This window comes from Ochotona princeps, chromosome 13, assembly GCF_030435755.1.
Source record: "Ochotona princeps isolate mOchPri1 chromosome 13, mOchPri1.hap1, whole genome shotgun sequence".
NCBI classification, from domain to species: Eukaryota; Metazoa; Chordata; class Mammalia; order Lagomorpha; family Ochotonidae; genus Ochotona; species Ochotona princeps.
Window position 1 is genome coordinate 1,394,955 of NC_080844.1, and position 59,949 is coordinate 1,454,903.

A 59,949-nucleotide genomic window follows, 5' to 3' on the forward strand; every position below is an offset into this window, starting at 1 on the left:
GAAGGTTAATGATAAAACAGTTCCCATTTTTGCATAAAATTTCTCCATTCCAATGCCTGTTTCTAAAGCCAACAATAGGAGTTGCACACGGTTGGGTGGCTGGAACCAGGATGTCCCAGAGGAGATCACAAGCACAGATCTAAGCCTGGACCAGACATTGACCTATGTACTCAGCTACGCGAACATTACTACCTTCAAATAGTTTTCAAGAAGAAAGACATTCTTATGATTCCATACGCGTGAATGCAATTAACTATTATTTAGAGTTGCAATCTCTTCAAAAATGATAGTGAAAACTGAAAAAATATCTAGACATGCTTAGGAACTGGTCTTTTTCATCAAGCTTTTTGAAGAATTCTTCTCAGGCTTTATCAGAATAATGTAGCACTTGGGGGCAAAAATGCAGCACAGAAGACCCACACCAGAGGCCAAGATGGAGAAGACCTCCACAGCCACCATGACCTTCCCCTTGGTGCTGTGGTACACAGGCAGGAAGGTCACCCACACACTGCAGAACACCAGCATGCTGAACGTCAGGAATTTGGCTTCACTGAACGTGTCAGGCAGGTTCCTGGCAAGGAAAGCCACAGTGAAGGTGCCCCAGGGCCAATGAGCACAGGACGCCCAGCACACAGTAGAAGGCAGTGATGGAGCCCTCGTTGCACAAGAGGATGATGTGTTCATGCTCAGAGTGTGCATCTGTGTCCACAAAGGGAGGCGATGTTGCCAGCCAGATGCCACAGAGAGTCAGTTGGATGAGGAAGCAGATGGGAATGACAGCGTTTGGGCCTTCTGACACCAGCAATTGCCTCATGGTCCTTCTAGGTTTCCTGGCCTTGAAATCCAGAACCACAGTGATGGTTTTGACCAGTACAGCAGAAACAGCCAGTGTGAACACAAGGACAAATGTGATTTGTCTTAGGAGGCAGGTGACTGTGTTATGATGTCCAATGAAGAGGAAGGAGCAGAGGAAGCAGGGGAGGAGTGAGATGATCAGGATGTAGCTGAGGTTGTGGATATTCGCCTTGACAATGGGAGTCGATTGGTGCTTCACAAAGGTCCCCAAGATGGCAGCTGTGAACACAGACAGGGACAGAGTCATGCATGCCAGAGCAGTACCCAGAGAATCCTCTAAGGCCAGGAAGGTCACCAGCTTCGGGAGGCACTGATTTCTCTTCCTGTTTGAGTATTCCTGCTCTGGGCACTAAATGCACTGCTCTGCCATGAAAATTTTCACTCTACTATAACCTTTTTTGTACAGATTGCTTGGGTGTTCTATTATGCCACACACGAGCAAGCTTCTGCATTTCTGACCATTGGAGAATTCTCATCTGAAGGTGAAAAAAATCCATTCAGGCATACTGTTCCTTGGTCATGGATTTAAACTTTTCAGTTAGATGGAGAATTAAATGATCTCTGATTTCTATGATATCCACACTCTAAACAGGACTCTAAATCTAACCTTGGACTCATTCTGGCGGTTCTTTCATTCAGAGGCTGGGATTAAATGGTTGAAATAAAGTGTAGCTCTATTGTTAACATGAGATTATTTGGTTAGTGATATTTTCATCACCATTATTGCATTTTATAATTATTAAATCTTTCCTTCTGTGTTCACGTGGAAGCATGGTTTATTCAGCTTTTTGGTTCACATCATGTATCAGGAATCTCAGAGTGTGGGACAACATAATTATGTCTTGAAACAGATCACTAAGGCTTCTATAACATGAATGACACTATCAAGGACAGATTAGTAGGTGGGTGTGTCCCTGCTTCAATGAAATATCAATGAATTGTTGAGAGAGTTGTTACTTGGGTAACATTACTTTGTAGTCTTGCTTCTGTTTTAAATATTTTCACTGCTGGGATGATTGGCATTGGGACATTGAATGAAATCTCATAATTTGTCTATTGATGCATTCATCTATGATATTTTAGGCCATAAAGGTCTTTATCAATGAGTCATAGTTCACTTTCATGTTTTTCAATGCATTTGATAGTGATAGCTTATTCCTGAAGTCTTGAGCTTGTGCAAAAATATTAGGATGACCAATACACGTTTTGCCATGTTGCACATTCATTTTTCACTGTGTTTTATTTTTCTCTTGTTCTGTTTCTTGCCTCCAAAGAACAATCTTAGGTGTAGGCTCTGAGTACTTCGCATGTGCACAATGTCAAGGATGTAACCAAGAAGCAATGCAATAGTTCCCTAACTATTGCTATAGTATATGTGCAGTAGCTCCGTGTTTGTCAGTAGTGTATGAAAAAATGTTGATTTCATTCCTTCTATGAATCCACACAGTTCTGATAAACACCTGCTGCTACTTGTTTAGACCTCAGTGTGATCTACTCGAAGGACTTGGTTGAGACTGTGTCATGCAGCAGCAGATGGTAATGGAGGCTTCTTAACCGATCAATGTGTCAGGTGAGCACTGTCAGGTAGTAGGTCATATGCAATGAGGTGGCAATAGTAACTAAAGCACCTATATTGAGAGAGTGAGTGAATGTGTGTCTGGAGAACAACAGTACACTATGATGCCAATGCATATATTCTTATGACAATGGAGTTCTCATAGGTAAGTTATATGTTTTATACCTGTCTGATTGGAAATTTTGCCCTCTGCACAGGAAACACAAGTGTAGCAGCAGACAGCCCTTCCTTCCTCTGGCATTTTCCTGAATCCTGGCTCACAGCTCTGGCTACACACAGATGTTGGAGTCTGAGGCAGCATAAAGAAGCACTGGTCAGGGTTTGGCACATCACTACACACTTTGAGAAGATGCCACTGTTTCCCTCATCACCATCACAAGACTGGCCTGCATCACTATGCTTCTGCTGTCTTGGTCCTGTTAACAGAATGTAGAGCTAGAATTTAGTGTTTCTTGATGTTCATTCAAGATTTACAACTCATAACCAGATAGTGTTAGGATATTTGATCACATTCATTTCATTCATCTCCAGACAAATGTCTTTGGCAATTTTGTCTTTCTGTTGAACTGTTTCAATTGAAATGATACAGGTCTGGTTGTAGCCATGAAGTGCTTGAAGTAGTGTGTGCTGAGAAATGGTCACTGGGCTCTGAATCTTGGGAGGAATACCTTAGGTCTTTGGGAGTGCTTGGAGACAAGCCCCTGAAGGCAGGCACTCGTGGCCCTTGAAACATTGCCTATGTTACAGGCTCTGCCAGAGTGCAAACTTGGCATACTCCCCCTATTCTTGCTTTTGTCCTTGGAAAGGAACTGTAGCTTTTCACCTAGATAAGGAATGAAAGTTCATGAGACTTAGGTTGCAATTTAGAAGTAGTGACTTGTTGTTTATAACTATGCATAGTGTAAACTATGTCTCCGTGTAAACTTCCTAGAAGACAGATGTCCCTGGAGCCCTTTAATCCCAGGATTGCCTATTTTCGCTGGTTGTTAAGAGGCCCAGGGAGAATGGATGTAAGGAATGATGGCAGTATGCATTTCCTTGGACTCATGTAATTTAGTTCCCTGTGACTATTTAACATATCATTGCTGCACATCTGAAGTTGTGAGATCCTAGGTGATCCATGTCCATCCTTTTGAGCATGTCTGGAATTTTCCCCAGAACCATACCTCCTTGAAAGCAACAGGCCATTCTATCATGTCTTCCCTGATGAATAGGCCTTGGTCTTGGTCGCGTCCACTTCCAGAGGAAAACTTTATCGATTGGAGACCTTCAGGAAAGTTTACAATGTTCTGAATATTAGAGTGTGCCTGATGAGGTGATGCTTTGTGGAGGGACACATCATCCCCAGCATTGTTGGTGAACTGTGCTGTCTTCAGAAGTGGATGTAGCTGGATGGGCAGCATATTTAGAAACAAGAAAGCAATCAAATTAGAAGTGGGACGTACATATATGCTAGGAAGTTCTTCCTTTGCCTTCACTTTATGCCCTGAGAGGGTAATTGCTGTAGGTTTGGTGGTCTGAGCCATCATTCTGCCATGGGTTCAGGTCAGGGGAATTTGCTGTCATGATGTCTCCACTGATGTGAACTAAACTTCATAAATGTTCCATTAGCTTATCTATGGTCACCTTCATAATCAATTAACTTACTCCTTTCCATGTGTAGGTAGCATGTCCCAAATTGTATGTGAGCTCTTATTGCAAGTAGGCTTAGAAATATTACACAGTAAAGCAAATTACACAGATACATACATGAAAATAGGTGAGCATGCCTTTGTGAGACATTCCATTTGTGTGAATGCCTCAACTAATTAGATTAGTACAATTTACTGTATATGCATGAAGATCATATTAATTCAATTCTCTCACATGGTAATAGGTTGTAATAAGGCAGGATTAAAATCCAGAGGAATCCATGTATAAATCCTCAGAGATGCATTGCAGTTACAAAAGCTCAAAGATCTCATATTTAGCGAATGGTCTCTTAAAAGCCAAACTGGATTAAAATGTAAGCTGTGAAAATTGCATTTCCACATTCAGATGTTGGAATTTAGGCTTCTGTTTCAGACCACATCTGAATTTCATATCAAGATTTATGGAAAAACTAAACATTACACCTTAGGCCATCCAGTTAAAAGAGAAAATCTTATGAAATGCATGAGGATTGACCTCAAACAAGATCTCTTTGGTACTACCTCAGACACAGAAGCAATAAATAAAACCATACACATGAGCTTCCTCAAGCTAAGTAAATTGTGTGACAGTACTCACCAGAGTGTAGCAACAATTCCATGAATTGAAAGGTAGACATCTTTATATGTGTTCAACCAGAAATGATATCACAAAAATACCACAACCTACAAAAACTCAATCATAACAAAAAGATGATTCCATTAATATGTGGGTTAAGGATATGAATAGACATTTTTATGGATGAAACAGAAATGACCAGAAATACATCAGCACAGTGAGATTTTGCCTCACCGTATTTACAAGTCTAGCAGGAAAAAAAAAATGATAAACCCTAGTAATGGAAACACGCCTTGAGCAGTCCACATCAATGTTGAAATATGGACACATTCTATATGTCCATCCATATATGAGTGGATAAACAAAAGGTGGTGTATTATCATGGTGGAATGTTACTCAGCCACCAACAGAATAAAATCTTCATGTTTGAAACAATGCAATGAACTGGAGATTAGTAAACTTTGTGAAATGAACCAGACTCACAAAGGAAAACAGTCATAATTTATCATGTTTGTAACTGAAGATAAAACCTCTGTGGCAGTCAGATGATTTACAAAGCAGTTATAAATATTGCTTCCCTGAATATTGCCAGAAAATACAGCACACTGAGAAAGAATACAATTTCTTTCATGACTTATCATGCTGATATCAAAGTGAAACAATTTTAATGACATATTACTGTTGCCTGTTGCTGAGAGTATGTCCTGTTGTAGAGGAGGCTTACCTGCCAGGCAAGAATCATACGGTGAGCTGTGTCTTCCGGGAAAACCATTTTTACTTTCTCCAGAAACACCCGATGCAGTGCATGGGCCACTGCATACACAGCATTGTACACTAAAATAGCTGGAATCAGACATGGTCAGCATGTCAATGTGTCGTGGGAAAAATTCAAAGAAAACATTGGGAGGGCAGACATTTATTTGCCTACAACCTGACCCAGCAGGTAGGCAGTGAAAAAAATCAAATCACAATTCACCAAAGTGGAAGTCTTCTGGGTAGTGGGAAAGGATTCACTGTCTTGAGAAAAGTTTTGAGTCCTGGGATTTTTCCCCTTGTGGGGTGAGAAGGGAAAGCCCCCATGGAAAGATTGCACCATGTGATGTGTCTCATTCACAACAATGCCCCACTTGGTTGTCATGAGCCACACCTTCCTAAGGGTTAGATAGTATGCACCTAGGTGTTCCATGGTAAACAGGCCCCTGATGTTATCGCACAGGATATGCACATTTGCAGAGGAAATGCTGACCCTATGTGGGAAAGAGATATCAGAGTTTTCATACATTGTCCTTGTCTCAGGGAGCTTGAAGGCAAAGGCCAAGCAGACTCCTCTCTTTATCATCTCAGCTCAGATGTCCTGATTGAACTGTTCTCCTTTCATGTCATCAGACACCAAGAGTCTCACCCATATCCAGCCAAAATGCAGCAGCAGGGAGATCATGGCAAGGGTCAGAGAGCTGTTGCTGGTGGCCATCTGACAGAGTGAGGGGAACTGCTTCTCATCATTTAGCATGGAATCAAAAGGACCATAAGTGAGCTGAAAGAAAACCAGCATTACCTGTCATGACAAATATGTGAAAAAACATGTCTCACAAACAGAACATAATATTCTTATTGGGTGAGGAAAACCTCAAGTTGAGATGGCTACGATGTAACCTGTGGGCACAGAAGAGGGCAAGTTTCACATGAGAAACCTCATTTGTGTTATTGGAGGAAATGTGTGAATTCATCATGTCCAGGGTAAAAACAGATGGTGCATGAATTTTGGATACAAGAACCTGAGTTTATGCCTTATGAGGGCAGAAGCCAGGAGCCTGTTCAGGCAACCAGGTATTTGAGACACCCTCTGTTTGCAATATTTATTTTTGTTTCTCAGCTTTCAAAGATATACACAAACACACAGGCATACGCACACACAGGCACAAACATACAAACATACTGTTCATTTTGAATCAAACCTGTAATGTTAACTACGAATCTGATTTGAAATCTGCTTGGGTGGACATGAAGAGGGCAGAGTTAGGCAGAAGGCATGAGGGACATCTGATCTACCTGGAGCTGTGGGGTCCTTTGAAACTGTCACGGTCCTAGGAGAGTTCCAAATGGAAGCTGGATACTTGCACTTTATCACTTCCTGAAACATGTCAGAGTGACTTGGGAGGAGATGAAAATTTTACTCAAGAAAATTCACATTCCACTCACCTGTTGAATTTTTGTAGACCTCCAAAATGGTCCCCAATTCAGCAGAAAACACTGAGGTTGTTCCAGCAAGGACGACAACTGACTTACTCCGTGTCTGGCAGCTGTAGCTTGGAGTCAATCTATGGTCCCCTGTGAACCGGTACAGGGCATTCAACAGTGTGAAGCTGTTACTGGCCAAGGTACTTTACAAGTGGAAAGCCAAGGACTTGTTTGGGAGCAGGTGGTGGTCCCTATTGATCTCCTGGATGGCAAAGTAAAAGGCCAGCACATATTGCTAGTTCTTCCACAGTCACCTAAGCAGAGGGGCAGAAACACAGAGGAGGATCAGACCATGAAATTCAGTGCATCTGCACAGCAATGCTATTGAGCAACAATACACAGAATCAGGAGCCATTCTGGAGTACCTCAGCTCTGGTCCATGGAGCTGCAGAGAGGAGCTAAGCAGAGTTATACAGGATTTCAGAATGGCTCATGGACACCTCTGCTCATGCACCTCCATGAACCATTTAGGAAAACCTCAATGTGCCCCAACCAGGACAAACAGAAAGTTGAAAGTGTTTCTGTTATCCCTGATTTCTGGAATAGTTTCAATACATTCTGGCTTGTTGGTTCCTCCATTATATGAGAGTATTGTCCTCAGTAATAGATCCAACAAAAAAATCATGCTGAGCCCTTTCTGAAAGTTCACCATCTGTCACATTCAACTCCAGTGAAAGCAACTGTTTAATTAATATTTGCTGACAAATTAACATTTAGCTCATGATGTGAGAACATTCATAGCATTTGCTTCACTTTCTTTTACTCTTTTTCTCCTGCACTGAAATCTAATTTTTCAGTTTTATATTAGATTCCAAAATATTTCTCTTTTTTATTGTTTTTGTCTTGAGTGGAAGGATCATGTTTAACAATAATTCGGGATTGTTACAAGTTGGAGTGGGAGTTTTGTTATCTCACAATAGGCACCTTTTCTTTTGCTTGTATGAAAGTCTTCGTGTATTTTAATGCAGTACTCTTTTGTGAAAATATTGTCCATTTTAGAAAAACCGTGGCAAAACTCATGTGTGTCATTCTCAAAAAATTAAAATCAGAATGATGACATGAGGCATTGATTCTAGAATCCAATGCCTCAATGGAACAACATAAATTGCTCCACTGATTATTTTCTTGCAAACATTGAAGTTGTAGATGATGACATGCTTAACTTTGTACTCAGAATGCTGAAAAACACACTTTTCATAACACTGTCATGTGTAATAAATGTCCAAAATTATTTTAATGCCAAATATAGATCTAGATACAAAATTACTGTGAGAAACCAATGCTACAAGGCACAGTCTGGAAAACACACAGACATATCATGCAGTGATTGGTGCCAGTTGCAAAAGATCCTAAATACTATGAATCAGTTCATATGAAATGTTTCTCAGAGGAGGATCCAAGACACACAAGGCAGATTGGTGGTATCCTGGGCACGATGGAAAGACTGAGGAATGGGGATGCACTGAAAACAGGCATGGGCATTGTGACAGTGATGGGCAAACTTCAGGCTGACAGCAAGTCTTTGTCATCAGATTAAAAGATGTTGAAAAGAGCCCATCTCAGCATCCAACAATGTGCCCCATAATTCCAACCAGTAAATCATACAAATAAAAGTTAGCATTAGTTTAATCCACAGAGTTGTGCAAACTAAGTGACACTTGAATTGTCCAACATTGCCTGAAGATGTGGGAATAAGACAAACAGAATTGGACTGGGTGTTTATGGACACAGTAACATGAAGTGCATCAGATATCGGAACATACAGCTCTAACGTAGTACCTCATATGGCAGTGTAGTTAAAGATGGAGTAAGGATTTTGTGGCACAGAGAAATTTCCCAGGTCTAGGCATAGAAAGTTCAAGGATGTGATGACAAATGCTGACACTGGCATACATTATCAACAAGTAATGTGCAGTTCACATTTGAGTTTATGTAGCCGTAACTTTCAGATAATTGGAGTAACCGATAAAGTTATTCATTTTATCCATGTTTCATGTTTCTTTGAAAATAATGCATATTCTCTGCTACTTGGACACAGTACGTGAGCACAGCCTAATTATGTTTTCAAATATAGTTTGTGTATTTGATTTATTTTTCTTTATTCAGTCGTGGAGGCTGTGACATTTTCCAGTGTGGTTATACATTAACGTTCTTTCTGCAATTCTGTTCTTTTAATTTACATACTTTATGTGCTATAACCACATACAGGATTAGATATCTTCAGGTAATTTGTTCTTCATGAAGGGACCATGTTTTTACATAGAAAAAGATTATATTAATAAGACATAGTGAAAAATTTATACAGCACTTCCCATAAAACAAGCACTCTTCTAATTCCTTATGAGGATTATTGACTATACATCACTGTACTATTGTTATTAATAATTACCTTATTTTATTATCATCTATAATATATAATAATATGTACATTCATTATCCCCATGTTATGAATGAGAAAGAGACTGTGGTGTACTCTTCACTGACTTATAACTGATACAATCCAGATTTGAAACCATAACAGGAATGTTCAATACATTTCTGTATGTCAAGTAAAGCCTATCATGACCTGAGTGGGTGGTACAGTGTACCATGTGAATTTATGTACTAAAACCAGGCTTAGCATGCAGAGGGCCAAAACCAGCAACTGTGACTAGAGTAGAGCTGAGGAGGGATAGGCCATGTTGTTTTCAGAGATATGATGGCTCCTAATCTTGCTGGATCTTCTGGATCACTGTAGGGATGTAATTTTCGATCAGTGGGCTGACCAGAGTCCCAGGAGGCAATGGTTGATACCCTCTGAGTAGAACAATTCACGTAGAGATTTCATAAAGTGGTGATAGAGTTGTGGATAGGATACAGGCAAGTCCCAACTATAGTGAAGTACTAGGTAACTTATTGATATCTGAACTCTGAAGAAATCAGTTGAGGGAACAATTGCCCAAACCTGTAAATGAGAGGGTGACATTCCGGGAGTTTATTTTGAGGTCATGTGGCAACCAGTACTAGATTCTTCAAGATATAGTGAAGGCAGACTGAACACTTCATCCTGATGGAGTCAATGCCTGGGCTTCCCAATAGGCAGAACCCAAACCGAAATCCATGGACAAAGAGGTAACCTTCCTAGATAAGCAGGGTAGAAAATGTGAACCATTAGTAAATGAACTGAATCTAACCAGTAGCAGGTACGCTTTTTAAGTCTAAAAATCTTTTCTTATCAATCACCTGGGTGAAAAGTTCCATATACCTTCTGAGGAATTCTTGTCAGCTCATTGGCTGTCCTAGGATCCTCTCCAGTGTGTTGATGCTTCCATTTGAAGCCTAAAAGGTTTGCTACTAGTACCAGTGTTCTTCACGCAGGATGGTAAATAAGACTCTAGGAGGAAAAGTGTAGCAATTAAGCCCAAATCTTTGGATCCAGAAGAGGAATGCTTTGACCAGGCAATCTAGTGGAAGTGTTCTGTTGAACTTTAAGCTGTCATGGTTGCCATACTAACATATGTGAATATGCTATACCAGCATTAGTTAATCTTACCTGAATGATTTGGGGCTGTTTTTTTTTTTATTAATTATTTTGCATTATGTTACAGTTTCATGGGGGCAGGAAGAAAAACGTTTGATATTCAAATCTTCTTTCCCTAATTAGTTCTCTTGATGTTCTTCATACTTTAATTTTTTATGGTAAAGGGAGCAGCTGGATCCTAAGAAAGGCATGGTGAAGATGTGTCCAGACCTGTAGGCGTGAGGATCTGGATTGGTCCTTCAATTATGTGCTGGGAATAGTCCTGGTTGGGAATATAAGGGGATTCACCGGCTTGGTTGTAGTTGCCACTGGTAAGCATGCTGGGCAGAATGGGGCAACGATCTGGGCTGAACATGGCCACAGTGTCCTTTGGCATAGGTGTGAGCTGGGTGTGAGAAGCTTCAAAATGTGCTAGAATCCTCTGGTGCTCATGAGACCCATGCTGGTTTAGTGTAGGATGGGCTGGGCTAGGTCTTGGCTCCCACTGAACCACAGGACAACTGAGTCAGGGGTGTGGACCAGGTGTTCCTGGGATGAAACACCTTAGAGTAAGAACCAGAATGGTTGTGGGCTGGTTGGGTGGGGCCATTGTTCTTGCCAGGACAAGAAGTAGACTAAACCTGGGCCGAGGACCCACTATTGTGCTTAAGATCTGTCATTGGGGGGAGAGCTGATAGAAGAGCTGGGGCAACTCCTTTGTCAGAACACAGTCCCTGCAGGTGAGCAGAAGAATGAAGGCAAATAGTCCAGACCAGGCCTGATTACAGTATATGCCAGCATACATGTGGGCATGCCAGGCTGGGTCTGTTCATAACACCTACTGGCAGATCAGAGAAGAAGCAAGGGGTGCAGGACAGGATGTTTTGGGCAGCAGCACCCAGCAGCAGAATCTGGAATTGGGGACAGACCAGGCTGGGCTACAGCACCCATCAGTACACGTGAGCCTCTTGGGGGAGCATGGTTGAGCCTTGTAGGGGAGCTCTGGGGACTTCCCTGATTTGAGCCACTGCTCCTGCTGGTGAGTGTAAGATCTGCCCCTAGGGCAGACCTGGGTAGGCAAGGCTGCTACTCCTCTTGGCCTGCATGTGACCTGGGTTAGTGGGAGAGCCAGACTGGGGTAATTGACTGTACCCACTGATGGAGACTTAACATGAACCAGAGTAAGTCCATAGGACCCTGTGGAGCACATTTGGTACCATAGCAGAGGAAAAAGGGCAGAACAAATTGGTTCACTACCCCAGCAAAGCTTGACAGCAAATTTCTGGGTGAGTGGAGACTCTGAGGTGGACTATGTCAGCCAAAGGAACTTAGAAGGATCTACGAGATTAACAGCATGTCAGAACTACCAAAACCACTTGAACAGAACCCTCAGAACATGCTCCACATCAGGAACCTTGAGAAAATGTCAGGTGACCATTCTCCATACCTGGGTACAGAGGTGGTTGGGAGGCTGGGTTGGCTTCTCCCCTTATCTCTCCTATTCCCCTAAGATACGGGAAGACAAAAAGGATGGTGTGGAAATAATGATCTTACCCACTTTCCCCTAATCCTCAACCCCTCTTAACCTAATCAGCTATTTAAACATTATCAAAAATAAGAGTAAAAAGTAAATACATAAAAGCAAAAATAAAAAAGAACCTAAAACTCCTCAAAGTATGCATTTTAAAGAACCAGCAATCTTTTAAAGAAAAAGACATTTCTTTTAAAGATTCAACAGACTAATGATAACTTTGAAAGGAACCTAAAGCAATGAGAAGTATTGGAACTTATAAGGCAGATGCCATGGCTACCTCAATTTTGAAAAATTTTGAAAAATAACCTACAAAAATGAAGACAAACATTTTTTTCAGTAGGACTTTCAAAAACCAAACTCGACACACTGAGCATTATGACAACACGGGGGAAACCACTAGAGTTTGTCATGCTGAATGAAAATGATGTTCTGTGGAGTTCAGGCAATAAAAAACATAAAACAAATAAATACAAACGAATATTTACTGTTTAACATAACCTTGTATGGAATTAAAACATTTTTTTCTAGTTGAGGGTGGGTACATCTAGGCCTTTTCTAAGTAAAATGCTCTTTTTTTAAGCCTATTTTTTTTGGCAATCTTGATATAATTAGGATAAAAAGATTCAAACACTACAGGAAGATTGGCAAGGCAATTAGTTCTGTATTGCTTCCTTAATATATCTGATGTAAAAAAGGAATTTTAAGGGAGAAGCCCGACCAAGTCTCACACCCAGCCCAGGTCCCAGATGCGGGCCATGCTCCGAGGGTCTAGCTCAAGAGGTTTTGATAGTTCAACAGTTCTGAATTGCTGCCACTCTCACCACTCCAAGCATGATTAGGTTGTGGCAGAATCAATTGACTGACATAGTCCATCATACAGTCTCTGCTTCCCCAGTATTTTCTTTTTTATTATTATTAATTATTTTGCATTATGTGACAGTTTCATAGGCTCTGGGAACTCCCCCACCCCAGCCCACACCCCTCCCCCCCCCTGGTGGATTCCTCCACCTTGATGCAGTGTTACAGTTCAAATTCAATCAAGATTCTTTCCTTGCAAACATATACCAAGCATAGAGTCCAACTGCTTATTGTCCAGATGGGTTGAACAGTTTCTTGGGGAGACCATTTCTGGTCCGAAGTTAGAGCTGGTAGAATATCATCCCCCTCAATTAAGAGTCTCAATATAACATCAACAGCAATGTGCAACATTATGGAATTGACATGGTTTTGAGTAACCAGTATGTTAAAAAAAAATTAAAAAAAAAAAAGCAAGTCCTAACCACAACCTATGATTAGCTCATTGACATTTCAATTTTAGTTTGTATACAGGCCCAGGTGCTATATACCCTAAAATGGCTATAAGGTACCATTCAGCTGTCTCATGTCTATTTCATTTTAGTATTTAGTCATTTGTTGTGTTGAAGTATAATTTTGCTGATCTTGGCAGATTTTAGGATAATCTAGACTGGCTTGTAACTCTAACAAGACATTTGTCAACATTTAAGGTGCAGAACATTTTTTTGGGCGGGGGTGTGTGCAGGGAAATCCTCAACACCACGGTGAGGAGTAACTAATCTTTGTGTCCCACCCAGCGAGGCATTAACCAATTCATGCCAGCTCTTTGCTGTCAGATTTCAAGCTCAACTTTCTGTTGTTTGTGTATTTATTTTAGGTTTTTTTAGTTTGTATGATTGTTTGCTGTGAGGGGTTTTCAAAAGATCCCGATGGTCATTGCGAGGAAGGGTGGGGGTCCAGAGTTGGATCCAGGCTCGGACCAGAGAAAGCTCTCCTCCCTTGTCCCAAATGACATTTATTGTTCTTCTGTGTCTGCGGACCACTCAGAGATTCAGGTTTTCTTTCCCATGACATTGGTTTCTGCATGGTAGTGTTTGGACTTCTTCCATCCCCTGGGGAAGCTCCGGTTGGGGGTGGGTGACCTCAGAGTACTCGGCCTCCAAGGGCATCCAATTCCCTGTGGCCTCCTTGGCAGTTGGGATATAGTCCTTGTTGCTCATATTAATAGTTTGTGGTGAAGGTCTGGGAGTCTTCATGGTTGGGATCCAGGCTTCCTCCTTGCCCCCTGCTCCACTCTGGAGTGACCCCCTGCTCCACGCACATAACCTACTGTTAAGAGGTTGTCAGGATCACACCCGATTCCCCCCTCATGCATTGGTATAGTAGTTTTATTGTTGTTTAGTGCCGCTTTGAGTCTGTTGTCTATGAATTACCAGATTTGATCTTGATAGACTATATTGTACTTTTTTCTCACTCCTTTTATGGTCCTGAAAGGCCTTCCTGCACTCCCTCCCCATTACAGGTTAACATAGCGTATTGAGGGTATAGTAGGTTTTACAGTTTTTAGATGTAGATCATAAATATTCTGACATTAATTGTTGGTTTATAGATTATATCGCATTATCTTATTGCATTGGATACAGGTTGTTAGAGATTGCACTAATATTACAATATACAGGTACTATCTTTCAAGTTGTCATGTTTTCATCTCAGATTAAGGCAAACATGTGGTATTAACCTTTTGGGATTGGTTCATTTCTCTTAGCACGATGGATTCCAGTCGGGCCCATTTGTCCACAAAGAACTGCATTTCTTTTCTTTTAATAGCTGAGTAGTATTCCATAGAGTAGATGAACCAAAGCTTTCTTATCCAGTCTTCTATTGATGGGCATTTTGGCTGCTTCCAGGTTTTTGCGATTGTAGATTGTGCTGCTATGAACATAGGCGTGCGTGTTGGTTTCTTGTGTAGGAGATGTTTTGGATATATCCCTAGGAGTGCTATTGCTGGATCATATGGTATGTTGATTTTCAGTTGTTTGAGTATTCGCCAAACGGATTCCCATAGAGGCTGTACAAGTCTGCATTCCCACCAGCAGTGGAGAAGGGTTCCCTTTTCCCCACATCCTCACCAGCAAGCGTTGGTGGTATTATGTATGTGTGCCATCCTTACTGGAGTTAGGTGATACCTCATTGTAGTCTTCATTTGGATTTCCCTTATTGCCAGGGAACTTGAGCATTTTTTCATATGATTGTTTGCCATTTGGGTTTGTTCTTTTGTGAAATGTCTGTCCATTTCCTGTGCCCATTTCTTGAGCAGTTTTTGTTCTGGTATTTTGGTTTCTCTGTAGCTCTTTGTATATTCTGGAGATCAGCCCTCTATCGCCTATGTACTGTGCAAAGATCTTCTCCCATTCTGTAGGTTGTTTTTTTACTTTGTTGATTGTTTCTCTAGCTGTACAGAAGCTTCTTAGTTTGATGAGGTCCCAATTGTTTATTTTGTTCTCGATTTCTACTGCTTTTGGAGTCTTTTTTAGGAAGGCAGGGCCTACCCCTAAGTGTTGCAGTGTGTTTCCAACATTTTCTTCCAAAAGCTTGAAGGTTTCTGGATGTAGGTTTAGGTCTTTTATCCTTTTAGATTTGATCTTGGTGTATGGTGAGAGATGTGGGTCTATCTTTTTGTTTCTGCAGGCTATCAACCAGTTGTCCCATCAGCATTTATTGAACAGACCTTTCCATTTGCTTGGGTTGTTGTTTGTCTTTTTGTCAAAGATTATTTGACTGTATCTGTGTGGGTTTCCTTCTGTTGTTTCTATTCTGTTCCACTGATCTTACTCTCTATCTTTGTGCCAGTACCAGGCTGTTTTGATAACCACTGCCCTATAGTATGTCCATAGATCCGGTACTGTGATTCCCCCTGTTAACTTCCTGTTCTTCAGAGTGGCTCTGGCTATTTGTGTTTTTTTGTGTTTCCAAATGAATCTGTGTATCATTTTTTCCAGTTCAATGAAGAATGCTGTGGGTAATTTGATTGGGATTGCATTGAATGTATATATTGCTTTTGGTAGTATAGACATTTTGATGATATTAATTTTGCCTATCCAGGAGCATGGAATGTTGTTCCATCTTTTGAAGTCTTGTTCTATTTGATTTTTGAGTGTTTTGTAATTTTCTTCATAAAGGTCTACGCTTTTGGTTAAATTTATTCCCAGATATTTCATGCTTTTCTCTGTTATTTTGAATGGTAGCTTGTTGGTTAGATCTTCTTCCATCTTGCGGCCGTTTGCATACACTATGGCTGTTGATTTTTGTTCATTTATCTTGTATCCTGCTACTCTGCCAAATTCTCGTATGAGTTCTAGGAGTCTTTGTGTTGAGTTTTTTGGTTCTTCTGTGTAAAGAATCACGTCGTCTGCGAATAGTGAAAGCTTGACTTCTTCATTTCCAATTTGGTTTCCTTTGATTTCTTTGTCTTGTTTTATGGCCTCTGCGAGTACCTCTAGGACTATATTGAATAGCAGTGGTGATAGTGGGTAGCCTTGTCTTGTTCCAGATCTCAGTGGGAAGGGATCCAGTTTTTCTCCATTTAGTATGATGCTTTCATTGGGTTTTTCATATATTGCTTTGATTATATTGTGGATTGTTCCTTCTATCCCCACCACGGTTAGGGTTTTTAACATGAAGTGGTGTTGAATTTTGTCGAAGGCTTTTTCTGCATCTATTGATACTATTATATGGTTTTTGTTTTTCAGTGTTTGGATGTGATGTATCACATTTATGGATTTCCTTATGTTGAACCATCCCTGCATTCCCTGGATGAAACCTATTTGGATTATCTGTCTGATGTTTTTTTGTATTCTATTGGCTAGGATTTTGTTGAGAATCTTCGCGTCAACATTCATCAGGGAGATTGGTCTGTAGTTTTCCTTCTCTGTTAATTCTCTATTCGGTTTGGGGATTAAGGTGATATTGGCTTCATAGAATGAGTTTGGAAGAGTTGCTTCCTTTTCTATTGTTTTGAAGAGCTTGTAAAGCATCGGGGTTAGCTCTGGTTGGAATGTTTTGTAGAATTCTGCAGTAAAACCATCTGGGCCTGGGCTTTTCTTTGTTGGGAGCTCTTTAATCAGTGATTCTATTTCTGATTCGGTAATGGCTTTATTCAGGTCTTCTGTTGCTTCTGGGGTGAGTTTTGGTAAATGGTGGGAGTCTAGGAATCTTTCCATTTCCAAGTGGTTATCGGATTTGTTGGCGTATAGTTCTTTGTAATAATTTCTAATTATTTCCTTAATGGTAGTAGTGTCTGTTGTTATATTGCCTTTTTCATCTTTGATGCTGCTAATTCTTGCTTTGTCTTGTTTTTTCTTTGTCAATCGGGCCAGTGGGGTATCTACTTTGTTTATCCTCTCAAAGAACCAGCTTCTTGATTCATTTTTTTTTCTGAATGGTTTTTTAAATTTCTTTCTGATTTAGTTCTTGTCTTGTTTTGATAATTTCTTGTTTCCTCTTGTTTGTGGGGTCCTTCTGCTGTTGCTTTTCCAGTTCCTGGAGGTGTGTGCTTAATTCCTGCATTTGTTGCCTTTCTTGGGCTTTGACGTGTACGCTAATTGCAATAAACTTACCACGTAACACTGCTTTGGCAGTGTCCCATAAGTTTTGGACGTTTGTATCTGGGTTTTCGTTGGTTTCCATAAATTTTTTGATCTTGTCTTTAATTTCTTCTCTAACCCATTGTTCATTTAACAGCATATTGTTCAGCCTCTAGGAGTTTACATGTTTCCTGGACATTTTGAGTTGTTGATTTCCAGTTTCACTCCATGATGGTCTGAGAAGGTACATGGTATGATTCTGATATTTTTGTAGTTAGTTAAACTTGCTTTGTGTCCTATTATGTGGTCTATCCTGGAGAAGGTGCCATGCACTGCTGAGAAGAAGGTGTATTCTGTGGCCTTAGGATGAAATATTCTGTAGATGTCTACTAGGTCCAGTTGTTCTATTGTTTGTGTGAGTTCTGTGGCTTCTCTGTTGAGCTTTTGCTGCGTTGATCTATCTATTGGTGTTAGTGGGGTGTTCAAATCTCCCAGAACTATCGTATGTTCATCTATGTCTCCCTTTAAGTCCAAAAGTAGTTGTTTCACGTAGCTGGGTGCATCCGGGCTAGGAGCATAAATGTTAAGAATGGCGATTTGTTCTTGGTGGATCCTCCCTTTCAAGAAGATGTAGCACCCTTCCCTATCCTTTTTGACGTTCGTTACCTTGAAGTTCGTATCATCTGAGAATAGGACTGCCACACCAGCCTTTTTTTCTTGTCCATTGGCATGGAATATTTGTTTCCACCCTTTCACTTTTAGTTTCTTGGAGTTTCTTCTGGTTAGATGTGTTTCTTGCAAGCAGCATATAGTTGGGTCCTGATTTTTAACCCAGTCTGCTAACTGGTGCCTTTTGAGTGAAGAATTTAAGCCGTTTGTGTTGACAGTTAATGTTGAGAAATTATAATTTTGCTGTGACGTATGCCTGTGTTTTTGAGGTTGTTGGTAATTGATTGTCATTTCTGTGGATGGACTTTATTGAGATCTCCCTGATTGCCATCCTTGCTTATGGCTTGCTTCCTTTTTCTCTGGGAGTAGCGCATTTCTAAGGAGATTTTGTAGAGTTGGTTTTGTGTTGGCATATTCTTCTAATTTCTCTTTGCTGTGGAAGTATCTAGTTTCGTTCTCGTATACAAATGAAATCTTTGCTGGGTAGAGTATTCTTGGTTGACAGTTGTTCTCTTTCAGTACTTGAAAGATTTTGTTCCACTCCCTTCTTGCCAGGAACGTCTGTTCTGAGAAGTCTTGCCCAGTATTTTCATTTTCAGCATATAGCCGAGGTGGGTGATTTACTTGTTCTGTCTGTCATTTCATCGTTTGGGTTCTGAGTCCAGAAGCTTGATTGGGGAGATCCCCATAGAAACTTTGTTTGAGGTGTTCCCAGACCAGATTCTTGTATGTACTAGCAAGTATAGGGCCCAGTGCAGTCCATTTCCCTGATCAGCTGGTGGTTGCAGTTGCTGGGTAAAATGCTCTTAAAAATACATCAAACTGTTGCTCTCAAAACAGAGAGAAGGCAATTCAAGAGAAACTGAGCCCTTCCTACAATGTGAGTCTTCCTAGCAGAATGTTATCTATACCAGTAGTAGAGTTGACAGAAGTCCTATCACGGGACTACCAAGCCTCTTCAAAATCAGAGACCACAAACCAGTGGATCAGAGCAAGCAAAACTTCTATCCAGATAAAACCAGGGTTGGTGAGAATTTAAATCAGCATCCAAGTCATATCTACAATGAGAAATGGTAGACACACCCTCAAGGGGCTTTTTAAACTGCCTCTCAACACTAGAGAATGGAGATTTCATACCCTGTGGCCTATACATTGCATGCGAAATAGATAACCCAGTGACTGCTAGTCCCTCACAACACCACATAGAATAGAAGTTATTGAAGAGATCCTTCTTGTTCCAGTGGCTAAAGGTTAAACCAAGCCCCTGGAATAACTACCCCTACCTTCTACCATCTTCCCAGACTAGACAGAGGGATAGCCACATCAAGTTAACCTACAGAGCCACAAAGCCTACTGTGGAGTTGTCAAGGGATATCTCCACCATGTGACACATGTAAAAGCATCAGCGTGAATAAACTTTCTATTACCACGCATATATACAATTATATTTCCATATACATTTCTGTCAGCCTGCACTTTATCCACTGGAGAGATGATAGGACCATCCCTTGATGAGAATATCCACTGTCTTCCTGTGTAAAGAAGCCAGAAGGGAAGTCCCTGCATTTCCAATGAAGCCATAGGCTGTGAGCATCTCCACACTGAGGGAGCAAGGCCAGTGGTACAGGAGGACTTGAGGCCAACTTTTCTCCACCTCAGCCCTCTCTGGTGAGTAGAGAACCCACAGGGATAGCAAGAACATCCACCCATATCCCTTTCCCTTCATGTCACTTTGACTTCATCCACCTTCTTTTTCTGTATCTGTGGTATTAGGTAGGCAAAAGGAGAAACTCCACCCCGCCTCCCACCCATCCCAGAGCCCTTGACTTGGGGCATGCTCTGAGGGCACTGTTGAAGTGATTCTGATAGTTCAATAGTTCTGAATTGCTGCCAATCCTGCCATTCCATTCACAATGGAATCTCTCTTAGATACGCTGGCTGACATAATCCGCCTTAGAGTCTCCATTTGCCCAGATTTTCACTGCCAACACATGGCATGTTCTCCATCCTCTGATGTGGCACCAGGTGTCTTCTGCAGGTTCAAATGGTCTGCCATATCATCCATGTGCACCTGGATATGCTGTCCACTGCTCCGTCTGAGCTTCTGAGGAGGCTCAGCTTCTGACACCTGCACTCCATAGTCAGACCATGGAACCTGCACTTCTCTTCATGGTTGGGGTTCTGATTTCAGCAATTGAGTTGGGTGAACTCCCAAAGAAACTTAGTCTGAGGTGATACCAGACCCGATTCGTGTGTGTGCATGCCATTAACAGAATTTGGCACTGTCTGTAGCCCAATCAGCTTATGCACATGCTAGTGATTGCAATTGCTGGGTCAGTTCTATTTCCAGCCCTGTCTTCCAATGAACCAATGGGTACTGCCATCCAGCCTGCTCCTGCCAACCACACACTTGGCCCTCACTCAAACCAGTGGGAGCTGTAGTCAGAGTGACCCACAATAACCCCCACTATGCTTCCCCCTTACTTAAGTCCCATGCTTGTCAGTATGTAAAGCAGACTGGTCCAGTCTGTCCCACATCCCATTCAGCTCTCATACATGGCCATGGGCATTGAAGCTTAGTCATGTGAGGGATTTTCAGAAACAGAGTATTGGTCTATTATATAAAGTCTAATGATTTCCTCCTTTTTGAAGATTTATTTATTTTTATACTAAAGGTGGATATACAGAGAGGATTAGAGACAGAGAGGAAGATCTTCCGTTCGTTGACTTACTCCCCAAGCAGTCGCAAAGGCTGAAGCTGAGCCATTCCAAAGCCAGGAGCAAGAGCTCTTCCAGGTCTCCCATGCGGGTGCAGGGTCCCAAGCTTTGGGCTTTCCTAAACTATATTCCCAGGCCACAGGCAGGGAGCTGGATGGGAATTGGGGCCACTGGGATTTGAACCGTCATTTATGTGGGATCCCGGCACTTTCAAGGAGAGGAATTTAACCAGTATGCTATCATGCCGGGCCCATGATTTCCTTCTTTTAGAGAGAAATAAATAATAAGAACTCCAAAGCCATCCTTTTGTAACACTCAGTATTCTGCTTGTAAGCAGTTCTCCATGAAGCTATACCCTTTCATCTTGCATATTGACATTATATTGGATATTTAAGCATTTGTGCAAACATCACTGCTATGTACATCCATAACTATTTCACCACCCCATAGCCTGCCCGTCACCCATGAAGCAGGCCCTGGTGAGTCCATGAGACCACAGTTAAATCCTATGATCTGCCTCCTTCAACTTCTATAGATGAAGAAGCATGAAATGTAAACTTCTCTGCACATGCCTCATAATCTATGACTCTAAATACCATTTTCCCAGCAGGCACTGCAGACAAGTGAAAGATGTCAGCCAAAGTCACGAGGACAGGCTGGGGCATGCAGAGAGGAAACAATGATTGCCATCAACCCCTCGCTCCATATGCAATGATGCATTTGGCTGCTCCCTCCATCTCAGCATCAACTCTCCCTAAAATCGCCAAGCCCACTCAGCAGTGTACGGCCCACACCCCCCATGGTTCCTGTGAACACAAGTTCACAGAGCTGCTGTCCAAGCCTGAGATGGTCTTCAGGGCCCTATTGGTCCATGGTGCAATCAAAGAGAGCAGCAAGCAAGGAGAGTTCACAACATGTTTTTCTAAAGTGTGATTCCCAGAACGGATGATGACAGGTGTATAGCTGCAAGGCATGACAATCCCTTGAGTCTCCCATGTGAGAAATTCAGGGCTGCAAGTGTATGCTGAATATAGGGCCAAAGAGGTGACATTATGATAGTGGAGATCAGCTAGACTCTGCCCTAAAAGCAGTTTCCACTCTATCCAATCCCCTATTCATCGAACCTGCACCCACACTCAGTATCTGTGTCTCCACCACAAGGGAATCCTGACAAGATGTGGTCTGTGAGCATCATCTTCCTGCTCGTGCCTGTGCTACATGTATCACAGGGTATGACAGATACTGATTGGTTCACATACCGTAAGCCAAGTGTGAACAGACATGGGGACCTGATGTTGGGTGGCTTTTTCCCCCTTTACTACACAGGAAGAAACAGCAGCAGTATCCAGCTCACACTTTCTTACTCTTCTCGGTCTTGGTAAGTTCATGGTCTTCTTAAATGTGGTTGTGACTGTGAGGAAGTGTATGTGACAATCCTTTCTGGCAATGGTGAATAATGTAGCTGTGACAGTAATGTTTACCAAGGAAGGCTCAGGTTCTATCCACATTTGTTCCTTCCATCCCTTTTGTACTTATTTTATATTTGCCTATTAGTCCTGTGTGGACAATGGAGTGACATCACCATTTCTGAGTCTGCTGCATTGGTTAGATGTCCCAGATGCAATGCTGGGAATCTCAGAGTTAGAGTGCTGGGACCTCACATCCTGTGCTGCCAGCACGCATGGAAAGGGCACTTGGATGTCCTGAGACACTGAGATGATGTTATGTGATCAACGGTAGTTATTAAGGTGTCAGATGCCTGTTACTGCTAACAAGAGTGTGGTTATGTGGCCTGTGGTGGAGCTGTGTGTTTCTTGATTTGTACCATCAACCCAGAATGGGTTTATCCTTGTATAAAATATGAAATGCTTCAAGATGAAGGTTTCAAATGCTAGAAGTAATAGAAATAAAGAGGTTCAGTTTCCCTGAGGGTTTACTATGACCCTGAAGATTCTTTTCTAATAATGACATAATAGCTGCATTAATCCTTGGTTTAACACATCTGTGCCGCCTGTATTTCTAGAACTGAGATTCTGTGTCAATGCATAATGAGGACATTGGGACCAGCAAGTCTGTGCCTGCATCCTTGCTGGTAGCCACAGTGCAGGATGCTTCTCTGTATTGCTAAGAAGGCAGTGATGTCAGAAATCACTTTTTCCATTGCAGCGTGCCTGCCATTGCTAATGTCTTAGGACTCCCTGCATTTCATCTCAGATCATTGCCATACATGTGAGGAAGTGGTATGTGGGGCAACTGAGGGACGAGTTGGTTGTCTGTGAAACTACCTTTCACTGTGTAACCTGTAATCTTTCCTAGCCTGTGGCTTCACATTCTTGCTGTCCTTTCTCACTGTCTGCTTGAGTCTTCCTCTCTTGTGAGGGTGATGGAGTCTCCTCTCTCAGCTGTGCCATGTGGGAGTAAGTGAGGACCTGTCTTGCTCATGATCTCTGTGTGACAGTCTCCAGGCCATGCCACACAAAGATAAGACTGCTCTCTGCCTTTGCACCTCAGTTATAAACGTGTCTGGCTAACTTGCTTGTGCAGATCTAATAACCATCATGTGCTGTCACACCCCAGAATGGCAGGTGCCTCAATCTCACCTAGGCCATATGGATCCTGATTGGTAAATTGTCCAGGAGTTGGACTCCAGTGCAGTTAGTGTACTTCCCTCCAAGTTCTGGACCTCGTGTATAAACCACACTGATTGAATCCATGTTGGGCACTAGATTTGATATTTAGTTTGTGTGACTGCAACAACCTGGTGATGAAGTTAATTTCATAAGTTTCACATAGCTCTCAGATTGAGGTAATTGGAGTGAAGTACTGAGTACTGAGTAATGAGATAGTCTTTAATCAAGATTCTTTAATACCTACCAAATCATTGCTGATTAACCTGTAGATTTTCCTAATCCTTCCCCAAATCCCCATACTCTTTTTCAGTGTCTCTATACCCCTCCTTCTCTCCCCTTGCCATGGGACAACCAATGTGCCTATGGCTCTCCTGTTCTTGTCTGTGATGAACACTTGGGGTGAAGTGACTCAGAGTGAGAGCTTACGTGCTTTCTCTATGTTCAGTTTGCAGCAATATTTGGTGTGTTTTTCTCAAATATCTTCTGATCTATGTGTGCTTCTGTGATCAAAATGGTGGTTGACTCAAAGAATGACTCTGCAGGTGCACAAATTAACCTCTGACAACTTAGCCTTTAGAAAAAGAGTGAAGGTAGTGAGCCTCCAGCTGGCAGCAAGAGCTAAAAATAACCCTGGGAACAAGAAGTACGCCCATCAAAATAAATAATCTAAATTAGTAGGACCACATGATGAAAAGGAAATATTGTTTCAATAAGTTAGATTTATTACTCTATTAATTAAGTTGAAACTATAGATGGGCAGAATTTCCTGGCCAGATTGATTTTTTTCTTCAGGAAATCCTGTAGAGAATCTGAAAAGCTAATATGTTTAAGTGTGTATAGAATACTACCATTTACCTAGAGGATATGATGATGTTTTAAATTGCAAATATATAAACTTAAAATCCTGCATGACAGGATCTTGAAATGCTCTTTCATTAAAAGCAAAACACTGTCAATTAGAGATCTGTGAAACTCTAAGTGTGGAAAGCAGACATGAAAAACTCCTAATCAAGCAAAACTGAAGAAAAGAAACCCCATAATTTTCAGTGCAACTGAAACATAATTTTATGTGCAACTAAAAGACAGGTTGTATGAACATATTATGTTCCTACAAATTATTGGCATGCAGACATCCATTAGCATTCAAATGATGGAACATGTTTCATAAATTAGACAAATCAAAGAGACATTTCAGGAAACTAGAGCCAAGAATCCATAGTGAGAAAACAGACCGTCTGTTCTCTTAGGAACATCAACTATGAAAGCCGTTCTTACGTTCAAAGAAGTCATATTTTCACCTAAGATATATGCTGTGATTACAAAGTAGATTGAAAATATAATATATCAAACATTAAAGGAAGAGAGAATAGGGCAGATTGAGGGAAAGAAGGAATATGATCATCATCTTAGAATTGTATCTATGAAAACTTAAAATAGTTTTTTTTTATATTAAGCAAAAACTTTTAAAAAATATTTGGGAAAAGAAGGAAGCATGTAAGAGTAATTATGCAATGAGAAATGAAAATTCAGGACAGAAAATTAAATAAATCAAACTAAGTGAAGATTCTTCATGATGTACCCAACTGTTTGTAAATCAAATGACCCTTCTCAAGAAGTATAACAATTGATCTGTTCAAGTAAAACTTTAAGGTGGAGGATTGCAGCAAGACCAGTGGAAAACACATCAGGTGCAGCTGCTTGCAGAGGCATGTGTCCTGTGATTTTAGAGTGCCAATGAGTCAGGTGGTTTTCAAGTGACCCTAGAGATCACTGACAACAGAAAGGCTTGCGCTTGCCTGTGTCCCCAGGTTTGAACATATTAAGGCTTACCTGGAGAATTGGTGAACTGTTATACCTGCTGGAACCACTTCCTTCAGAGGGTCCAAAGGCCACTCTGACATGCTCTGGAGCTCTGGGAACCTTCGTCTCAGCTGCTCCATGTGCCAGAGCTGAGGCAGGTATGGAATGGCACCTGAGTCTGTCTGTTGCTGCTTCAGGGCTAGACTGTATTATTGCTCTGAATTCCATGGTGTGATCTTTCTCTCTGATGTTGGTTCATGTTTAGGTGGCTGTGGAAGAACTACCAATATGTGTTGGCTTTTTACTTTGCCATCCAGGAGATCAACAAGGATCCTCACCTGCTCCCCAACTTGACCCTGGGATTCCAGTGGTACAATGCCTTTCCCGGTGAGCAGTTCACCTTATGGAGCCTCCTATACTGGTTGACTGGGAACACTGGGAATTTACCTAACTACATCTGCCAGACACAAGGAGTGCAGCTGGCCACCATTGTTGGAACCGCTTCAGCACTGTCCATTGAATTTGGAACCCTTCTGGAGCTCTACAAAACCCCACAGGTCAGTGGGTTTTGAATCTGAAGAGAGATGTTTGAATCTTTCTAACCCATTTGCAATGAAGATGGCCCAGTGTGCACATCTGACCATGTTGTGGAAGGATTCATGCATTTTGGGGGACATGTGATTAATCCTAGTGCAAGCAGAATGAGATAGGGGAAAGAGCAGTGAATATTGAGATTCTGCTTAATTTGCTGCCTAGTTTCCCCTTATGATACTTCCAATTGCTGGTAACTATGCTGTTTCATGTTGACACCTGATGGTTTCTAAATGATGTGCCCATCATGCTGAAGTATCTTGTTGAAGAACATTGTCTTAGGGGTCACCCCAAAATTATTACAGCTGGGGATATAGACTTTGACTTCTGCTTGTGTCTTGGAAAACATTGATTCTGAAGGTGTGAAGTCATATTTTAAAAGACACATTTATAAGTCTAGTTGGAACTCCAAAGGGAGAGATAATAAGAAAATGCATATAGGGGTCTTTGATCCACTGGTTCAATGCCCACAGTCCCACAGTGGTTAGGTCTGACCCAGGCACAGCCATGTGGCATGTGTCACTTGAGTTGTCCAATGTGGCAAGAAAGGTCCTAGTTCTTCAGTCATACATGACTACATTTAAGGACATATTAGCAGGAAATTGGGTCAAAAGCTGATTAGCCTGGATTGGAATGGGTGCTCTGACACGGAATATTTGCATGAAAATCAGCAGGTTAACACACAAGTCCGTGGGAGTGTTGAGACTATATTGAAGTAGGTAAGTATTCTTGAGTACAAGGGCAGATATTCTCAGCATTTCCAGAGACCATGCCACATACCCACCCATGTTTCAGATGTGTACTCCTTCCCATCTTTGTTTTAGAAGGAGAGAGGCAAACAAAGAGCACCCATCTTGTGGTTTACACACATGCATGACAGATGTGTAGAGCCAGGAACACATGCCAGTGAACATCATGATACAATTAGTTAAGTCAACATTACTGCCTCACCAGAACTACCTAGCATCTCAGAAAGATGTCACCAAGGACCCAAACATGAGCAAGAATCAAGACATGTGTCTGTCAGACATAGGTTACCTTGCTATTAGAAGAAAATTTGCATTGCAAAATTGCTCTGTCCCTGTCCAGACAGGGTGAATGAATATCTATGAATGGTAGCATTAATTCCCAGCAGTAAGCAGTGAGCTCCAAATATCAGGTATTAACACAGTAGAGATTTCTGTCTGATTCAGAGTCAATTCCAACAGTGACTACTCTGCACCACCAACGACAATCCACTAGGAGATGGGAAAGACCATGATCTTGGTCTCAGAACAGGTCACAAAGAGGAAACAGAATGGATGTATCTTCTTTAAAGCTATGAATGGAAATTGTATGTATTGACCTGAAGAAATGGGCACCCATATATGTTCTTCTTTGTGACCAGGACAGTAGGATGTTTCATTTCTACTGTACACTTCCTCTCCATTAAATATTGAATGGCTCAAGTCCACCCTGGGATAATTGTTTTCATTCAAATCCGGATGGTATACCCAATTCAGACAGAGGTTGATCTTGATTTTCTGTGCTTTCAGCTGACCTTTGGTCCTTTTGATCCCATGCTAAATGATAAGAAGCAGTTACCATCCCTCTATCAGATGGCCAGCAGTGACAGTTCCCTGAGCATTGCAATGATTACCTTACTGCTACATTTTGGCTGGACATGGGTGGCACTCTTTGTGTCTGATGACATGAAAGGAGAGCAATTCCTGCAGGACATTCAAGCAGAGATGCTGAAGAGAGGAGTCTGTGTGGCCTTGACAGTGAAGCTCCCTGTCACCAAGAGGCTGTATCAAGAGAGTGATCTGACTTTCATGAGTAGGATCCAAGCTTCGACTGCAAATGTGCACATCCTCTATGGTGATGTAAGGGCCCTCATTAACGTGGACATTTCAGTGGAATTCTTTCTAACCATGGGGAAGGTGTGGGTGATGGCATCCAAGTGGGACATCGTTGTGTATAAGACAGACCACATACTGCACTCTTTGCATGGAAGCTTCTCATTTTTCCCCCACAGGGAGGAGATCCATGGCCTCAAAGATTTTCTCAAGACCGTGGAGCCTTCTCTCTTCCCAGAGGACTTTTACTTCAGTAAATTATGGCTCTTGCATCTGGACTGCTCACCAGCAGGGTCATTTTGTGGACGCATTGGAAACTGCTCACCAAATGCATCCTTGGGGTTTCTTCCAGCACACATTGACCTGATGACCCTCTCTGACTCCAGCTATTTAGTTTACAATGCAGTGTATGCTGTGGCCCATGTTACTCACACAATTCTTATGGAGAAAATGGAGCTGGGATCTCTGGGAGAAGCTGCCCAGCCAGTGATTCTTCCCTGGCAGGTATATATTGTCATTGATACATCATATATAGATATTCCATATATCCATATATGTGATTTTTTCTGAAATTTTTACATTAGTATCACAAAGTATGGGATTTCAGATAATGTTCTGATTATGGAGAAGTAGGGTAATGTCATTTACACGGTATGCACAGTGGATCAATATATTACTGGAGTATCATCTTCATAGTTTATATTCACTGAAAATCAATTTCTAAAGATTAGGGAAACATGATATTTGTCTGTTTTGGGCTGTTGTATTTACAGCAGCTAGAGGTCTCCAGTTCACTACATTTTGTTGCAAATGTTGACCCAATATGACAGCAGTAACTTTACCTATAGTCCATGTTGAAATCAGACACTTTTGAGAGGATAGAAATGAATTGCATACCTTTTCTTGAAATGATAGGATATGGACTGTGAGCTATTAAGCCCACTTACCTGCATAAGTACAAAGGGTTTTTACTTACAAGTGAGCTACAAGAGTTCAGTTTATCTAAACTCAGGAAATGTTTGAGCATGCAGAGAAAAGCCATGCCCTTTCCCATAAGAGAATCTGGAAATTGAGCACAACAAAGAAATCTTGTTAAGCACCAGTGCCCTACCATAACTAACTTGGATACTCTCCCTGTCTCCAATTCTGCCTGTCCTCCAGCTCCACCCAGTTCTGAGGAAACTCCAGTTCAGAAACAGTGCTGGAGATGATGTATCCTTGGCTGACCCAAGGCATGGCGTGGCACGTTATGATATCCAGAATGTTGTGAATTTTCCTGCTGGACTGAGCTTGCTGGTGAAAATTGGAGAGATTTACTCCACTAGTTCATATGAGCAGGGGCTGTTGATCCATGCAGACCTGATAGAATGGCCTGTTGCCTTCAAGGAGGTATGATTCTCTTTGGATGTATGATACCTCCTGGTACGTCTGAATGGAGCTGCTTGAAAAAATTTTGAGGTCAGTACTACTAGGTTCTGTTTCGGTACTTTGGAGAGGCTTAAGGAAGCAGCAATGGCCATGATGTGATGCCTGCAATGGGTGCATTGGGAACACCTCCAATACAGGGGGAGAGGATTCAGTTGTGACCTTCAAGTGAAAGTGAAATGTATGTTGTGAGAGAGAATACACTGACATGCTTTGGAATGGTTGATAATGCCCACTCTTTCTCTTTCCCCTTCAGACTCCTCAGTCTGTGTGTAGCCAGAGCTGTGGTCCAGGATTCAGGATCTTGCCACAGGAAGGAAGACCCATCTGCTGCTACACCTGTGTGTTCTGTCCAGAGAGAGAAATGTCCAATCAGACAGGTAAAATATGTAGAAATTCCAATGGATATAGCTTTACTTTTCTTATCCATTCTCCATAAAAAGACAACAAAAGAGATTTACTGGCAGTGTGGGGATAAACTGCACCATAGTTTTGAATGTACGTATACATTTGCTCATGCAATCTATCTCTTTAGGTTCATTGTAGGCACTTCTGTATTTGTCTGGCATTCCTTAGAGTATGGCAGCCTTAGCACTCATTCAGAATGGTATAAATGCCCGCCAGAAAAGAGTCCTCATATGAATGATGTAGGTAAATAAATTGCATTCTAACTAAAAAAATGTCAGTGACATAATCACCAGTTTTCCAATAGCACATGGAAACTTAAATACAACATGTTTTACATTCCAGTTCAGAAACATATGGAATAGTTTCTGCTTGTGTGAATATCACATTTACATGAGGATGGATCAGAGTTATGTTTTAGGGAATTATCACACACTTAACAGTACTTTGAGTATATAATGAATTCTTTTAAAGTAATGATATTCCTTAACTTGAAAAATAGAATATCTCCATCAGTAACTTGATGAAAATCACAAAACACCCAGATTTCCTACCATTAAAACATCTATATTCAAATGCAAATTTTGTTTATTCAATAAACTAAAAAAAAAGCGTCACATAGAAAAATGATCAAAAGTTTTCCAAGAGAATGAAGATGTTAAATGAGGACGCACATGTTCTGTCATTTGCCATATGAGGATTGAGAGCACTGGTTTTAGTAAGGTTGCCATAAGCATTTGGGGTTGCTTCTGTCTGGGAGAGAAGGCTTTAAAGTTGATGTCCTTAGGCAATACAAAATGAGAACACAGGACTTGACATGAGGCAGACTTAAAGGAGTGGATGAGGTGAAGGTTGGAAGAACCCATGTGCAAGGGATCCTCTTGTGTCACAAAATGAGCCCACTTTAGCACATGTCAGTTAAGATCTCTTTGAATGTGTTTCTTCCCATCAACAGATGAGCACTCTGCCTAGGTTAGAAAGGTAGAAACTGGCTCTAGTATGCCCAGTACACATCACAGTTGATCTGTATTTTAGGGGCATAGTAGAGCTGATTCATTTTCACAACTGGGAATGATTCTGAATTACCACAACAAACACCCCGACTCTTTCTCTTCCTGCAGATGCAGTGCATTGTGTCCATTGCTCACAGGATGAGTACCCAAACAGGGAGAGAACACAGTGTTTCCCTAAACTGGTGACTTTCCTGGCTTTAGAAAGTTTTCTGGGTACTGCTCTGGCCTGCATGGCTCTGGCCCTCGCTCTCCTCACTGTTATCGTGCTGGGGGTCTTTGTGAAGCACCAAGACACTCCCATCGTCAAGGCCAATAACCACAACCTCAGCTACATCCTGCTTATCTCACTCCTCCTCTGCTTCCTCTGTTCCTTCCTTTTCATTGGCCGTCCCAACACAGCCACCTGCCTCCTAAGACAAATCACATTTGCTCTCATGTTCACACTGGCTGTTTCTGCTGTGCTGGCCAAAACCATCACTGTGGTTTTGGCCTTCAAGGCCATGAAGCCTGGAAGGACCATGAGACGATTGCTGGTGTCAGGAGCCCCAAAGGCTGTCATTCCCATCTGCTTCCTCATCCAACTGACTCTCTGTGGCATCTGGCTGGCAACATCACCTCCCTTTGTGGACACAGATGCACACTCTGAGCATGAACACATCATCCTCTTGTGCAACGAGGGCTCCATCACTGCCTTCTACTGTGTGCTGGGCTTCCTGGGCTCCTTGGCCCTGGGGACCTTCACTGTGGCTTTCCTTGCCAGGAACCTGCCTGACACGTTCAATGAAGCCAAGTTCCTGACATTCAGCATGCTGGTGTTCTGCAGTGTGTGGGTGACCTTCCTGCCTGTGTACCACAGCACCAAGGGGAAGGTCATGGTGGCTGTGGAGGTCTTCTCCATCTTGGCCTCTGGTGTGGGTCTTCTGGGCTGCATTTTTGCCCCCAAGTGCTACATTATTCTGATAAAGCCTGAAAAGAATTCTTTGAAAAGCTTGAAGAAAAAAACAAGTTCTAATTGTGTCTAAATATTTTTTCCAAAACATTCACTGTCATCCTTGCAGCGTCTGTAAACCAAATATGACACTTAACTGCATTTAGGTGTATAAAATACTAGGTCCTTCCTCCTATATACTATTTGTGGGTAGTACAGATACCCTAGCAGAATATATGGGATCCATGTTTGGTCCTGGCTCAAACTTGTACCTCTGAGCACCACTCGTAAATCCTGGTTCCAGCCACCCAGCCTGGTTTGACTCCTATTGTTGGCTTTGGACACAGTCCTGACACAGGCATTGGAATGGAGAGATGCGAAGCATAAAATGGGATATGTCTCTGTTTCGTCACTTACATTCTATGTCTCTTTCCCCCAGAGTTAATGTACAGGCTGAGAAAGTCTTAACTGAGTAAAAACAATCATGGTGTTATCCAAACCTCAGATCAGCATGAAGATACAATATTCATGTTCCTTTATTTTAGCATGGCTCTTCTGGCAATGGCAGAGTCTGAATGTTCCTCTTTTCACGTATCCTACGCAAATAATGTTAATGTCAATGTTAATGCTAAGACATCTGAATCATTCAGGCTTTACATTCCAACACACCACCCCTGTTGAGTGTTTTTCATTTCTTAGCTGACACAATGGTTTAAGTGAGATTTCGCTCCCAGGTTGAGTTCAGGGGTCACTTGGTCTTCTTCTTGCTCATTTTCAAGTTCTGCCAGAACATTCTCTTTTCATAGTGAATGCATTGTCCATGTCTAGAGGACACTGGTTGCAAAATTTTATGTTTCTCAGCAGTATACATGGTTTTACCTTTGCTTGAAGATTTCTTCCTTTGATTAAACATAGTGACACTGGGCTGTATTGGTTGATATGAAAATCTCACAGCCACGAAGAGCTGTTTTCAGCTGGAACAATGAGTAGCAGGAAAGTACCGCCACATCCATGGTGCACTTCCTGATTTGGTACAGTTTGTTCAAATGCATGGACAGCAATTTCCTCTTTGTGGACAGAACAATTTTCCATCACCCCATAAGTAAATTCTGTACACTATACAATCACAACGACCTCACGTCATGCAAGTAACCCTGTTCTCCACTTTCTAAGTCATAGTTCAAATACATAGTTAGCTTCTTCATGAAAGCAAGGGCAAGAGCTAAATTAGTTGAGGAAATTATATCAAGTCCAGACAATAGCAATGAGGTATCTGTTAGAAAAAAAATCTTAAAGGGTGCTTCATCTTGCAGTATCTATTTTTACCCACAAAACAATACTTGGCAGATATTTTATTCTTACTTATATGCAATCCTTAGAAAAGCAATTGGGTGTGCAAAGGTTTCAGAAATTTAATTATGTATTTTGGAAAATCTGAGTCTTTCAGTACCTGAGGACTTAAATTATAGCTGTTTCAGCAATGAAATGCAGTTATGTCCTGAATAATGCACAGGTGACCAACAGACACGCTTTAGAACAGCACAATAATAAGTTTTTAAAAGGACCAGGTGTGATAGTGTAGTTGTTAAAGTCATCGTCGTTCACACCCCGGGATCCCATATGGTCACCAGTTCTAATCCCAGTGGCCATGCTTCCCATCCAGCTCCCTGCTAGTGGCCTGGGAAAGTAGTTGAGCACAGCCCAAATCCTTGGGACACTTCACCCCCATAGGTGACCTGGAAGAGCTCCTGACTCCTGGCTCTGGATTGGCTCAGCTCCAGCCATTGTGCTCATTTGGAGAGTGAGCCTTTCGACAGAAGATCTTCCTATCTGTGTCTCCTCCTCTCTGTATGTCTGCCTTTACAATAAAAATAAATAAACCTTTAAAAAATTACATTCAAAGTGAAATTTGAAATTTTGTTTTTGTGCCAAACATGATCCTTATGGTAAAAAAAAAAAAAGAACATTGCATTCTCATACAAGAGTCAATTAAAGAGAAAGAAAACAAAATGTCATGTCCTTTTAAATTTTCCATGATGTATCAATCACCTATTTTTCTTGCTGGGCCTTATAATATTATGTTATCTTTAACCAGAATGCATGAAATTTGAGCAATGTATTGCATGCATTTGCAAAGTTTGACCCGATTAAACTGGACTTTCATTTCATTTTTCAAAATCTGAAATGATTCCTGTAGCTTACACTTGTGAGACCCACAAAAAGCAAAGTGGAAAGTGGTAGGTGCATGCCCGCTGGACTGAAGTAGCTGAAGTGCTAGGATTGTCCTCCATCAGGTGGCAAACAGGCTTATATGGAAAAGCTTGCCCAAGACTCCAGTATTAAAAGCCCTCTTGCAGACAGTTAATACTCAATCATTGATGGAGTTTACATCACTCCCCATTGATTGCACAGATGCCCCACCATTTTCAATATGTGATCATCTTGATAAAGTGTAACTTGAGTTAATGATTCTGATTGTGTGTGTGTGTGTGCGTGTGTTAATCCAGCACTAACTCTCTAAAACTTCCAACCTTCCCAAAATGAACATAACAGTTTTTTCTCCTGGATAAAAACTTCAGAGTTGATACTTCTGGTTGCTCTAGAGGAGTTAAGAGAGTCCAAAGCAGGTGTTTGTTCAGAGGTGTTTTTGCTCATCATGGACACTGGCAGGCGCACAGCCTCAGGGCACGGTGATCCCCTGAGTTCTGATCACAAGGACAAGAGGCCATGGCCTCACTGATGGGATAACCTTTGAAGCATCTCCCTTTGGACTTGTGTCCCTGTGTGGCTCTGCAGACACGCATACAGTATCTACAAATAGAAGGCATACAGCAGAACTGGAGATCGAAATGGGGTACCCTGCATACTGCTTTAGTCTCTCCAGAACCAGCTGAGAATGCACACAAAAAACAAGCTTTGATTCTCCTACTATCTGAATGTGCTTGGGGCTTGAACCATATAATGGTTGCTATACCACGCCATTTCCTGTGATGTTTCTGTGCCTGCTTCTGAATGGCTGGGGCAGTTCCTAGGACATCCCTGCTCAGTACTGCTATAAGCCATTGGACTCCAGTATTCACGCTGATGGAGACCTGCTGCTGGGTGCATTTTTCCCCTTTTACTACGTGAAACCAGAAGAAGCCAGGACTCGTTTATTATTCCTAGGCCAGCCAAATGATGAAGTAGCAGCAGACAGGTAAGCCCAAGATTGAGTTGTTTGTGAATTGTGCTTCTGTCTGAGTGTGAGTATCTGCTTGTGTCTGCCTGTGTTTACTCACTGTTCACAATTCCTAATAATGTATACAGAAGCTGCAACAAGACACAGCAATAAAGGCTCGTGTGTCCTCCCTCCCTTTGCCTTTAATACTCTTCCATTCTCACGTTGTGTTTGCTCTCCCCATGCCTTCAAACACAAATTAATGAAAAAAGTCAAGAGTAAGAAATGGAGGGTGAAAGAGAAGTTGTGTTGGATTTTGTTGAAAGCTTTTTCTGCGTCTATTGATACTATCATGTGATTCTTGTTTTTCAGTTTTTGGAAGTGGTGTATCACATTTATAGATTTCCGAATGTTGAACCATCCCTGCATTCCAGGGATGAATCCTACTTGATCCGGATGAATGATCTGTCTGATGTGTTTTTGAATTCTATTGGCTAGGATTTTGTTGAGTATCTTAGCATCAATGTTCATCAGAGAGATAGGTCTGTAGTTTTCTTTCTCTGTAGGATCTCTGTCCAGTTTTGGGATTAAGGTAATGTTGGCTTCATAGAATGAGTTTGCAAGGGTCGCTTCCTTTTCTATTGTTTTGAAGAGTTTGTAGAGGATTGGGGTTAGTTCTGTTTGGAATGTTTTGTAGAATTCTGTAGTGAAGCCGTCTGGTCCTGGGCTTTTCTTTGTTGGGAGATCTTTAATCACTGATTCAATCTCTGCTTCAGTTATGGGTTTGTTCAGTTCGTTTGTTGCCTCTGGGCTAAGTTTTGGCAGGCGGTGTGAGTCTAAGAACTTTTCCATTTCTTGGTGATCTTCTGATTTGTTGGAGTATAGTGCTTTGTAGTAATTTCTAATTATGTTCTTAATGCTTGTACTGTCTGTTGTTATGTTGTCTTTTTCATCTTTGATGCTATTAATTCTTGCCTTCTCTTGTTTTTTCTTTGTCAGTTGCGCCAGTGGGGTGTCTATTTTGTTTATCTTTTCAAAAAACCAGCTTTTTGATTCATTGATTTTTTTTTTGTTTTTTTATTTCTATCTGGTTGATTTCCTCCCTTGTTTTGATGATTTCTTGTTTCCTGTTGTGTGGGGGGCTCTGCTGCTGCTTTTCCAATTCCTGGAGGTGTGTGGTTAGTTCCTGTGTTTGGCGCCTCTCTTGGACCTTGACATGAGCTCCAATTGTGATGACTTTGCCCTGTAGCACTGCTTTGGCCGTGTCCCACAAGTTTTGGAATGTTGTGTCAGAGTTTTCACTGGTTTCCATAAATTTTTTGATCTCATCTTTAATTTCTTCCCTGACCCATTGTTCGTTTAATAGCATATTATTCAACCTCCAAGAGTTTCTATATTTCCTTGGGCATTTTGAATTGCTGATTTCCAGTTTCATTCTGTGGTGGTCTGAGAGGGTACATGGTATGATTCCTATCTTTTTGAAGTTGTTTAGATTTGCTTTGTGTCCTATCATGTGGTAAATCCTGGAGAAGGTGCCATGCATTGCTGAAAAGAATGTATAATCTGTGGTCTTAGGACAAAAAGTTCTATAAATGTTTACTAAGTCTAGTTGTTCTAATGTTTGTATGAGCTCTGTTGTTTCTTTGTTGAGTTTTTGTTTTGTTGATCTGTCTATATTTGTTAGCGGGGTGTTAAGATCGCCCACTATTATTGTGTGTACATCTATGTCTCCCCTTAAGTCTGTAAGTAATTGTTTCACGTAGCTAGGTGCATTGGAATTAGGTGCATATATGTTCACGGTTGTGCTTACTTCCTGGTGGATCAATCCCTTCACCAATATATAATGTCCTTCTCTGTCCTTTTTGATGTGTGTCAGCTTGAAGTCTAGGTCATCTGAGATTAGGACAGCTACACCAGCCTTTTTTTCTTGTCCATTGACATGAATGTCTTTTTCCATCTCTTCAGTTTAAATTTCTTAGAGGCTTTTCTGATTAGATGTGTCTCTTGTAGGCAACATATAGTTGGGTACTGTTTGATGATTCATTCCGTTAATCTATGCCTTTTGATTGGTGAGTTTAGTCCATTTGTGTTTAGAGATAATATTGAGAGAAATTGATTTTGGGCTTACATGAGTGTGTGTAAGTGTGCAAGTGTATTTACGACTATTAGAGTTTCTGATTGGTTGACTTTCCTTGTATGGATTTTAGTGGGGAGGTCTTCCCATTTGCCATCCTTGATTTTGGTTTGTATTTTTTCTTTCTGGGTTTAGCACCTTCCTGAGGAGATTTTCCAGAGCTGGTTTCGTGCTGATGTATTCTTCGAGTTTCTCTTTACTGTTGAAGTATTTGATTTCATTCTCAAATACAAATGAGAGCTTTGCTGGGTACATTATTCTTGGTTGGCAGTTGTTTTGTTTCAGGACTTGATAGGTTTTACCCTATTCTCTCCTTGCTTGGAGCGTTTTTTGTGATAGGTCGGCTGTGATTCTGATTTCCCTTCCCCTGAAAGTAATCTTATCCTTTTTTTCTTACTTGTCTTAGAATAGTTTCCTTGTATTCACTTGAAGGTAGCTTGAGGACCACATGTCTGGGTGAGGATCTGTTTGGATCGAATCTGTTGGGGGTTCTTTGTCCTTCCTGGATTTGTGCTGGCTTTATATTTCCAGTGTTCTGGAAGTTCTCCTGTATTATCTCATTGAGCACCCATTGCAAGCCTGCCTCCTTTTCCACTCCTTTGGGAAGGCCTATTATTCCAATATTTGATTTTTTGAGGTTGTCTTTCATTTCCTGTATGGACCTATTGGCTTTCTCTAGATTTGTCTCCAACTGTTTGATGAGCTGCTGTCTTTCGTTCTGATTGTCTTCCAGTTCTGATATTCTGTCTTCTGCTGTGTTCATTCTGTTGGTTAGGCTTTCAATTTTGTGCTCTATATCGAGGATTCCCTTTTTGACTTGATTTATTTCTGCAACGACATGGTTTTCGAATTCCTTGGACTCTTCCCGGCACTTCTCACTGTCTGATGAATTTCATCACTAGTTTCTTAAATTCCTTATTTGGTATTTCCTCTATGTCATCATCTTGCATCTCAGATATTGAGATTACTTTTTTTAATTATTTATTATTTAACTTCATTAATTACATTGTATTATGTGACACAGTTACATAGATACTTGGGTTCTCCCACCCCTCCCCAAACCCTCCCACCATGGTGGATTCCTCCACCTTGTTGCATAACCACAGCTCAAGTTCAGTTGAGATTCCCCCATTACAAGCGTATACCAAACATAGAGTCCAGCATCTTATTGTCCAGTCAAGTTCAACGGCTTCTTAGGTATACCGTTTCTGGTCTGAAGACAGAGCCAGCAGAGTATCATCCCAGTCAATTGAAAGCTCCAACATACCATCAGCAAAAATTTACATCATTATGGAATTAATTGACATAATAATGAGTAACCAATATGTTAAAAGTAAATGCGAGTTCCTAGCCACCTTCTGTGACCACCTCACCTATACTTCAATTTAGTTTATACACAACATATAACATTCAAAACATAACATGTTATACATAACATCATATCATCTTAAATTAAGGCAAACATGTGATATTTAACCTTTTGTGATTGGCTCATTTCCCTTAGCGTTATGGTTTCCAGTTTGGCCCATTTGGCCACAAAGAACTGCATTTTGTTTTTTTTAATAGCTGAGTAGTATTCCATGGAGTAGATATACCATAGCTTTCTTATCCAATCCTCTGTTGATGGGCATTTTGGTTGCTTCCATGTTTTTGCAATTACTGATTGTGCTGCTATGAGCATAGGAGTGCATGTTGGTTTCTCATAAAACAAGTGTTCTGGATATATTCCTAGGAGTGCTATTGCTGGATCATACGGAATGTTGAATTTGAGTTGTTTGAATATTCTCCATACTGATTTCCATAGAGGCTGTACCAGCTTGCAGCCCCACCGGCAGTGGAGTAGGGATCCCTTTTCCCTGCAACCTCGCCAACAAGTGTTGTTGGTGCTTTTATTCATGTGGGCCAGTCTTACTGGCGTTAGGTGGTACCTCATTGATGTTTTAATTTGGATTTCCCTTATTGCCAGGGAGCTTGAGCATTTTTTCATATGCTTGTTTGCCATTTGGGTTTGTTCCTTTGTGAAATGTCTGCCCATTTCCTGTGCCCATTTCTTGAGTGGCTTGTTTGTTTTGACATTTTAGTTGTTTTGTAGCTCTTTGTATATTCTGGAGATCAGCCCTCTATCACCTATGTCGTGTGCGAAGATCTTCTCCCATTCTGTGGGTTGCTTTTTTACTTTGTTGATTGTTTCTCTAGCTGTACAGAAGCTTCTTAGTTTGATGAGGTCCCGATTGTTTATTTTGGTCTCGATTTCTACTGCATTTGAAGTCTTTTTTAGGAAGTGAGGGCCTACCCCTAAGTGTTCCAGTGTGTTTCCAACATTTTCTTCCAATAGTTTGAAGGTTTCTGGATGTAGGTTTAGATCTATTATCCATTTAGATCTGATCTTGGTTTATGGTGAGAGATGTGGGTCTATCTTTTTGTTTCTGCAGGCTATTAACCAGTTGTCCCAACAGCATTTATTGAACAGACCTTCCCATTTGCCTGGATTGTCGTTTGTCTTTTTGTCAAAGATTATTTGGCTGTATCTGTGTGGGTTTCCTTCTGGTGTTTCTATTCTGCTCCATTGATCTTCCTCTCTATCTTTGTGCCAGTACCATGCTGTTTTGATAACCACTGCCCTATAGTATGTCCATAGATCCGATACTGTGATTTCCCCTGCTAACTTCCTGTTCTTCAGGATGGTTCTAGCTATCCGTGGTTTTTTGTGCTTCCAGATGAACCTTTGGATCGTTGTTTCCAGTTCCATGAAGAATGTTTTGGGCAATTTGATTGGGATTGCGTTGAATGTATATATTGCTTTTGGCAGTATAGACATTTTAATGATATTGATTTTACCTATCCAGGAGCATGGGATGTTACTCCATCTTTTGAGGTCTTGTTCAATTTCTTTTTTAAGTAGTTTGTAGTTTTCTTCAAATAAGTCTCCTACATTTTTGGTTAGATTTATTCCCAGATACTTCATACTTTTCTCTGTTATTTTGAATGGTATCTTGCTGGTTAAGTCTTTTTCCATCTTGGGGCTGTTCGCATACACTATGGCTGTTGATTTTTGTTCATTAATTTTGTACCCTGCCACTCTACCAAACTCTCGTACAAGTTCTAGCAGTCTCTGCATTGAGTCTCTTCTACATAAAGAATCATATCATCTGCATATAGTGAGAGTTTGACTTCTTCGTTTCCCATTTGGATTCCTCTGATTTCTTTTTCTTGTCTTATGGCCTCAGCAAGTACCTCTAGGACTATGTGGAATAGTAGTGGAGAAAGTGGACATCCCTGTCTTGTTCCAGATCTCAGTGGGAAGGGTTCAGCTTTTCTCCATTCAGTATGATGCTGGCGTTGGGTTTTTCATATATGGCTTTAATTATGTTGTGGATTTTTCCATCTATGCCTACCTTGGTTAGGGTTTTTAGTAGGAAGTGGTGTTGGATTTTGTCGAAAGCTTTTTCTGCATCTAGTGATACTATCATGTGATTCTTGTTTTTCAGTTTTTGGATGTAGTGTATCACATTTATGGATTTGCGAATGTTGAACCATCCCTGCATTCCAGGGATGAATCCTACTTGATCTGGATGAACGATCTGTCGGATGTGTTTTTGAATTCTGTTGGCTAGGATTTTGTTGAGAATCTTAGCATCAATGTTCATCAAAGAGATAGGTCTGTAGTTTTCCTTCTCTGTTAGTTCTCTGTCCGGTTTTGGGATTAAGGTAATGTTGGCTTCATAGAATGAGTTTGGAAGGGTTGCCTCTTTTTCTATTGTTTTGAAGAGTTTGTAGAGGATTGGGGTCAGTTCTGTTTGGAATGTTTTGTAGAATTCTGTAGTGAAGCCGTCTGGGCCTGGGCTTTTCTTTGTTGGGAGGTTTTTAATCACTGATTCAATCTCTACTTCAGTTATGGGTTTGTTCAGGTCGTTTGTTGCCTCTGGGCTAAGTTTTGGCAGGTGGTAGAAGTCTAAGAACTTTTCCATTTCTTGGTGATCTTCTGATTTGTTGGAGTACAGTGCTTTGTAGTAATTTCTAATTATGGCCTTAATGAATGCGGTGTCTGTTGTTATGTTGCCTTTTTCATCTTTGATGCTGTTAATTCTTGCCTTCTCTTGTTTTTTCTTTGTCAGTCGGGCCAGTGGGGTGTCTATCTTGTTTAGTTTTTGGTTGTATTGAGAGGGAGTGGTTGATCTTTCTTCTGGGTCATTGCTTTTTCTGATACTTCTCCTCATCGTGTTTTTGCTTCTTGTTGTTTTGGGATTTTAGCGTCTGACTTGTTTGTCCACAGCCATTGCCCTCAGTGCAGTAATCTGTAGGAGGTGTGATCTAGCTGCTGCTGTATGGGGTGCTGGCATAAGCGTTATATTTCTTACTCTATTGGGGACAGCAGGTGATGGTGGGGTTGTTGTTGGGTTGCTTCGTTTGCGCCTGGGTTTATATTTCTGCCACCTGGCTCCATTGCAGCTAGTTGGTTAGGAGTTGTTCTACGTGTGCCAATAGGGGTGGAGTGTAGATGATAGAATTTGTAACCTTGGGCTTCTTGTCTTTGCTCTGGGTAGTTGTATAGCTTGCAGTTCTACACCCAGCCTAACCCTCACAAATGCTTAGCCTTGTTGGAAGCACAATGCAGTGGCCCTGCTTGCCTGTGCTTCTTCTTGGTTCAGCAGATCTGTTGGGTGGCGCTAGCACCTCTGAGGCTCCAGCTGAGTAGAGCAGGGCGTGCTGCCCAAGTCACCAGCTGCTTGCTGCTCAGAGTTTGTAATCTACAGCCCTGAGCTGAGTCACGAGGCTTTGTGGGCCAGCCCTAGTGCCAGGCCCCTTCCCCTGCGGCTCCCTCTCAAAGGCGTTGCCCCACTGAGATTCACTCTGCTGAGCCGCACCTGGGCTCTGGGTCACAAGCCTGGCACAGCGGGGACTTCCGCCTCAGTGCCGAGCCAATACACTCCTTCAGGGCTTGAGGTTAGCACAGCAAGGGCCTCTGCTGCTCGAAGCTTGAAATCCCCAACCACAGGCTGGGTTGGAAATTTCTGTGGGCCTCACCGCTGAACTCTGCTCTCTGGGATTCTCACTCAGAAGTGCTGCTCCGCTGAGAGGCGCAACACTGCCTCCTACCACCAGGCAGACGGGCTTTTTTGAGTGGGCTCCCACTGGGAGAGCCTGTCTGGTTGATTCCGCTGAGCCGGCTCTGGTTTGGGGTCGCCAGCTGAGCCCGGCAGGGCGTACTGCCTGAGTCACCAGCTACTTGCTGTTCAGGGTCTGTAAATCACAGCCCCAAGCTAGGTCAGGAGGCTTTGTGGGCCAGCCCAAGTGCCAGGCCCCTTCCCCTGTGGCTCCCTCTCAAAGGCATTGCCCCACTGAGGTTCACTCTGCCGAGCCGCGCCTCGGCGCTGGGTCACAAGGCTAGCACAGCGGAGGTTTCTGCCTCAGTGCCGAGCCGAGAATCTCCTTCAGGACTTGAGGTTAGCACAGCAGAGGCCTCTGCTGCTCAAAGCTTGAAATCCCCAACCCAGGGCTGGGTTGGAAATTTCTGCGGGCCTCAGCTCGAACTCTGCTCCCAGGAATTCCCACTCAGAAGTACTGCTCTGCTGAAAGGTGCAACACTGCCTCCCGCCACCGGAAGGCAGGTTTTTCTGAGCAGGCTCATGCTGGGAGAACCTGTCTGGCCCATTCTGCTGAGTTTGGCCTCTCCAGCTGAGCCCATCAGGGGATTCTGCCTGAGAGAAGCTACTTTCTCAGTTGCACTTTCTCAACGGTGGAAGCAGAGCCCTGAGAGGCACAGAGCTGTGAGGGGCACGCAGCCGTACCCCTACTAGTTTGCTCTTCTGCCCAGGTCGTGAGGTTCTGCAGAGTGTTGCCCAGCCTCTGGAGCTCAGGCTGAGCCCAGCAATAGGATCAACTGGATTCTCCCGCAGCCAGTCCACTGTTCAGAGCTGATATGGGGATTTCTGAGCCCCAGTCCCACAGCACCACTCCAGTTCCCTCTGCACTCTCTCAAAGCTGCTGAGCAGTTGGGAGGCACGCTTCTGGGAAATCTCCCCTGCTTGTCCTCCACTTCTGCAGGGGATGATGCCTCCTATGATCAGTCCAGCAGCCTCCTCTCGGGGCTCCTGCCCTCCAGTGGACTGGTGCCCCTGTCGGTGTTGGCGCCTATCCTTCCAGCCCCCTCTGTTTTCCCTGGGTCGGTTGAGACTCTGCCACCTTCCCCCTGCCTGGGATCGTGACTCACCAAGTTTCTCGCAGCGTACTGTATTTTCTTTCCCATTTTTTGCGGCTGTTCCTTCACGCTGTGTAGATCTTCTTCCTTTAGTGAACTCCAGTGACCTTCCCGCTCTTCTCCCTACAATTTTCTGTTTCCTGGCCTGTTTCTCTGCTGTCTCGTTTCCGCTCTTTCCCTACTCCACCCTACACCAGCTCTCTATGGTCAGCCATCTTTCCCCCGATCGAGATAATGGACTTTTACTTGGCATGATCATCAAAGGGAATAATAATTTTTTTAAATGGCAAGTATTTAGTGAACATTGGACTTCACAGACAGCTTTGTACCAACTACGTACACATTGAACTGCAGCTGTTTCTCCTTCTTGTGCCTCCCCGTCCCCATAGGAGGAACTCCGTAAATCACAGTGCCTGAGTGGCCCTGCTACCTCCTTCTGGCCACCTCCAGGGACTGCCCAGCTGTCAACAGAGAGCCAACACTGTGTGCTGACAGCGCCTCCCTGTGGTCACACACAGATTCAGTGAAGCTGTGACTGGTCCAGCTTCACTGCCTATTTTGGACTTTATCTCCTACCCAAAGGAGAGATGGTGAGAGCCCCAATTTGGTGGTATCTCATGAGCAAAGGATGCTAGGAAGTGATTGGATTTAGCTCACAGATCTCTCTGCTATATTGCTGTACACTTAGAAACTTTTACTTCATCACTGTTCTCCATTCATACTGTTCAACCATTCACATATAAGGATTGGCACTGTGAGTCAACAGGTTAATTCTCTGCCTGCCATGCTGGAATCGGCTCCGGTTCATGTTCTGCCTGCTCCACTTCCCATCTAGCTCTCTGCTTGTGGCTTGGGAATACAGTCGAGGATGGCCTAAAGCCTTGGAACCCTGCACCCCAATGGGAGACCCAGAGGAAGCTCCTGACTTTGGATTGGCTCAGCTCTGGCTGTTGTGGCCACTTGGGGAGTGAACCAGCACATGGAAGACCTTCTCTATCTCTGTAAAATCTGCCTTGAAATAAAAACAAACCTTAGAAAAAATTCTGTATGTATAAATATTGAATGGGGACCATGTTCTTCCAGTGCACAAAACATGCTGTCCTAACTGTTCAGGTGTAGGAAGCCCTGAAGGGACACTAGGATGGCCACTGGGCACATTCGGCATTTTCTGGGCCTGGCTTTCACCCGGTGTCCCTCATGGCCACTGTTGGAATCTTGCCTGCCTGCTGCTGGGCTTGCCCCACTTTGTGATCACCCGGCAGCACGTTAACCTCTTCAACTTTCTCTGTTCCCCAAAACAGACTTGCTTGCCATGGAGTGTGTCTCAGAGAACCCTGCCTGCTTTGTTGTAGCAATCTCCTTATTTCTTCTGCCCTGAGGAAGCTGGGGAGTTATGGAAGGCCTGAACACAGTGAGCTTTTCTGGTTCTTTGCATGCAAATACTGATATCTCTACCAAAATGTGCAACAGATAAGAGGAAAGGAAACGTGTTTAGGACCCCTCAGCATGAGGGAAATGCCAATAAAAACCACACTAGCATGCTATCTCACTCCAGGTAGAGAGGATATCATTCTCAAAACCAAGTGTAGCAAATGCTGGCGAGGAAAAGGTACCCCAGGAGACCATTAACAGGGATGGCAATTGGCGTAACCACAGTGAAGACAATATGGAAACGCCTTGAAAAACTATCAGTGGCTCTTCCACAGGACCTGGCCATTACAGTTCTGGGAAATGTGCCCAAAGGAGAGAGATCTGCCATAGGAAAGAATCTCCTGGGCTCCCACGATCTCAGCAGCTCGACCAACAATTGCTAGAAGTCCAACACCAGAAGACTGACATACGCACTCATAAACAGAACGGATACAACTAGAAAACCTTACAGGCAATGCAAGGTGAGACTTGAAAGACAAAATGTCACTTTTTCCCTGAAGGGTGGTATTTAACGTGCAGAGTATGGGAAAACTATTTTCAATGCATTTGACTGTAATTGACATCTTTGGATTTAATGATTGCTTATAGTCCTTAATTGTATTCCTGAACAATGGTCTCTCTACATTTTACAGGGTGGAGTTCACTTGCTGGAGCACAATGCCTTTGAGTATAAAGCAAATTTAACATGTAGCACTAAATTTAACAAAATAAGAAGAGGTGGCCTGGAGCAATAACATAGTGGCTGAGGTCCTCATCTTCAATGTGCTGAGATTCCATATGGGTGCCGATTCTAATCCTGGTGGCCCTGCTTCCCATCCAGCTCCCTACCTGTGGCCTGGGAAAGCAGTGGATGACAGCCCAAAGCCTTGGGACCCTGCACCTGCATAGAAGACCTTGAAGAGGCTCCTGGCTCCTGTCTTTGGATTGGCTCAGCTCCAGTGGGTAACAGTTGCACATGTACATCACATGCGTGTACTGCCTGTGGACCAGAGGGGCAAGGCTAACACTCTTCCAACTGAATGTGTACAGACACTGTGGAGGAATGTGGAGCCCTCCTGTCCCGGGGCTCCTCTTCATGTGGAATCCTGTCCAGGTGAAGAACTCAAGATGGAAAACATGTTTTCTTGCCAACATCAGAAGCTCCTGGTGCCATCATGTCGTCCAAATGCATGAACAGCAATACCCAAGGGAGGAGTACCCCTGAAATATGGGCCTGAGACCTTGTTAAGGAACCACTTCTGTAATCCAGGTGGCCATAAAAGGGGTCAGGTAAGATCTTGCAGGAACATTCCAGATTGAAACCTCCCAAAGACCATAAGTGGAGGAAGCAGTTGCACAATTGTTCCTCATGTCCACACTGATCTCGCACCAATTTTGGGTGTGGAAAAACCTACAAATACATCTCTTTCCCACTTATCGTGAAACCACAAATCACTTTTATCGGGTTTATTTATTATTCTTGGGAAGGCAGATTTATAGAAAGAAAGAGAGAAACAGAAACACATCTTCCTTCTGCTGCTTCATTCCTCATGAGTCCTCAATGAATATCCATGTCAAAATGAGTTGTAGACATGAAGACAGCTGAAAGTTTTCTAGAATTCTCATCAAAATCTTTGTCAAAATTCAAACCTTATAATTGAAAATCTGACATATTTAAGACAAATATTTGTTGAAAAAATATTTACTTTTATTGGAATATCAGATATAAAGAGAGGAAGAAATACAGAGAGGAAGATATTCCATCCACTGATTCACTCCCCAAGTGGCCGCAAAATGTCTGGAGCTAATCTGATCCGAAGTCACGAGCCAGGAATTGCTTCTGGGTCTCCCATGCAGGTACAAAGTTCCAGGGCTTTGGGCCAACCTTATCTGCTTTCCTAGGCCACAAACAGGAAACTGGATGTGAAGTGGGGCCACGGGACACGTATCGGCACCCACGTGGAATAATGGAGCATGCAAGGGGAGGACTTCAGCCACTAGGATACTGTTTGTCAGGCCCAAGAAATCCCCATTTGTCTTTGTCTTTTTTCTCTGTCTAAATCTTCCATTCTCACCAACATAGATGAATTTTTCAAATGAAAATCTGTCACCTTTTGGAGCCACTCACTCCATGCCACTGTGGAACATCCCCATTAAATCACTGAATTAAGGAGAAATGAAGATGTTCCAGAACATACCACACCTCCAAGATCTTGTCACCACTCGTCTACCTTTACAATTAATGTGCTGCATACAGAGACCAGCTCCAGCTCTTGCAGCTATTGCAGGTGTTTGAGGAATGGAGGAGTGGGTTGAAGATCTCTGTGTATCTCTTCCTCTCTTTAGCTTTGACTTTCAAAGAAGCACATAGAAACAAAAGCTCATGACCATAATTTGAATGTAAACAGGGTTTTTAAGATACATGAACATTGTCTTCGCACATCACCAAGTTAACTGCAGATTTGCATCTTTACCTGGGTTTTACCCTTGAACAATGACATCACCTTCAATCAATGTTTCTTGACACATTGCTCTCAAGTACTTCTCTCCTCATTTATTTATTGTAATAAGCAGAAAGTTTATGAAGAAGAAACATATAGGAAAACTTGACCATACTTAGACATGCTGTGTTTAAACTGTCATGAAGGAGAAAACAAAATGCAGAGAATGGTAGATGCCCAAAGGCATCACAGAGAATGCTTGGCTTCAAAAAATACTTAGAAGCAGGAGCAACAACAACAGTACAGAGGAAATCATTGACAACAGGAATAAAAAGTAGATATCTCTGCAGAGAGAAGCATGTGCCAAAAAGCGTCCTAAAGCCTACTCATCAGTAACAATAGATGTGCCCATCATTGCCACATTGAGATACTCCCTTACAAATGCCAGGTAGATACGACAACATTTACAACTGAAAAGCAAGGACATCACAAATGACTGGGATCATGCAGGGATATTCACAACCACATACACTGAGGGTGGAAAGCATAGAGCTCCAAAAATTGGCATCTTCTTCAAGGAAATAGATGTGCATTTCACCTATAACCTAACCATTCCAATTTTAGGAGTATTAATAAGGGAACTTATAACACCCATTAAAACTAATGTTTATGCACCAGTGTTCGCAGTAGCCAACCTAAAACAAATTTGCAAACTCCATGGCTACAAGCGGAGAAACAAAACTATATTAACCCATACAACAAAGTGATTATTTTGTCATGAAAAGTATGAGGATTGCTTGAGAACACAGAGATCTCACTGGAAAATAGAATGCTAAAGGAATAAGGCCAACCTTGTTATTCTCACAGTGCTGGTTTTCACTGAGAGGGAATACTCTTCACAGCCAAAATCATTGAAATAAAAAGCAGATTGGTGGCTGAATGACAAGCAGAAAATAGCCACAGCTTAACAAACAAGAAAACTTTTCACAATGGGATAGAGGTGAAGGTTACATAATGACTCACAGATTCTCACCAAGGACCATCAGTGAGCACCAAGGACTACATCCCTACTGCCATGGAGACCACAGGGAGTTGGAGTGCCTTCGAAGGCCAAGAACTCTGAGGTCATCCACTCCTGCTTGGATTCACCACATGGGATGAAAGAAATCCAAACCCTCCTCGCAGGATCCAAGCATGTCAAAACAACAGCTAGGAGCCCTGAGCAGTCTGCAGAAACAGAAGAAAAGTAAACTTCCTTGGGGACTCAGGAGAGGAGTCTTCTCTGGTCCTCACATGGTCTCAAACTTGGGTCCCTATCCTCTCTTGCACTGACCATCAGGATTGCTCCAGAAACGCCTCAAAACCAGAAAACAAACAAACAAATCTCTAGAATAGGTAGAGAACAACAAGGAAAGCTTGGAATCAGACAGGAAACAGTCAGCGTGGATTCACTTATACCTTACTAGGTGGGACACAAAGATTGGTTACTCCTCACTAGGGTATTGAGGATTTCTCTGCACACCCCTCCTAAAACTGTTCTACATCTTAACTGTTGACACGTGTGTTGTTAGAGTTATAAGCCAGTCTTGACTACCCGAAAAAAAAAGGGGAGGGAAGCCAAGTTTAGCAAAATTATGAATCAATGCTATATAATGCTAAATATTATAATGGAAATCGACACAAGACAACTGAATAGCAATCTATAGCCATTTTAAGGCATAAAGAACCTGGTCATGTATAAACTGAAATTGAAATGTCAATGAAGGAGTCACAGGATGTGGTAAAGAACTTGAATTTTTTTAACATGTTGATTACTTAATACTCTGTGAATTAATTACATAACATTATAAATTGTTGCTGATGTTATGTCGGGGCTTTTATTTGATTGGGATGACACTCTGCCGGCTCTACCTTCAGACCAGAGATCATCTCCCCAACAAGCCATTGAATTTGTCAGGACAAAAAAATGCTGGACTCTATGTTTGTTATTTGCTTACAATGAAAGAATCTCAACTGATAAAAAAATGCAATATGTGTTACCAATGCCATAATTTCTTCAGTTTCAAATAAGAAAATGTTATATCAATGTCACTTAAATATGGGAAATGTTCCCCTAAAGGTAGTGCAGGACAAATACTTCCTGAAGCTAGAATAAAGAAACAGAACGAAAATATGAAATTGTCTGTGTTCTTAGAACTGGTATATTTGTAAGTAAAATTGGTGCTAGGGAATGAGAATATTATTAATTTTTGATAATAATATTTATTTTTAAGGAGTTTGTAGACAACACAAAAAATAATGAAAAGCAATTAAAGTCAAAAAAGCAAGAGCTTACAAATATTGACTAGAATATATAAAGAGCAATGGAGAAGAATGGGGAGAAGTGAGACCTCATGTATTTATGAAATGAAAAATAATGAATGTTTTTCAGCTGGAATAAGAAAGACAGAAGGCAATAAAAAGGACTGAGATATCTAGCCAGCAGTGCGATGTGCTTTTATCTTGGAATTCATGGCTTGCAGCACTGTGACACTGAACTGCTTTTCAAAAGAGTGACAGACATGATCACTAATGAGCTTGAATCACCTCAGTCTATAACATCAGGAAGCAGGGACAGAGTTGTGTGAACTTAGGTTTACAATTCTAAAATGTGAAAGAGCCTTAGGAGCTGTTCTTAGAATGACTATTCCTGAATCCTACCCAAGAGTTCTTCTCAGGCTGTAGGAGAATGATATAGAATTTGGGAACAAAGATGCAGCACAGAAGACCCACACCAGAGGCCAAGATGGAGAAGACCTCCATGGCCACCATGAACTTCCTTGATGCTGTGGTACACAGGCAGGAAGTTCACCCACACACTGCAGAACACCAGCATGCTGAATGTCAGGAATTTGGCTTCACTGAATGTGTCAGGCAGGTTTCTAGCAAGGAAAGCCACAATGAAGGTCACCAGGGCCAACGAGCCCAGGAATCCCAGCACACAGTAGAAGGCAGTGATGGAGCCCTCATTGCACAAGAGGATGATGTGTTCATGCTAAGAGTGTGCATCTGTATCCACAAAGGGAGGCGATGTTGCCAGCCAGATGCCACAGAGAGTCAGTTGGATGAGGAAGCAGATGGGAATGACAGCCTTTGGGGCTCCTGACACCAGCAATCACCTCATGGTCTTTCCAGGTTTCATGGCCTTGAAGGCCAGAACCACAGTGATGGTTTTGGCCAGCACAGCAGAAACAGCCAGTGTGAACACAAGGGCAAATATGATTTGTCTTAGGAGGCAGGTGGCTGTGTTGTGATGTCCAATAAAGAGGAAGGAGCAGAGGAAGCAGATGAAGAGTGAAATGATTAGGATGTAGCTGAGGGTATGATTACTGGCTCTGACAATGGAAGTGTCTTCATGCTTCACAAAGACCCCAAGGATGGCAGCTGTGATAACAGAGGGACAGAGCCGTGCAAGCCACTGCCATTCCCAGGGGATCTTTGAAAGCCAGGAACGTCACTTTCCTGTCCATGCATTGGCATACTGGCGATCAGGATTTATCACACACTGGTCCATATCTGGTGGGAAAGGGGAGAAGCCTTCAGCTCATTCCAGTTGGTTGTCTCTGATTCACAGGCCCCTCTCTGAGCCCAGTTGGGTGACTATGCCTTAACTATTGTTTGAGAGAGGGCATTCCAGGAAAGGATTAGGAAGAAGTGGCAATTAATAAGGCCTACTACCCCAGTGTTTGGGAATCACTCATTAAGTTACCCTACTTGGTATCCTCTGTGCGGACGAGAACACTGTATTCTCAGATTTTCATAAAGTCTACTGGTTTAGTTCTCGCTGGTTTAAAAAATATGCCCTAAACTTTTTCGTCATTAAACTTTTAAATTCCTTGTTCATGTTTTCTTCAGCCTTGGAAGGGAAGACCTTGGAGGTAAAGGTTTCCATGGTCATATGTATGCCATACACTCTTGTTGAATCCTCATGTGCGGCATGAGCAGACAGCCTCCCCTGCCTTATTTTAATGTTATACTTCTCTCCCTTACCTCACATCCTACTCAACCAACCAACCATGCTTCCAGAGCTAATATGATGGCGTGGTGAGTGGTGGGGTTTCAGTGTCAGTTGGTGAAAGCGCCTGACCATATTTAGTAGCAAGTATGAGAAGAAATGCACTAGGAGATTGTGTAGGGAATATGGGTGGGAAGCAGAGTAGAGGTGAAATCCCAGTTCCGTATTGCTGATAATGTGGATTTTATTCACTTTCTGTAAATACATGCATGTTTAGAAGCAGAGCATCTCCAAAGTGATGACCTGGGTTACAACAATGTGGTTTCTAACTATTGCCATAGTCCTCCCTGTTTTCATTGATATTGTGCTGTTGCTGTTCAGTCATCAATCACAGATAAGTGCTGATTTTTTGAAATCATATTTCCTATCACTTCTCGGCCTTTTGGCTAAGATGAAGTGAAATCATTTTTCCTGTAGTTACATTATTATTAGCATGGCTATTTCAAGAATGAACAGGCTGAATTCTGGGATGTGCACCAATGCGGACCCATCTAAAGGTGCTTTTCCTTATTTTGGAGTATGTGTGTGAGCACATATTTCTGGAATAATGCCTTACAAACTTCGTATTGCTGAAGTGACCAGGTAGGATTCAGTCACACCAGATTAATGGTTCTCAACCCATTTTTTCTATTTTCAATCGGTCTTGAAAGAATGAGCAATTTTTTCCCTTGTGAAAGTTAAAAGTCACCTCTACACTGCTGACCAAGCACAAATATTAGAACAGAGTTTCTAAAATGACTGTAAGGCTCTTTGACATGTCCAATGCTTTCTTGATATTTTCAGAATCTTTCTCCACAGGAATTTGCAGTTTCGTGTAGATTCTACAACATGTTGAACAAATTTATCACTATAATATGACATTGACATTTCAGAATCTTTACAGAGATCCCTGAAATGTTGGTCTGCATCAACGGACTCTGACACACACACACACACACACACACACACACACACACTTGGTATCCTTATTCTTTCCTCCTGAACCATTGTCCTGGTGCTTCATAATATTACTTGTTTTGTACAAGAATCCACCTGACATGGTTGTCTTAGATTTTCTTCACTTTCTTTCACATTCACATCCCGTCTCTGGGGTCTTTGTTGAGTGTGCTCTCACTGATCTACTTTGCAAGGTACACTTAGTGCTTGGATGGTCTGCCTGCCCCTTCCATATTTGGTGTTCTGTTCATATTTCATGTCACAATTCACCCTCCATGTCACCCATACCAGCCTTCTTTTGTCATTCAATCTCTTCTGCATGTTCTTGGTAGCAAAAGAAGAACACTGCAGCAGGGAGAGCTCCTTCATTAGGAGGATTGTTCCTGATTATGTAAATTAATTTCTTTCTGCAGGTAGCAAGAATTTTCTCTAGTGTTATCCCAAGTCTTCATATTTCTTTGGGGCAAATGCAAGAACAGCAGACAGGTTAAGAAATTCTTCATGAAAAATTCATGAGCTTAATGGTCACATCGGAAATCTCATTGTCTGGACAGAGGATGCAGTCAAAACAGAAGGTGGGCTCTCCCTCCCAGGTGGTCCTACTGAACCCAGGGCCACAGCTCGTGCTGCAGACTGAGTGTGGGGTCTGTGGAAAATGATGTATCTGTTGCTCATGGGTGGAGCTGGTCATAAAAATCCTTCAAGGAGAGTGATTTAGAGTTTGGGAATCCTACACACTTCAATTGAGAATATTTGATTTCTAATACACTGAGTGTATGCCATGTTGTGCATGCCTGGAGGCAAGGAAATAGATTTACAACCTACAGGGAACAGTTGTGTATACTTTCATACTTCAGAGAATGAGAACATGAGAAAATACTGAAGTGGAAAAGGGGGTAGTTTAAGGCCCCTCTGGGATTTCTGAGGCCATGTGGCACTGAGTCACACCCTGATGGTGCCACAGTTTGTAGTGGAGGAGCCACATGATGAACTCACCTGTGTGATCTCCGTGGCCAACTCCTCAGAGAGAGACAACTGTTGGCCTCGTGGATCATAGAGGAGAAGTGCCCCACTTTCACAGTATGGCCAAGTCCTTCAGGAAAATTCCAGAAGTTGAGGATGTCGTATGCTGCTGCCAACTTTCTTTTCTGGTCCAAATTGACAGGGTCACCAGCAGGATTTGTAAATTGGAGGCTCTTGAGAATAGAGTGCATTTCCTGCAAGAAACACATTATCCTGCGAGAAAGCTGACCACGTGTGAAGACACAGGCCCAAGTGTAACAAAGCCTCTGTCTGTGACCACTGCCTCTCAAACAACTGCATCACACAAAAGAAATAACACATGCTCAGACTGCTAGATCTGAACTGAGTGGATGGGAAGCTGAGCTCTTTGCAACCACAGCCCTGGTACTGACCTTGCACCAACTCTCTGGCCCATGGCACATGGCTGGTGATGGAGACATCTGCTCATCTGTCCCTGCACCACCTAGACATTGGACACCTACAGGATGACTTGTGAGAATGGAACCAGAGGCTCCTGTGGGGGGATACTCCCACATGAAGGAGTCCATAGAGATATATGTCAGCTGGAGCACCTGTCAGGGCAGGAAGACAGCATACCTGCCAGTAGGGAATCATCACCTTCCCACCAGTCCCGGGTGGCTGTGCTTCTGACTTGTGCTGAAGCATCTTGTGCAAAGACAGGGCCACAGCACATTCTGCAATATATATAGTAGCTCCCATCACTCATTGTCTTGTAAAAAAAGGTGCCAGGCAAGCCATTCCAGAGAGGCATCTGGGGGACAGCCCTCATGTGTCCTGCTGTCAGCTTCAGAAATGGAGCAATTAAAGGCCTGAGACCAGAACAGGGCAAGGTAAATGTCTTCTGGGTAATTGGCAGGGGTTGCTGTTCATAGAAAGGTTTGGAAACTTGAGATCTCACTGTGGTGGTGAGAGAGGATGAGGGTCCCATGGAAGATGTTAAGCAGTAAGTGTTGCACAGTGCTGTCAAATTCCAAGTGAGAACTTGTAACCCATACTTTCCCCGTTATCAGAGAGCATTCCAGGTAAAATTTCAGGATCTTAAATGATGCCCTGTCACCCAATAGAATAACCACATTAGTTGCTGATGCTATGATGCAAAATATAGGTGCAAAACTAATGGAGTTTGAAAACTCTGCTCCACTGGGATCAGTTCCACAAAAGCCAGGCAGAGGCCAGGCAGAGGCCATGCTCCTGCATCTGTCCTCTCAGATCAGACATGAATGACATACCTTCCTTGTGCCTTGAGATGGCCAACCCCACCCATGTACAACTGAACTGCAGCATTAGGGAGACCATAGCGAGGACCAGAGATGTGTCCCTTGGGGCCATCTGATAGATGGAGGGAAACTGGCTGCTGTCACTCAGAAGAGGATCAAAAAGGCCAACTGTGAGCTGAGGAGGAAAAATGGATCGACATGTGAGTGACAGCACTGCTGTAAAGCACCACTTCCATGTAGCAGGCATTATGGTACACAGAGTGCCTGAAAGATCAGAATATTTCAGTTTCCATTCCTCTCTCAGACTGAGACCTTTCTGGGTTATCAGTCATCAGAAGCATATGTCCAAAGAACCCCCTGGCTCCTTCTCATTTGGAACTTGTGCTGCCTCAGAGGATCCTGGAGATCCTGCACACTCCAGTTCGGTGCACCCACTCTGGGGTCGGGATGTATATCCATTTACATACACCCTGTAGGTCTGAGAAGTATGTCCCAAGGAAATGGGTTTTGTTCTCCCCCCTTTCCCATGCACCTTCACCTGTGGGATTCTGTACCGTTCCAGCAGCATCCCCGTGTGCACCGAAACTCCAGTCTCGGATATGACTGCCACAGCCTTGGCCCCTCTTCTGCATGTGTAGTTAGGGATGCATCTGTCCAGCCCTGTCAGCCACGTGAGTGGATTCTTCAGTATCCTCATATCACTGTGCATGACATTGTAGAGATGAAATCCTAGGGTGATGTTGGGCAGAAGGTGGGGGTTCCTGTTTATCTCCTCGACAGCAAACACCAGGGCCAACACCTGATGGGTACTATTGGATTGAATCCTGCGCATAGGTGTTGTGGATATTTGTACAATTGCAGCTTTCTGAATAATGGGTCAAAACAAAAGGCAGACCTGAGTTGCCCATGGTCCATGCAAAAGTCTTCAAGGGATATGAGGAGGGCATGGCAGACAGCATACCTCTGGGAAGCTCAGACCCAGCACAACAACACACAGGATCAGGCTCAGATTCTGTTCTAGAATGAATCTGCCTGAGAGGCCTCAGGGGACAGTACAAGTGCCTGTGTCCCTGCCACCCACGTGGGAGAGCTGGCTTGTGTCCTGGCTCATGGCTTTTCCCTAGCACAGCCCCCACATCTGCAGGAATGTGGAAGGTGAGCCAGCAGATGAGTGAGCTTTCTCGTCTCTTGCTCTGTCTGACTTTCACACAAAGAAGGAATGTGGCATTCTGTGCTATAAAGGACAGCTGCTAGGAATTCCTACACAATGTTGCTGACACAGCTACTCAAATGAACTTAGTTTTCCATGATTTAGATTGATAGGAGCAATGGGCCTAATGGCTAACATACTAGGATAGTGCAGTACATACGGTTTACATCACTTTGTATTAAAAATTTTCAAGAGCAGTGGTGACAACAGAACCAATGCACATGCATCTGGTAACATTCAGAACATGAATCGGTCAACAGTATCTCCACACAGACATGTTGTGCTACAGCATCAGGCCATGGAGCAGGTTGTACACACATGGTTTGTACATCTGGCCTGAGAGTGCTCTCTGGGCCAACTTCCTAAGCACCTGCCCGCATGCATTTGACACCTATGCAAGAACCTCCCTGTCTCTGCAATGGACAGGAAGTAACAATGTCAGAGTCAAGCACAGTCCAGCACCAGATGCAGTTTCAGCTGCTTCTGTTTTCTCATGGGGAAATCTCACCTTACCCTGCTGGGCAGAAGCTCTGAATGCTTACAACAGAAGGAAGGGTTTTGGAGGGCTGGACAGGGTGCTCTCAAAATGCCCAGTCAGCCAGGTGTGTAGGCTCTGCAAACAGCAAGGGAGGCATGAAGGCATGTGAGAGGCATGTGTGAGAGGTGCCAACCTAACAAGCTCCCCAGTATGAATGAGCCCTTGGGTCCTCCCACCTGTTCACTAAACACAGCAGCGTGTCAGAATGCAAACACCCCCTCGGCTTCCAGTCCTGACATGCAGAGAAACAATAGATCCACTGAGACAGAGGGTGAAGCTGAGCAGGCATTGTGTGAACACACTGCAATCCCATCCCAATGCTGGTTTCCCCGCAGCACCTGGGAGTTTATAGGACTAACACATCTGGAAACAGGCAATTTACAGGGAATACCTCTCTTGAGGGTGACTCTGTGCAGGCGATTCTGAGAGATTGCTTTCTTTGGCTTTATGATAAATGTATAATTGTATGCATTGACCCTTGGTTTACTTCTCACACAATAATAGAAAATTGCACATTTCTCCTTGAAAATAAATGCCTGTGAGTTTCTATTGAGTATAGCAACAGCCCAGATAAAAATAGCAACCTTGAGATCCCACAGGGCTGGATACAGAGAAAATTCATTTATCTTTGTTCCTGGAAGATGCCATAGAAACCCAGGGAGTTCCAAGTGCAGATCCCACATGCCAGACACTGGCTGCAGTGGGCACTGGGGAGGGATGGAGAAGCAGTGAACAGCACTGACCCTGACTACCAGCCCACAGGGATACCTTCTCCCCAGAGCAAGATGAGAACAGATTCAGTGTCCTGGTGCCTGAGATGACTGTGTCAGGGGGCATTCTGCTGTCCACCCTGAGTGCACATGGCCTGGGGAGGAAGTTTTAGGAAGTGTGGCAGTGTTCGGCACCCACTCTCCTTCAAGAAGCTAAGTGCCCCCTGACCTCTGTAGGATTGCAACAATCCTGGGGCCAGAAACAAATCAGCTGCTCTCTCAGACTCTGGGAACTCTCCTCTTGGGGAACTTCTGCCCAGGCTATGATGAGTAAAAGCTAAGGAGCATGACCATAGGTTTGGGCCCTTGCCTGTCTGACTCAGTGTCCCTGAGTAGGTTGGGTTCTCCATGGCTCTGAGTCCACTGTGGCAATGAACCTACTGTTTCTCTGGTCTAAGTGAGGTCAGAGGCTGCAAGCACACAAACCAGCCATGACATTCGTGCCTTCCACATGTGCTCCCAGCCAACACCAAAACAAATAACTGTCCTTCCCTTGTCCAGGAAAACCACAGAGGCTACCCCAGTGTGCAGTGCTGAGCAGGAAATTGGGACAGTTCATGTAGAGAAGCTAAGTGACTGACAGCATGTGGTTGCCAATGCCGCACTGGGAGAGCCCTGGGCTGAGGACTGTGGAGCTCAAAGCACAGGGAGGAACAATACCCTTCCTCCTGAAGCACACAGAACTTCTTTCCCTAGAGTGCTGTGTCCATCAGACCCCAACTGAAGCCCCCATGTTTTGGGGAGAGAGTTCAGTAACACCCCACGCAGGGATATGAACTACATTCACCTCACAGCTTTCAGGGACATGACAGATAACCAGCAGGACTTTCAGATTCAAAGGTATAACCAAAGTATGCCTAACCATCTGAATACGGGATTCTCTTCAGGAAAGAACGGACTTGTGTAGATGTAATATAAACAGACGGGGAAGCAGGCAGAGAGCATCAGATCTCCATGCATGGAAACACCGCGGTACACTAGTGGACAGCATTTGGTGAGATTCACCTGGCATACAAGGCAGGGAAGCTGCAGAATGAGAAGGAGAAACATCAGAAGAAGCATCTGGGATTTTGTGTAAAATGCTAAGAAGCAGGGGCAGGAAACAGGCCAGGTGGGGAAGGTGCACATGTATATCATGTGTGTATGCCGACTGTGGGATGGAGTGGCCCGTGTAATACACCTCCAGCTGAATACTGACAAACTCCCTGGAGGAAGGCAGGGCCCTCCTGGCCCTGGGGCCATGCCAGTGCAGGATCCTATGCAGGTAAAAACACAAGATACAAAATATATTTACTCATCATCCTTATCCACCTCAGCTGCCATCATGTTGTCCAACTCCATTGACAGTAAAATCCGAGGCAGAGTGCCCCTGAGATGTGCACCAGAGACCTTGTCAAGGAACCACTTTGATTATCCAGGTGGTTATGAAAGGGGTTGGGTGAGATCATGCAATAGCATCCTAACTTGAACTCCCCCATATCTCCTCCAGCTACATACTTTTTTTCCTGGTGTCCACTCTGTTCTCACACCAATCCTGGGTGTGTAAATACCCACAAATATATCACTTTCCCACTTAGTGTGGAAGCACAAATCACTTTTGTTTAAGATTTGTTTATTACCATTGGTGAGCAGACTTACATAAAGAAGGAGAGAAAGAAATATATGGTCCTTCTGTTGATTCACTCCTGAATCTATAATGAACACAGATGTCAAGAAAAATTGGAGGCATGAAGGCATGTGAAAGAATTCTAGAATGCTGGTAAATGTTTTTTAATTCAAATTTTAAACAGGAAGTGACAGATTAAAAATCTTTGGATGTCCTTCTATTGTGAATCTGCCTCCCCAATAAAAAGAAATAAATCTTTTTAAGACATAACCATTTTCTCTAGGTTGTAGCCACTGGGCCCCATGCCACTGTGGAGAATTTTCCTTAAATCATTGAGTGAAGATGAAATAAAAATATTCAGAACAAACCACAACTTAAAATTTTGTCATCACTCATCTGGCCTTACACACAATGATTTGCACACAATACACTAATGTGTCTTTGAAGCAGCAGAGGTCAGAGCAAGTGGTTGGACACCTGCACCCACATGGGAGACCTGGAAGGAGGTCCTTGCTCCTGGCTTCAAAGCAGCCCAGCACCAGCTCTGGCAGCTGTTGGCGGCCTGAAAGCATTCCCTCTCTCTGTAACTCTGAGTTTCCCCTAAATACATAAACTTTAAACCAAAGCTTGTGACTGTGGTGTGAAAGCAAGCAGGGTCTTTAAAATGCACAAGATTGTCTTCACACGTGCACTCATTTACCTGGGTTTTACTCCTGAACAATTCTATCACACTAAGTTTATATTTTCTTTCCATCAAGCTATTAAATACACTTCTCCTTCATTTATTATTGTGATAAGCATGATGAAGTAGAGAAACATGTAGGCCAGACTGGGTCAGACCTAAATACTCTGTGTGTAAAGTGTCATGAAAATGAAGCAAAAATTTGCTCTGACTAAGCTGCAGGCCACACTGGTTTGTGTTAGGGCCTAGTTTGTGCTGGGCAGAATCAGGCTGGACTGCAACACCCATTGGTTCCAGTGGAAGACAGGGATGGAAACAGAACCAACCCAGCAATTGCAACCACCAGCTAATCAGGGCACTGGACTGTGCTGGGCCCTGTGCTTGCTAGTACATACAAGAATCTGGTCTGTGGCCCAGTGGCATTGCCTAGCGGCTGAAGTCCTCTCCGTGAACACCCTGGGATCCTATATGGGTGCCAGTTCTAATCCAACTCCCTGCTTGTGACCTGGGAAAGCAGTTGAGGATGGCCCACTGCTTTTGGACCCTGCACCTGTGGGGGAGATCTGGAAGAGGTTCCTGTTTACTGGATTTGGATCATCATAGCACTGGCCATTGCGCTCACTTTGGGAGTGAATCATTGGACTGAAGATCTTCCTCTCTGTCTCTCCTCCTCTCTGTATATTTGACTTTGTAATAAAAATAAATAAATCTTAAAAAAGAAGAATCTGGTCTGGGAACACCTGAGACAAAGTTTCTTTGGCGATCTCCCCAATTGAGCTTCTGGTCTCAGAACCCTAACCATGAAATGACAGAGGACATAACAAGTCAACCAACCACCTCAACTATATGTTGGCAGTGAAAAACTGGGCAAACGAAGACTCTATGATGGACTATGTCAATTAGTGGATTCTTCAACGACCTCATCATGCTTGGAGTGGTGAGAGTGGCAGTAATTCAAAACTGTTGAACTATCAAAACCACTTGAGCAAGACCCTTGGAGCATGACCCACATCAGGGACCTGGGGTGGGTGGGAGACTGGGTAAGGCTCTCCCTTAAAATCTCATTTATATCACATATATTAAGGAAAGAATACAGAAGTAATTGCCTTGCCCATCGTCTTGTAGTGCTTGAACCTTTTTACCTTAATTATGTCAAGATTGTAAAAAATTAATAATAATTTAAAGAAAGAAGCAATACTTCAGAGAA

At 42.8% G+C, this 59,949-nt stretch overlaps 1 protein-coding gene and 2 pseudogenes across 1 annotated transcript; 1 reads left to right on the plus strand and 2 right to left on the minus strand.

Annotated features, from left to right (window-relative positions):
• Window positions 1–318: 318 nt before the first annotated feature.
• On the minus strand, window positions 319–10,812 carry LOC101517790 (vomeronasal type-2 receptor 116-like; annotated as a pseudogene).
• Window positions 10,813–21,889: 11,077 nt separating this feature from the next.
• On the plus strand, window positions 21,890–31,438 carry LOC101528613 (vomeronasal type-2 receptor 116-like). Its single transcript, XM_058671865.1, has 6 exons — window positions 21,890–22,092; window positions 25,410–25,701; window positions 27,271–28,077; window positions 28,735–28,962; window positions 29,255–29,378; window positions 30,525–31,438. Exons 1-6 carry the CDS (start codon window positions 21,890–21,892, stop codon window positions 31,436–31,438), a joined length of 2,568 nt encoding a protein of 855 aa, XP_058527848.1.
• A 17,908-nt stretch (window positions 31,439–49,346) lies between these two features.
• LOC131481733 (vomeronasal type-2 receptor 116-like) lies at window positions 49,347–54,768 on the minus strand (annotated as a pseudogene).
• Between the last annotated feature and the right edge of the window lie 5,181 nt (window positions 54,769–59,949).

Coding starts and splice junctions, on each gene's coding strand:
- LOC101528613 (XM_058671865.1), top strand. CDS start 21,890: ATGTGGTCTGTGAGCATCATCTTCCTGCTCGTGCCTGTGCTACATGTA. Junction 22,093..25,409: donor TCTTACTCTTCTCGGTCTTG/GTAAGTTCATGG, acceptor GTTCATGTTTAG/GTGGCTGTGGAAGAACTACC. Junction 28,078..28,734: donor CAGTGATTCTTCCCTGGCAG/GTATATATTGTC, acceptor CCTGTCCTCCAG/CTCCACCCAGTTCTGAGGAA.